The 60,948-nt window shown below is 39.7% G+C and overlaps 3 protein-coding genes and 2 long non-coding RNA genes across 5 annotated transcripts in view; 4 read left to right on the top strand and 1 right to left on the bottom strand.

The window, feature by feature from the left end:
- The first annotated feature begins 1,766 nt into the window (after positions 1-1,766).
- On the top strand, positions 1,767-3,416 carry LOC118557747 (gastrula zinc finger protein XlCGF7.1-like). The gene is made up of 2 exons (XM_036128029.1): positions 1,767-2,535; positions 2,863-3,416. Exons 1-2 carry the CDS (start codon positions 1,905-1,907, stop codon positions 2,874-2,876), a joined length of 645 nt encoding a protein of 214 aa, XP_035983922.1. The 5' UTR covers positions 1,767-1,904; the 3' UTR covers positions 2,877-3,416.
- Positions 3,417-12,482: 9,066 nt separating this feature from the next.
- Positions 12,483-25,034, top strand: LOC118557967 (gastrula zinc finger protein XlCGF57.1-like; the record flags this gene model as incomplete). Its single annotated transcript, XM_036128504.1, has 2 exons — positions 12,483-12,533; positions 23,410-25,034. Coding segments are annotated over exons 1-2 (1,671 nt in total), but the record flags the coding sequence as incomplete, so codon positions are not given.
- A 9,183-nt stretch (positions 25,035-34,217) lies between these two features.
- Positions 34,218-37,797, top strand: LOC118557756. Its single transcript, XR_004927980.1, has 3 exons — positions 34,218-35,743; positions 36,393-37,028; positions 37,133-37,797. It is a non-coding gene; the product is annotated as an uncharacterized LOC118557756 (long non-coding RNA).
- A 7,134-nt stretch (positions 37,798-44,931) lies between these two features.
- On the bottom strand, positions 44,932-45,135 carry LOC118557754. Its single transcript, XR_004927978.1, has 2 exons — positions 45,051-45,135; positions 44,932-44,996 (listed from the first exon to the last, which is right to left on the bottom strand). It is a non-coding gene; the product is annotated as an uncharacterized LOC118557754 (long non-coding RNA).
- Positions 45,136-59,168: 14,033 nt separating this feature from the next.
- Positions 59,169-60,948, top strand: part of LOC118557737 (zinc finger protein 862-like) — a 2,336-nt gene continuing 556 nt past the window's right edge. The window contains exons 1-3 of the mRNA XM_036128017.1: positions 59,169-59,350; positions 59,543-60,239; positions 60,365-60,594. Coding sequence (XP_035983910.1) covers positions 59,190-59,350; positions 59,543-60,239; positions 60,365-60,594 — 1,088 coding nt within the window. The 5' untranslated portion in view covers positions 59,169-59,189. The remainder of the gene's footprint in view (positions 59,351-59,542; positions 60,240-60,364; positions 60,595-60,948) is intronic.

The raw sequence follows: 60,948 nt of genomic DNA, 5'->3' as shown, positions 1-60,948 counted from the left end.
TCCAATGTGGTCCTTGCTAATCATTATACCTAAATATTTTACCTAATGTTTATCAATTAAAGTGGGTTGGTTATTTTGAATTGCTAAGATTTCACATTTTCTATGTTCATCTTTAAGCCTGAAGCTTTTGAGAAAAAAGAAACCTCTAAATTAACTAAATAAAATCCATTAGTTACAAATGCAGACTGCGGGCTCAATGTAGTTTGAGTGGCGTTGCCATAAGGTGACGTCATTGGAAGGTGCAGGGACCATGGAGAATTTCTTCGTAAAATTGTCCGTTTACAAACCGCAATCCCACTCTCAAATAAAACCTATACCCCGCTATAATTACTTTAGTAAGTTGTCCAGACCAATCGCAATGTTTTTTGCGCAATTGTGCAAACGTTAAACCAATCAGGCATAGTGAAGTCATCAGAAGGCGCAGGCCCCCGAGTCAATCTGGTACCTACACCGTCAAATTGAAATACACGTTAGCAAAGAGATGATCATGTTTTTGAACAAAAAAAGTGCAGCCAACTAAAGCCCCCCCCCTTATTGCTTGCTGACATGAGTCCGGAAATGCAAAGCTCTCGTTTTTTTGACCGCTGTCACCCAGATTTCTGCTCAGCGGGAACAAGTTTTCCCATCAAACTGTTTAATATGTCCCAATCTACTGAGCTGCTCCAAGCAGTCAAGGACATACAATCCCTTCTCTGCCCTTCAGTGGGTGTCTGCTGGAGAAGAAACGGCTCTCAGTGCAACTAGCTTAACAAACATGCTACTATCCCCTCTCCTCGTGCCACTGGCAGAATGTGTGTGCAGCCGATTGGTACGCTTGACGATGGATAAAACCTTCACCGACAGTCCACGTGGCTCATGGGCTGTGCTGGGCTGCAGGAAAAAACTAAGGGGGGGCTTTCTATTTTTTTTTTTTTTATAGGGTGCAGACTTATTGAGCAAACATTTTATTTGCTTCTGGCTGAACAGTGGCTCTGTGACCACTCCTACAGTGCTGCAAAAATAATCTCAATAAAATTCAAAATAAAAAGTTTCCCATCTGGCTTATTTTGAATGCATTAGGCTGGAAAAATAGCTTTGGGTGGGTTAACATTTTCACATCGTCTGGTGAGTTTTTAGAAGGAATTGATCAGAAAATTATTTCAAAATACCGTCGTTTTCATGTTGTGGCAGAATACTCAAAACTTCTACATTTTAAATAAAATGACATCTCCTTGCTCTCGTTTTAGTACCGTATGGTGCATCTTATAATCCGGTGTGCTGTATATTTGGACATAGACACATTAAGCACATTGGACAAAGCCTAACATTTAGTTTTTAAAGCATGGCTGAAAAGCTCAATATTGTGTCATCAGCACTTTAATGTAAAAAAGGTAGCTCAACAAAGAACTGAGTTTTTGCAGCGGTTTTAACAGTCATAAAATTTTGTTATGTGTTTTTACTGTTCTGCATGTACTGTCAAAGAATTTAATATAACAAAATTCCCTAAATATATCTTAATCAAAGTGTGCCTCAGTTCTGGCTAAGATCAAAATGTTTTCTAATGTGCAAAATATGTTTACATGTTTCCTGCAGATGTTAAGGAGAAGCTGATTGTTAAAGAAGAAGCTTCTTTAGACCACAAACCTCGTGCCGACCTGCATGACCCAGACCAAATTAAAGGCAGAGAGCTTCCAGAAGAGTATGATGGAAGAGAATCCATCAAGATACAAGATCATGGAGATGCTTCCATTTCTTCAGAGGCTGAAGACACTGAGAATGAGGAAGACAGTGATGTAGAGCACCCTCTCTCTGAGCTGAAACACTTGTCAGACTCTGGATATAAGAAATGTTCTACAGAGAAGAATAAATGTAGGAAAGGCAACACAGGAGTTAAGCTCAGCTGCAAAGACTGTGGCAAAACATTGATGGGAAAATCAGCTTTAAACAGACACATGAGAATCCACACAGGAGAGAAGCCTTTCTGTTGTGATCTATGTGGACAAAGCTTTAGTCTCAAATCTAGTTTAAACACACACATGAGAATCCATACAGGAGAGAAGCCTTTCTGTTGTGATCTATGTGGACAAAGCTTTAGTGTCAAATCTAGTTTAAACGCACACATGAGAATCCATACAGGAGAGAAGCCTTTCTGCTGTGATCAATGTGGACAAAGCTTTAATCGAAAAGGAAGTTTAAACACACACATGAGAATCCATACAGGACAGAAGCCTTTCTGTTGTGATCTATGTGGACAAAGCTTTAGTCGAAAATCACATTTAAACACACACATGACAATCCATACAGGAGAGAAGCATTTCTGTTGTGATCTATGTGAAAAAAGATTTAGAGACAAATCTAGTTTAAACACACACATGAGAATCCATACAGGACAGAAGCCTTTCTGCTGTGATCTATGTGGACAAAGCTTTAGTCAAAAATCACATTTAAACAAACACACGAGAATCCACACAGGACAGAAGCCTTTCTGTTGTGATCTATGTAAACAAAACTTTAGTCGAAAAGACACTTTAAATGACCACATGAGAATCCATACAGGACAGAAGCCTTTCTGTTGTGATGTATGTGGACAAAGATTTAGCCGAAAAGGAAATTTAAACATACACATGAGAATCCATACAAGTTAGAGGTCTTTGTTGTAATCTATGTGGGCAAAGATTCAGCAAAAAAGCAACTTTTAACACACACCAGAATTTATACCTATAGGTTGGGTTGGAAATTGATAAGATTTTCACGATTTCGATTCCCTTTTCGATTCTGTGAAACGATTCGATTCCTTATCGATTCTCATCAATTCTAATTTGGGGAATTTTTTTTCACCACTTAAATAAAAATCGACATGGTTTTAAGCATTTAAATTTAAAGTAATACTAATTTAACCTTTTTGAGACATAAAAAGACAACAAATAAACATTTAAGTACGGTTTATAGGTGGGTTCTGCATTGTTATAAGATGAGTATAAAACTCATCTTTAGAACCAATCTCTGCTCAAAATGGTGATCAGCCAAAATCTACTTTCATCAGTTATCAGTTATTGGAACCGTAAATTGCAGAAAATACAGGCAGAGCGGTTCCTTCTGAGTTTACTCTCTGCTCCTTTCAGAATGAGCTGCAGTGCGTTATAAGGCGGAGGGATGTTTCAGCGTCAATTAATTTAGAGCCCAAACAAGCGACTTCACTTTCAGAAACAAGCCCAGAAAACTGCAACCCACAACTCATGAAATTTACAAGCGACTTAAAAAAATTAGATCAAAGTTGCATAAAATAAGTGGGCTTCGCAACAGTGAGCAATGTTTATAAGGTTGTCATATCACTCTGCCCCTCTGATCGGTGAACAAATGTTCCGGCAAATTCTACATTATAAAAAAGAAAAACCTACCGAAAAGTCTCGCTCTCATGTCATGTTGAAGACATTCTTCTTCGAAATGTTGGCTACGGACGACGTGTTTTCTCTCTGGCCAGAAGTTCGGTGGCAAGTTGGCAATCCAACAAAAGAGCCCGTGGTGGATCATGAATCGGAAAGGTGAAAAAACTGTTGTTGTTTTTCACTTTTACCAGATGTATTGGAACATCCAACGGCCATGCACGTGGGCATTGTTGCGTCAACAATAGCTCTCGTGAATTTCAATGGTGAAGTCCTCTTGAAATCAGAAACAAATGTTATTCTGGAGCGCAGTGCCTTACCGCGACATTACGTCACAGGATGTGACGTCAGGCAATAATGGCCGTCCCTATACACAGTGATCAAGACAACAATTTGTGCTTTTATTTTCTTATTAATTAATGCTAAATTTATTAAATAACCACAAACGTATTAGTTTTAGGTATAGCTATTGATCCACTGATTTTTTTTTTTTTTCCTTGTTGACCGGACTTTTGATCGCTTTCCCCGATGGGGCGCCATTTTTTTTGTTTTGCTTTTTTGCGTAAAAAACGTGACGTAAATCGTGCTGCCTGGCTCTGATGCTCCCTGGAATTGATAAGTGAATTGTTAAGCGAGCTGCCAAACGGTGCCATGGAATTGGAACACACGGAACCGGTTCTGAACAGGAATCGGTTTTCGGTTCCCATCCCTATCTACAGGACAGAAATCTTTCTATTGAGATCAATGTGGACAAAGATTTAGGCAAAAACCACATTTGAACAGACGTGAGATTCTATTCAGGAGGGAAAATGCCTCTGCTATGAATACTAATTCAAACTGCATAGCTGTATTTTGCTGTGAGATGTTTGTCATTAAAGGCGACAGTCTTTACTTGCTGGTTTCAGCCTTTCTCTAGTAGCCCATTTTTAGGTTGGTCTTAAAACATAAAAATGTTTTCACTGTATTTCAATAGTTCAAATGATCTGTATAACAGATGTTCTCAGTTTACGAGCTCAGTTTTTTTATTGTAATTGCTTTTAGTTGTCCTATGAGTCCTCTGAGCTCAAGGATGACTTCTTCCATGAACACGACTGTGATGTGTTGAGAATTCTTCATATTCATGGATTTTTTTTTCTTCTATTCAGTTCTTTCTGACTCAGCGTAACATTTGTGACAATGAGGGTAGGGTTAGAGCTGTGGTAGAAGCTTACTTGTATGATTTAGCTTTAGTGAAATAATTCAATGTCTATGTTCAAGAAGTGTTGCAAAGGTTGGTAGGAAAGTACATATTGAAATTACAGTGACTTAATACCATGGAATACTATTGACTGGGCAGATAATGTGTGCCAAAGTAATATTTAAACTTCTGTCATTTGATCTGAGGGTTTAGTACACATTGGTCTAGCTTGTATCTCCTACACGAGTATCAAGTCTAAAAATGCACCCAGGTTTATAATTGTATTTTTAATATTGTGTTAAATATATTGACTTCATGCTGGAGATAGGCACCAGCAACCCCCGCGACCCCATGAGGGATAAAGCGGTTCGGAAAATGGATGGATGGATGGATATTGACTTCATTTATAAATGTAAAAGTGATTTCAAAAAAAGTGTTATGGGCAAAAGCCATAATCGGCTGATTTAGAGTGTAACTAACTGTTTACTGCAACTAAATGTAATAAAAACATGAAAATAAAATGTACTACAAATTTACAAATACAAGATTATCTCTATTCCTGCATCCACCGATAATGATTTTAGTTTTTAGGGTTGAATTCAATGTATGAAAACCGTAAAGATAAAACTGACTAAAAAGTTTGAAGTGTTTACGGGCTGAAAAATTGGCATTTAAGATACGTCTTCTAAGAAAACTCATGCTTCATGATGATGTGCTGGTTTGTGTGAGTCTGTCACATAAAATCCCAATACAACAGTTTGTGGTTTCAACATGATTCAGTGACAAAAAGCTCAATGGTAATACTTGTGCTAGGGCCTGTATCAGAAATAAGTTTCCACACATGCCTCAATTAAACACACCACCGTTCTTATGAGTGTTTGAACAAAAACCTGCAACAAAATATGAAGGCATGGCCGTAACTTCTGATAAAACTCTGTAAACTTAAGCTACTGTCTGCTATAAAGCTGTTGTTCTTGGTGCTAACACTTCTGGATGCCATTATCACACTTGCACAACTTCCTTCTTCTGGCTACGCGGTGCTAAAACCTCTCATATTTGCACTTATGGCCGTGTTATTTGATTAAAACAATGTTATGCAGGTGTGCTTGTTAGTATTAAATAGATCATTGAGGATAATCTTTTGGCTTAAAAAACATGGCAGTAAAAGTCAATATCGTGTCATCAACACTTTAAATTGTAAGAGTTGTACTATTACACACCGTTTAAAGTTATTCAATGGTTAATAAATAACTCTGTCTTTTAGTTGTTGTCCATTGAATATCAGCCCAACAGCTGATATTTGGACAATAGTTGAAAGGAATGATTTAAGCACTGACGATCTTTTAACAGCAAACTTTGCACACACATAGAATAAATGAGAGACAACTTCTTCTCTTCAAGTTAAAAAATGTATTAAGAGAAATAAAATGAACATCCAGAGAACATCACTATAGAATGTTGTTTATCTGAATTAAGACTGTTTCAATCAACAAATCCTCTCTACTAGGCTAGTGAAACTTAACTAAACTACTACGCAAGTATTGAGGGGTTGCAATAAACCCCACCCCTCAATCGAAGACAAACAAAAAATACAAATTCTCCAACCTAACCTGGATGAAATCTATATTCAAAGGGCCAAATGGGCCTTCATTAGATCAAGAGCAAAATGGATGGAAGAAGGAGAAAACACACGGACTACTTCTGTAATCTAGAAAATAGAAGACAACAGAATTCTATGCAAACCTTAATAATACACAATGCTGAAACCAACAATGAAAAATTAATATCAACCAAGATCTTTAAATTTTATAGCAATTTATATACCTCCAAATTCTCAGAATCCAAATTCCACACCTTTCTTAATCAAACTGAAACATTTATCCCTAAAATAGATGATAAATACAAAAAAACCTGCGACAACAATATTACAATAGAAGAACTTGATAAGGCTGTTAATCGCTTACCATTAAACAAAGCACCGGGTGCTCCCCAGTCTGGACTGACTGGGAAGTGGGAACTTTTATAAACACTTTTGGGAAGACATCAAAATATTACTGAATCAAGTTTTTATTGATATTTTTAAAAGTCATCCCATACCTACCACAATGAAACAAGGAGTTATTATATTTATCCCCAAAGAAAACAAGGACCCTAGATTTATTGAGAATAGACGACCCATTACACTCAAAAATTCAGATTATAAATTACAAACATACATATTTACCATGCGTCTACAATCCGAAATCTCAAACACTATTGCAGAATCTCAATCTGGCTTCCTAAAAGGTCAATTCACAACAATATTAGACTGGTAAAAGACCTAATTGAATATAGCGACATGATCCAAGTAACTGGCTTTATTCTTTCCCTTGACTTTTTTAAGGGTTTTGACTCTGTGGAACACCATTTCTTAATCTCAATTCTTCAACATTTAGGTTTTGGACCAAACTTTAACTTAATCAGAGGTCTATATCAAGGCATTAATAGTTGAGTGATACTTCCTAAAGCCACCACAGCCAGATTTAACATTCATGTAGGAATTCCTCAAGGGTGTCCCATTTCACCATATCTGTTTAACTTAGAACGGTGGAGCTAGGCACCAGCAACCCCCGCGACCCCATGAGAGATTAAGCGGGTCAGAATATGAATGGATGGATGGATGTTTAATTTAGTTGCAGAAATGTTAGCAATCCATTTTAAAAACTGTGCAGACATTGAGAAATCGGATGTTTTCGGCACAGAATTAATCATTAGCCAGTTAGCAGACGACACCACCATGTTCTTAAAAAAAATCACAATCAAGTTCCAATGGTAATTGATAAAAAAAAAAAAATTTCAGAAGCTTCAGGACTAACTTTAAATATTATAAAAATGTGAACTCATAGCTATTCATGACACCCCTCTAAAAGAAATATCCAGCATTCCAATGGAATCTAAAATTAAATTCTTGGAAACTAGTGTCACCAAAAATCAAAACTCAACCTTAACAATTGAAAACAAAATTAAAGAAGGTAATTCCAAACTTAACTCATAGCTACAACGAGACCTCTCTATTTTAGGACAAATTTACTTATCCAAAATGAAATGTTTGTCAAGTTTAATTTATTCGACTTATAGCTCTGCTATCCCAAACAGCATAACTAAAACTATTAACCAAATTAACATGAACTTTATTTGGAGAAACAGGCCACACTACTTACGAAAAAGTCATATGGTCAAAGAAATTAAAGATGGCGGTCTAAAAGTAATTGACTTTGAATATCTTAACAGAACCCTTAAGATTTATTGGTTGAAATCCTCCATTAGAATTTCTAAATTATTCTTGTATTGTGTTCCTAACTATATATCTAACAAAATAGGTTGTCTAAAACTTGTACTTCTAGCTGATTTTAATATACATAAATTGCCCATTAAACTATCAGAGTTCCATCAACAAGTGTTACTGTACTGGAAAATGATATATGCTCAAGACTACTTGCTACATTCCTCTATCATATGAAATAATAGATTTATTCTACATCGCAATAAATAATTATTTTACAAAGATTGGATGGAGAAGAATATTTGGTCTATTTTACACTTAATGGATACTAATGGTTGTTTGTTAAATTACGAACAATTTTGTGCAAAATATCAGTTCTTCCCTCCAAAAGCTGAATTTACCAGATTATTTAACGCCTTACTGTCATGGTTGAGTTTTGGTTTGGCTTTGTTTTTCTGTTATTTTCATTTTGTCATCTCTTTTGGGTTAGGTTTGACTTTATTTATTGTTAGTTTTTCATTGTCATCAGTTGTTCTCTGTCATCTTCACTTCACCTCCTCAGCAGTCAGTCACACCTGTTAACATTTACTAGTTAATTAGCCAGACTCTTGTTCCACCTGTTAAGTGCTCTATTTAAACCTCCCTCTGCCTTCAGTTCAGCACTGGGCCGTCTTCTGCTATTCACCACTCCATGCCAGTCCCTCTGTAAGTATTTTTTTATTCTGCTGTTCGTTCCCGGAGAAGCTCTGCTCTTTGTCCAAGTGTCTTCAGTGAAATTGCTAACCTGTCAAGCTGCTCTGGTCAAGCTCTGCTCTGTGTCCTGGTGTCTCCTGATAACTGCTAGCCGCCCTGAGTCCTGGTGTTGCTATGAGGCCTGCTAGCTGAGCAGCACCTAGTGATTGTGGACTCTCTCTCTCCGGGCCGTCAGCTCCTGCCATCACCTACACCCCTGACCTTCTGCAGCCCCGAACCTCCGGTCTTCATCATCCGCCGTCCAGCACACCTACTTTAAATAAAAACTCTTAAACTTTAGTCCTGTGTGCGCTTCCTGAGTTCTTCGGTAAACAAATCATGACACTTGCCAAAACAATTTATTAATCATATTAAAAATATAACATATCACCCAATAACCCCACAACTACCCAACTTATCTATCAATGGAACATCAATCACTGACCTAAAATTCAACAACCACACAATTAGAAACTGTCTAAACATTATACTTTATTCCCTGGGAAAATAAATAAAAATAACATTCTTTGCAAATTTGAACAAAAATCTATTTAAATAGTGATAACTCTTTATTTAAAACTTCCCATACAACCAAAAAGAAACTCACTTTAAAATTTTAAATGCAATTTACCCCTTAAAAGAACTACTAAGAATTTTATTTAATATTGATGACAATAAATGCTCATTGTGTGAAAGTGATATAGAAACGATAGACCATGTCTTCTAGGAACACGATCAAACTAAAACATTTTGGAATTGCTTAGAAAGATGGATCAAATCTAAAATTGCACTCCCTAACTCTATCTCTAGATTATATGGTTGTTTTTGGAATACTATTAAAAGACAAAACAATAGAGCTCTGTTGTAACCTAATTTTATGTTTAGCCAAATTCTTTATTCCTAAACAGAGAGTGTTGAGATCATCCCCAATTTTTTTTCTGAATTCAAGTTATATTTGACATCTCTTAAATGTATCAAATCATACAAACACCTGACTGAAATACTAATGGAATTGCCCACCGATGTACAACTATCCTAACGTATGAATACCCTTGTTGCTGTGTTAATTATTGTTTTATTATCATTCACTTATTCTTTTTTTCCTCATTAATTTTACTTTGTATTTCCATTTTAAAATCTGCCTCTACTATGCCTTCTAGAGAATTGCACTGTTGATATTGCCTTGTTTGTATTTACTTTGTTTAAATAAACTTCATTTAAAAAAAAAAGAAAAAAGATCTGTGACTTGTGGGTAGTACCCTTGATCGGACAGCAGGGAGCGCTGCCTGCTCAGCCAGTCTGTACCAACCGGAAATACATATAAGGCCTACTGCCATGTTGCCTTCCAAGGACCCAGGCCGTTTCTCAATATGCGTTCTTGAGCGTTCTCGTGTGCTCGTGACACGTCATCAGCCTCAGCCCGAGCACTGTTCCAATCATAGACATAATATAAGTCTTTATATATGTCTATGGTTCCAATGCTGAGAACGCCAAATCGAGAACGCGCCGAATTCCCCGGATGTTGTTCTCGCCCGCCCTCTTTATCGAGCATGCATCAGAGCAGACTTGTGCGTTCTTCAGACTGACCGCTTGCCCAGAATGCACCGCGGCCGCAGCTTGATTCGAGACAGCGCAAACAGACCTCACAGCGGTAAGTTAAAAAATTCCCTTTTCTGCTGCTGTTGTTGTTCAAAAGTACGTTTTAAGATCGTTTGAGGCGAGAATATTATACTTTAAGCTTCCCTGTGTGGCCTGTTTACAGAGTTAGTGCGTAATTAAAAAAAAGTAGTGTGCATAATACCGCTGGTTATGATTTATTTGTTTTGTGTTTATCTGACTGACGTGTGTTGCTTTATTAACTCAATACTTGCTGGAATAAATTGTAAATGTCTCCCTAGGACGGCAGCAGCATATAAAATAAATAAATAAATACATTCTATAAATGTTTTTCCTATCTAAGTGAGTTTCTTCTGAGTCAGGACACGAATAATTGAGAGGAGAAAGAGGGAAAGAAAATAATAGTAATAATAGTATATGAAAAACCAGACATTTATTTTATACAAATGTTTAATCTTTGGAAAAGAATGAAGGTGTAATATATTCAACAAATTATTAACAGTTATTAACATGGTTTAAAACAAAGAAATTACTCCTATTAAGATCTCTTACAAATAGACAATGCCTATAAACTTACAATTAAAAATAGTTGGAATAGAAATTAATTTACGCATTATTTTATGTATTTTTCCAGGTGGTGAAAAAAAAAGAAATGAAGCAGCATGTGAACATGACTTCAACTGATCTACATTAGGTCAGGTGTAGTCATGTTCACTTAAACATGCAGCCAGCTGGAGCAGCATCCTGTCTTCAGCCGCCGGATGGTCGTCCTCCTCTGGGTCAACCTCCTCATCCTCCACGTCTAGCTGGTCCCCTGCCTCTATACTAATATTGTGAAGGATGCAGCAGGCAGCGATTACTTTTGGGGCAAACGTTGGCCAGCCAGTAGAGGGTCACCAGCACCTCTATCTCCTGTGGCCATCCATGGACCTTCTGGATGGGCAGCAGCTGAAGGAGGAGGACGATGGTGGCCCTGTTTAGCCTGAAGGCTGGTTTCAGGTCCCCTTCATTAAAAAATATTTGGAGGATTGGCACAGAGGTGTTTATCCTCACATATTTTGTTTCTGTTTCTTCCTGTAAATAAAAAATGCCAAATGTTACCATAATTGTTTTTTGTCACCTTTTCTATGCATAAAACTATACCTGTTTAACATGCAGATTATTATAGTTCTCAAGAAAGAAAAGATAAAATGTATAGTGTTGTAAAACTAGTCAAGTATAGTAAATGTAACAAATGGCTTCCCTTCTCTGGTATTTTTACCATTTCACTGAAAAAATGGGCTGAACTAACTGCACATAATTTATAGATTAATCACAGTAAAGGTGGACAGACATAAAAATGTTTTTTTTCCCCTTTCTTAATGATCAATGCTGTGAAGGTCAGGAGGTGCAATAAAGTAGCTTAACCCTACTGTTATTAATGTTAAAACTGGGTCTTCATTTTTATTAATATAGGAAAAATAGTCACAATTTCAACCTGATCACGTTTTTAATACCATCCTCAATGTTTTTTTTAAAGATAAAAGTAGGAAATAGGCTGTCAATCTTAAAATGCCTACCACTTGGCAATAGATGGGTGAGCAAAGCCTGCCTTCTGAGCCTCCTCTGCTGCATCAATCTTCTCCTTGCTCGGATTTGCCTCCTCAACTGCATCACCTCCTCTTCAGCCTGCTGGTAAAGCTGACCAACGACCAGAGCAACAGCAATATTGCTCGTATTGCTCATTTTGCTTCTACAAAGTGCTGATTTTTTTTTTAAAGAAGATTCAATCGCTTCTGCAACTACAACAATTACAACTCCCCACAAAGAAATTCACGCTATTGCTGGTTTTATACCCAGAGTTCTGTAATTATTTTAGATATTTTTTATACTTTTTAGAAATTAATTTAAATAAAAAACGTTTTCAACAAGATATGATGGTGTAGTGTATAAATAGTTTTGAACGTTAAAGGAATGCTCAAGAGCTGCGGGTGTGATGACGTCACGAGTACGCTTCTGTTCCAATGCACAATACGTGCTGCGTGCTCGCGTTCTCGTCAAGTCCGATCTTCCTGTGTTCTTACCGAGAACAGACTTGACGAGAACGCGAGTACGGACTCGCGTTCTCGTGAATTGAGAAACGGCCTTTCCCTCTTCCCAGCAGCACAGCCACGTTGAGCTTTCCTGGTTCTTTGTCCTTGTTTTCCTCTGAGCCAGAAGCGGTGTGAATCTGAAAGAGAGCTGCTGCTGCTGCAGGTGATGAAGTCTGGAAAGAAGTCCAGCAGCTGGAGGCACAGCGGAGAAACTGGAGGGAAGCAGGAGCTCAAAGAGCGGCAGGACGCAGCAGAGGAGACACCAATGATGGGGGATGTTTTCCAGCCCAGAGTTCTGCTGCACCGATTAGGTTTGGAGATTTCCTTCTTCATGCTAACTGTGTGGATGGAGCTAAAGTTTAGGAGCCGTTTCCAGCAGCTGATGGATTCCTCCTCTTCATCAGAACTCGTTGCAGGGTTTCCCCCAGAAAACTGTCTAGGCCTGCAGCATATGATCAGCTAGCTAGCTTAGCATGTGGCACATGGGATGCTAATGCTAGGGTAGCATGTAGCATGTAGCATAGTAGCTACTAATGCTAGCTTAGCGTGCATAGCAACATTCAGTATCAAATTCTACTTGTCTGTCTGTCTGGGAAAGTTCCTCCAAATAACTTTTTGGTTTATCTTGTCTAGAAAGGTGGTTGCATGTTTTCTTCTGGCTGTTGGCTGTAGAGGACCAATCCTGCCTTTTAATTTAGACTATATACAGAAATTAATAAGAATAGGTATTCTTTTATTGGCTTGAAATGGAGGCTTCCACTTAGCTGTCCATTTGAATCACATAATACAGCTTTATATGAGTAACCATCTTCTGTCTCTCTTAACTCTCTTATTTATCCATCTTTCTGTCTTTGTCATGTATCTTTATACATGGTTGTATTCTGAAGGCTACCTGCCATCCTTATTCCCTACTTGATTAAATGATTGAATAAAAGTTTAGATCTACCAGAGTTTATAATATTTTTCAGCGTAACTTTATTAAGTTTTAATTTTATGGGGTCTGTCTAGCAACAGAAATGTGTTTTCCAAGTATAACGCAGCTAAATGTTTTGAGGGATGGACTCAGGAAGGTAGATTTTTGTTTCCATCATAGACTTTACCACATGAAATAAACAAATGCGTCCCTTTTACAATAGAAAAATGAACATTTTATGAGTAAATACGCTCTCACCTGGTGGGAATGTAAGTTTACCTGCGTGTGAACCCAGGTGACTCTGAGCTGAAAGTAAAGGAGCGACAGCTGCACACTTGGTTGTACTGCGCACCGCGCAGACTCTCCACAGACATCTTAAACTTCATGGTTGAGCGCACTTATTGGCTACATTTCTTGTGACAAATTCCTATAATTCCCACAGCAGGCGCCCATCGTACACCAGAGAGGCTGCTTAAGAGTCACAGCTGCCTTGGAGACTTCTGGCCGCTGAGCAGAGTGTGACGTCACGTCCGCGCCTAGAGACAGAAATAGCTGAGGGTGCGATCTGTCGCTATTTGGAAAGGCTAATTTTAATCAATTTAACCATGAACACACACAGACGTATAATAATTTACTTGGGGCTGGGCAACGATTAAAATATTTAATCGCGATTAATCGCCCTGATTAATCGCCCTGATTAATCGCGATTAATCGCATTGTATTTACAAACTCCAAGTATGAATTCAAAAGTAGTGTAAAGAGCACTTTTATTTTAATGTTCTGCTGCCATATGAACAAAAGTGTTGTAACATTTGTAGCACTTATCAGTAACACATATTTAGTGTAAAGCTCAACTTAAACATGTAAAACAAAAAAATAGCAATAATAATAAATTAAAGCTTATTGCCACTGACAGGGAATTCTCTTTATGAGGAAAAATCTACCAAAAACAGGCAATTTCTGAGGTAACAGCAGGGAGCAGCATTACCATTTTATGTTCAATACCAAAGTTTAACTTGGCAGTGGTTACAACTAACTTGTTTCTGTCATATTCCATGCTGGAAGAACTTTAAACTGAAATGCTTGCTAACTCGATATGCTTGCGTTGCTTGCGTTTATTTGACGTTGACATGCGTTTTTTTGTTGTTGCTTTCTCGCGTGCATATAGTGAATGGCAGGGAAAAACAGGCAAAAACACATGGATACTTTGAAACGCGAAGCGACTTCACCGACGGCGTCTAAGCAGACCCCCCCCCTCCGCTCCGCACAAAACTTGTTCCGTTCGCCAACTCACCGCCTCGCCTAAGCAAATAGCGTACCGCGAGCGAGCTATTTTTAGAAACGTAACGTCAAGATGACGTCACATCACGTGGTACACAGTAGGGCAAGCTTGCATAGTCCGTCGCTGTTTCGCTGTAAAAGAGACGTGCGTTACCCTTGGTTTTACTCGGTAAACGACTGCTTTTTCCAAATCTAAGACCATGGTTTTTAAACATTGTTGCTATGGAACGGGCAACAGCGACTCGAGGTACGCTGATCGGCCGCATATGAAGGATGTTTTCTTCAAGACTGCCAAGGAGAAATGTGTGCGCTGGGTACCATGATAGCATTTAGGCTGTCATGGTAGCAGGCCATGGCACCAACTCGATATCCTGCTACCAGGATAGCTTACTCAAAAACATTTCAAATAAGACAAACATTAAACATATACCGATCCCTGGACGGACCCCATGATCGCCGCGCAGGAAAAAAAAAACAAAGCTTACCGTTCGATCAACTCGGCCAGTTTTCCAGTCTTTTTAAGCCCTCGACACTCAAGCCATCGTTTGAGCTGAAGGTTGGTGTGTTCTTCGACAGTGCGGCCAGTAATCCGTGCGCCTGGGACATCGTCTTGGGAAAGTTTAACGGCTATAAAGTTGGTCATATCACTGTTTCTGTTGCGCGTGTAATAGCTGGTTGCTATGGGTGTTCTCTACCTGTATGTCCTACCTAAGCGGCAAAAGGGGCGTTGCTCTTGAGACGGTGACGTCACGTGCGCGGTACGCTATTCCTGCGCCTTCCGCATGTCGGCTTTGTTTTTTTCCGGCCAGCACCTTTCTTACTCTGAATCCGAGGCTTGGCTGACAACGAGGTTATTGGCGCATTATCGCCACCTACTGTTCTGATTCAAACCCCTACACCGCAGCAACAGACCTTCACAAAATAAAAGCATGTGAGCAACATGCGTTAACGCGCGTTAAAGAAAATATCGCCGTTAATAGTCTAATGAGTTAACGCGAAATTAACGCGTTAACTTGCCCAGCCCTAAATTTACTACATGCCACAACTTCCTTAATGTCATGGTTGAGTTTTGGTTTGGCTTTGTTTTTCTGTTACTTTCATTTTTTTCATCTCTTTTGGGTTAGGTTTGACTTTATTTATTGTTAGTTTTCAGTCATCAGTTATTTTCTGTCAATTTTCACTTCACCTCCTCAGCAGTCAGTCACACCTGATAATCATTTACCAGCCAATTAGCCAGACCCTTGTTCCACCTGTGAAGTGCTCTATTTAAACCTCCCTCTGCCTTCAGTTCAGCACTGGGCCGTCATCATTCCACACCTCTCCATGCCAGTCCCCGTTTTGCCTTGGAAGCTTTGTTTTGCTCCTGTTGTTAAGGTTAGTCCTGTCAGTCACTCTAAAGACTGTTTGTTCACTGTTTGTTCCTGGAGAGGTTCTGCTCTGTGTCCTGGTGTCTCCAGAGAACTGCTAACTGGACTAGCCATCCTGGAAAGGCTCTGCTCTGTGCCCTGGTGTCTCTCAAGTTCTGCTAACCTGACTAGCCGCACTGGAGAAGCTCAGCTCTGTGCCTTGGTGTCTCCAATGAACTGCTAACCTGAGTGCTATGAGGCCTGCTAGCCGAGCAGCACCTTGCAAGTGTGGACTCTTTGTCTCCGGGCCGTCAGCTCCTGCCATCATCTACATCCCTGACCTTCTGCAGTCCTGAACCTCCGGTCTTCATCATTCACCACCCAGCATACTTCCTTCAATAAAGACTCAAACTTTTAGTCCCGTGTGTGCGTCCTGAGTTCATCAGTAAACAAAACCTTGACAGTACGGCCCAGTCAAAGGGTGAACTCAGGCGCCATGCGGGGCTTACCTGCAGGAGTTGACGACCCGGACATCCTCGCATATCTGGAGATGTGCGAACGCCAGATGAGGGAGAGGTATGCCAAGATGGCTTCTGCCCGGGACCCTGCGCCACCGATCCGGGTCGACTCCACTTCCCCCGTGGTTCACGTGGGCGTTGTTACAGCTACCCCGGAGCCCAGTGAGAGAAGCCGCTCAGCCTCTCGTCGTCTCGGTCATCACCTCCATGACTCGCAGCTGGCCCCTCGAGTGAGGCTCATCATTCCACCTAGCAGAGCCCCACGCATCAAGGAGAGCCAGCTGTGGGAGTTCTACTACGGTGACCGAGACGACCTTCTGCCCTGCTGGCCAGCTGCCACCCCCGAGATTGCCCCAGATTCCTCATCTGTCCCCTCCCGGCGAAGACAGCAGAACCACCGGCGCGGAGGGTCCGTCAAGGCTAAAGAGGAGGATCCGCCTCCAACCTCGGCGTCCACTGAAGCCTGTAGCCCGGCGCCGCTCTCTGAAGCCTGTAGCCCGGCGCCGCTCTCTGAAGCCTGTAGCCCGGCGCCGCTCTCTGAAGCCTGTAGCCCGGCGCCGCTTTCTGAAGCCTGTTGCCCGTCACTGCCTGAAGTAGCCGAGGAGAGGGTTCCGCCTCCACCAGTAAGCTCCGCTCTGCCGGCCGCCGAAGGATCTGCTCTGCCGACCACTGAAGGCTCCGCTCTGCCGGCCGCCAAGAAAATAGATCCACCGGCCGACGAGGATGAGCCTGAGGTCTCCGAGGGAGCCGCTTTGCCTCAGCCCGAGGCCTCCGAGGGAGCCGCTTTGCCTCAGCCCGAGGCCTCCGAGGGAGCCGCTTTGCCTCAGCCCGAGGCCTCCGAGGGAGCCGCTTTGCCTCAGCCCGAGGCCTCCGAGGGAGCCGCTTTGCCTCAGCCCGAGGCCTCCGAGGGAGCCGCTTTGCCTCAGCCCGAGGCCTCCGAGGGAGCCGCTTTGCCTCAGCCCGAGGCCTCCGAGGGAGCCGCTTTGCCTCAGCCCGAGGCCTCCGAGGGAGCCGTTTTGCCTCTGTCCAAGCCTCGTGGGGAGGTCCAGGAGGACCTGCCTCCGCCCAAGCCTCGTGAGGAGGTCCAGGAGGACCTGCCTCCGCCCAAGCCTCGTGAGGAGGTCCAGGAGGACCTGCCTCCGCCCAAGCCTCGTGGGGAGGTCCAGGAGGACCTGCCTCCGCCCAAGCCTCGTGAGGAGGTCCAGGAGGACCTGCCTCCGCCCAAGCCTCGTGAGGAGGTCCAGGAGGACCTGCCTCCGCCCACGGTTTCCACCGAGACCGGTAGCTTGGCCCCGCCTCTGACTTCTCTGTTTGGCCGGAGCCACCGACCGCGGTCTCCGGGCCGCTTGACTTTGCCTCGTCGGGGCCGCCCTCCTCGAGGGTTTAGTCGGGCGATGCTGCTCCGCCGCCTGCCTCGTCCAGGACGACCTCCAAGAAGACTTTTCTTTTTTGCTTAGCAGCCGTTTTTGCCTGAGCCCTTAAGGCCAGTGCCTTGTTGTTTTTTGGGCTCGATTTCAGTTTTGATTTACTTAGGATTTTTGAGGTTTTAGAGTTATTTAGGGGGTTCTTTGTTTTTCTTAGAGTACTTGAGTTTCTATTTTCTTTTGTTTTTCCACCTCTGTTCTGGTGTTCCAGGTTTGCCTTTAGTCTTCCGGTTTTTGCTTTGGTTATTTGTTTGCTTTAGATCCTAGTTTTTTGCCTTGTTCTCTCAGTTTTTGTTTTTGTTCTAGCTTTAGTTGTCTAGTGTTACATTAGTTTACCCGTTCCTGTCCTAGTTTCTTTGTTTTGGTTTTTGCATTAGTTTTATAGTTTTTTTTTTTTTTTCTCTTGTACGTCTTGCTCTTTTTCATAGTTTTTTTTTAGTTTTATTTTGATTTTCTAGTTTTTTGCTTCGGTTTTTCTTTTATCCCTACCCTAGTTCTTCTGGTTTTGTTCTATAGGTTAGTTCATGCCTGGTTTTCTAGTTTTTGGTTTAGATATTTAGTTTCCCAGCGCTCTTTAGGTCCCAGCGCTTCTTAGTTTTGTTCTGGCCCCCTAGCTCTTAGTCCCCTGGCGTGTTTGACGCCCTCCGTTCTGCAGAATTTAGACGCCCTTAGTTCCTGGTATTTTTGTTTCCTGGCGTGTTAGGACGCCCTCTGACCCCTGTAGATTTCGTGTTTTTCCGGCGTGTTAGAACGCCCTTTGTCTCCTGGCGTTTTAGGACGCCCTCCGCTCTTGTTTCCTGGCGTATTAGGATGCCCTTTGTTCCTGTTTCCCTGGTGTTTAGATTCCTGGCGTTTAGATTTAGTGTTCCCGGCGTGTTTAGACGCGCTCTGTTCTCGGTTCCCCGGCGTATTAGGACGCCCTTTGTTCTCGGTTCCCCGGCGTGTTAGGACGCCCTTTGTTCTCAGTTCCCGGCGTGTTAGGACGCCCTTTGTTCTCGGTTCCCCGGCGTGTAAGTACGCCCTCCGTTCTTGTTCCTAGGCGTTTAGATGTTCCTGCTTTCCTCACATCCCGACGTTCTCTTCCCCAAGCCCCGGCGCTTCCCTCACGCCCCGGCAGGTTTCCCTTTGGCGCTGTGGTGCGCACGTTCCTTCCCTTTGGCGCTGTGGTGCGCCCGTTCCTTCCCTTTGGCGCTGTGGTGCGCCCGTTCCTTCCCTTTGGCGCTGTGGTGCGCCCGTTCCTTCCCTTTGGCGCTAAGTACGCCTGTTCTTCCCTCTGGCGCTAAGTACGCCTGTTCTTCCCTCTGGCGTTAAGTACGCCTGTTCTTCCCTCTGGCGTTAAGTACGCCTGTTCTTCCCTCTGGCGTTAAGTACGCCTGTTCTTCCCTCTGGCGTTGTCGGACGCCTGTTCTTCCCTCTGGCGTTGTCGGACGCCTGTTCTTCCCTCTGGCGTTGTCGGACGCCTGTTCTTCCCTCTGGCGTTGTCGGACGCCTGTTCTTCCCTCTGGCGTTGTCGGACGCCTGTTCTTCCCTCTGGCGTTGTCGGACGCCTCTTCTTCCCTCTGGCGTTGTCGGACGCCTCTTCTTCCCTCTGGCGTTGTCGGACGCCTCTTCTTCCCTCTGGCGTTGATGTTCGCCTGTCATGCCCGTTTTTGCCTGGTGGCGATGTTCGCCTGTCAACGTCGGTTAGACGCCTTTTGTTTTGCCTACCAGCATCTGTTAGACATCCTTTTTAGTTCGCCCTAGTGGGTAGTTTTGGTTTGATTTTAGCCCTCCATCCTACCTTCCCTCCACCCACCCTGGTTCGGTCACTTTGTAGTTTGTTTTGTTTGATTTTAGGCCGTCCAGAGTCCGGCCTTGAGGGGGGGGTAATGTCATGGTTGAGTTTTGGTTTGGCTTTGTTTTTCTGTTACTTTCATTTTTTTCATCTCTTTTGGGTTAGGTTTGACTTTATTTATTGTTAGTTTTCAGTCATCAGTTATTTTCTGTCAATTTTCACTTCACCTCCTCAGCAGTCAGTCACACCTGATAATCATTTACCAGCCAATTAGCCAGACCCTTGTTCCACCTGTGAAGTGCTCTATTTAAACCTCCCTCTGCCTTCAGTTCAGCACAGGGCACCTCCCTTGTTGAATGGTAGGGGAAACACTGCGATGAATATTTATTGTAATGCAGCTTCATCCTAGCTAAGGCATGTGCAACTAACCTTAGCATTTGGGAACAGTGTAAACAGTTAATGGTTGAATCAGAACCTGTGCAACAATTAGCATGAGTTATCTTCACATCTGGGAACAGTGAAAACAATAACGCTTGGATCATTACCTGTGAAACTATTTGTATGATGTAAACAGATATTATGTCTGTTGGGAGCAGCTAAGATTATAAAGTCTGACTGCAGCTGGGAGGAACGATCTGCAGAAACGCTCCTTAGAGCATCTGGGATGCAGCAGCACACCACAGAGTTAAACGTCTGCAGTGTAGATGGTGAACAAAAACGGTGCGAGCACAGTTCCCTGAGAAACCAAAGAACATGATCCTCACTGTGTTTCCAGGATTCTCCAGATGGTCCAGAAGGTCTTCATCAGGTGTGATGTTAGTGCTACCAGCCTGTAGCTGCTCAGGCCATTGGGGTGTGCAGTCTCTGGTACCGGCATCACACAGCAGGTTTTCCACAGCCGTGGTACTTTGCTCTATTTGATCCAAGTCCTCCCCATGAGGATCACACAGTTCATCCCACATAGTGGAGCTGAAGCAGTCTCTGAGGGCTTCTTCTGCCTCCTCTGACCATCTCCTCACTCTGTGTGTTACCTCTGACTCCCTGATCACCAGTGGCTTGTAAACAGGCTGGAGATGCATTAGATTGTGATCAGAAGAACCCAGGGGAGGGAGGTGAGGAGCTGTATGCCTCTTTGCAGTTAGCATACAATTAGCTTATGCTTCGTCTGCATTCCACTCACTGACCAACAGCTCTCAGCTCAGTGTCCTTTGTGCAAAGTCTCTCTTTAACGTGTTCAGAACTACACCAGCGGTTATTAATAAACACAGCCACCCCCTCCTCGTACCACTGTCTCTGGTCCTGTTGGCTCTGATTATGTTGAAGACATCGATGTTTACATCAGAGCAGGGGCGTAGCTATGGGTGGTCCTGAGTGGTCCTGGGCCCTCCTACTTTGTATCAGGGCCAAACCAATGGAGGGGCTTTCCTTTTGAACATTTTCTTTCACTTAACGTCATCATAGAAATCGTCATAAAATAAAATGAAGCAGAATAAAGTTGAATTTGTTCTTTCATGTTCTGGTTCTCAGTAAAATGGCAGCACAGAGAAAGTCGTTCGCCTAAGAGCTGCGGGACTGTAATAAGCCAGATGCCAGGAGATGCTGGAAACATCACATTCATTTATAGACTTTTAGCATTTGAAGGTGGATATTGTCTTGATGTGAGCTAGACGGAACATTACTCTTAGGGGACACAGAGAAACAGAAGAGCACCGGATTCTCTTTTGTGGTAGGCGCTCTGTGTCGTTTGCTGAAAAAACTGAAGCTGTGTGCTAACTCTTGGTGGCTCTTCCATTGGTCCAGACATTTTTTTACTTCCTTTTTGTTTTTATTTAATTGAAGAAAGTTTTGGCACATTATTGCATTGATTTACACACACCTCACCTTGTCACCTGGTGACCAGGTGATGAGGAGTTGCATGTCATCTGCTTAGTTATTGTAATTGATGTTTTTTTATGATCTGAGCTAAAGGGAGACTGTAGATATTGAATAGAGCGGGACCCAGGATGAACCCCACAAGCTATAGTTTGTAATCCTGTTCAGAAACACTTTTTGTTATACTGGGTGAAATGGTCCTTCCATCTTTACAATAGTAAATGTATTCTGCATTCAGAAAAAACAGGTTAAAAATTTGATCTCTGTGAGAGCTGCAGGACTGTAAAGACTCTGACCAGTCCACTGAATGGTTAGTTCTGGTCGTGCTCACACACCCTTGTTTCCGTCAAGCTCCAAGGGTGTCACCTTATCTATTGTGCCTCATGCCAATCATTCTGACGTGCTCATGTAACGCCAGTGTGTTCCCTTGTTAGCTTCCGTAATAAACCCTGAGATACTCCTAATATCTAATAATTATAAACCAGAGTTTTTCATTCATAGATTTACTGCAGCGGACCAGCATAATAAATGGAGACCTGCCCAGGAAGATCCCCCCCCCCCCAAAAAAAACGTGTTGCCTTCGTAAACATTGCACGTCTGCGGTGTGCATCACTTACACAGCGACCAGCATCAGCATCCTACTTCATGCAGCTACAACTCAATAAAGCTGGTGTTTCAGAGCTAAATACATTTTCTCACATATTGTAGGACTATGTAATCTATAAGATATCGATAAAGTAGCCTGTTGCTGGGGCCCGTAATTTCCATGATGCTAAAACATGGACAGAATCGTATGATTTACAGTAAAACGTTAAACCACAAATCTACCAAATGAACAGAACACTGTAGGGGGCTCAACGCACACATGCCGTCAAATTGAAATACACGTTAGCAAAGAGATGGTCATGTTTTTCAACAAAAAAAGTGCAGCCAACTAAAGCCCCCCCCCCCTCCCTTATTGCTTGCTGACATGAGTCCAGGAGCGCAAAGCTCTCGTTTGTTTGACCGCTGTCACTCAGATTTCTGCTCAGCGGGATCAAGTCTTCCCATCAAACTGTTTGATATGTCCCAATCCACTGAGCTGCTCCAAGCAGTCAAGGACATACGATCCCTTCAGTGGGTGCCTGCTGGAGAAGAAACGGCTCTCAGTGTGCCGAGCTTAACAAACATGGTACTATCCCCCCTCCTCGTGCCACTGTCAGAATGTGTGAGAAATGGAGGAATTTGTCACAAAAAAATGCAGGCGATTGGTATGCTTGACAATGGATAAAACTTTCACAGACAGTCCCCGTGGCTCATGGACTGTGCTCGGCTGCAGGAAAAAACTAAAGGGGGGCTTTCTTTTTTTTTTTTTTATAGGGTGCAAACTTATTGAGCAAACATTTTATTTGCTTCAGGCTGAAAAGTGGCTCTGTGACCACTCCTACAGTGCTGCAAAAAAAATCTCAATAAAATCCCAAAATAAAGTGTTTCCCATCTGGCTTATTTTTAATGCATTAGGCTGGAAAAATAGCTTTGGGTGGGTTAACATTTTCACATCGTCTGGTGAGTTTTTAGAAGGAATAAATCAGAAAATTATATCAAAATACTGTAGTTGTCATGTTCTGGCAGAATACTCAAAACTTCTACATTTTAATAAAATGACATCTCCTTGCTCTTATTTTATTACCGTATTTTTCTAACTATAAAGGACACTTAAAGTCCTTACATTTTCTCAAAAATTGATGGTGCACCTTATAATCCGGTGTGCTGTATATTTGGACATAGACACATTAAGCACATTGGACAAAGCCCAACATTTTGTTTTAAAAGCATGGCTGAAAAGTTCAATATCGAGTCATCAGCACTTTAAGGTAAAACGGTAGCTCAACAAAGAACTGAGTTTTTCAGGGGTTATATCAGTCATGTCATTTTAATGTGTTTTACTGTTCTGTATGTTCTGTCAAAGAATTTAATCTAACAAAATTCCCTAAATATATCTTAATTAAAGCGTGCCTCAGTTCTGGCTAAGATCAAAATGTTTTCTAATGTGCAAAATATGTTTACATGTTTCCTGCAGATGTTAAGGAGAAGCTGATTGTTAAAGAAGAAGCTTCTTTAGACCACAAACCTCGTGCCCACCTGCATGACCCAGACCAAATTAAAGGCAGAGAGCTTCCAGAAGAGAATGATGGAAGAGAATCCATCAAGCCACAAGATCATGGAGATGCTTCCATTTCTTCAGAGGCTGAAGACACTGAGGAGGATGAAGAAGACAGTGATGTAGAGAAACCTCTCTCTGAGCTGAAACACTTGTCAGACTCTGGATATAAAAAATGTTTTACAAAGAAGAATAAATGTAGGAAAGGCCACACAGGAGTTAAGCTTAGCTGCAAAGACTGTGGCAAAACATTTATGGGAAAATCAGCTTTAAACACACACTTGAGAATCCACACAGGAGAGAAGCCTTTCTGTTGTGATGTATGTGGACAAAGCTTTAGTCAAAAACCCCATTTAAAATCACACATTAGAATCCATACAGGACAGAAGCCTTTCTGTTGTGATCTATGTGGACAAAGCTTTAGTCACAAAGGAAATTTAAACTCACACATGAAAATCCATACAGGACAGAAGCCTTTCTGTTGCGATCTATGTGGACAAAGCTTTAGTCAAAAATCAATTTTAAACACACACATGAGAATCCATACCGGACAGAAGCCTTTCTGTTGTGATCTATGTGGAAAGAGCTTTAGACACAAATCTAGTTTAAACATACACATGAAAATCCATACAGGACAGAAGCCTTTCTGTTGTGATGTATGTGGACAAAGCTTTAGTCTAAAAGGAAATTTAAACACACACATGATAATCCATACAGGACAGAAGCCTTTCTGCTGTGATCAATGTGGACAAAGATTTAGCCACAAATTAAGTTTAAACAGACACATGAGAATCCATACAGGACAAAAGCCTTTCTGCTGTGATCTGTGTGGACAAAGCTTTAGTCAAAAACCACATTTAAACATACACATGAGAATCCATACAGGACAGAAGCCTTTCTGCTGTGATCTATGTGGACAAAGCTTTAGTCGAAAAGGAAGTTTAAACACACACATGATAATCCATACAGGACAGAAGCCTTTCTGCTGTGATCAATGTGGACAAAGCTTTAGTCTCAAACATAGTTTAAACACACACATGAGAATCCATACAGGACAGAAGCCTTTCTCTTGTGATCTATGTGGACAAAGATTTAGCCAAAAATCAAGTTTAAAAACACACATGAGAATCCACACAGGAGAGAAGCCTTTCTGTTGTGATCTATGTGGACAAAGATTTAGTCTCAAACATAGTTTAAAAACACACATGATAATCCATACAGGACAGAAGCCTTTATGTTGTGATGTATGTGGACAAAGCTTTAGTCTAAAAGGAAATTTAAACACACACATGATAATCCATACAGGACAGAAGCCTTTCTGTTGTGATCTATGTGGACAAAGCTTTAGTCAAAAAGTAAATTTAAACACACACATGAAAATCCATACAGGACAGAAGCCTTTTTGTTGTGGTCTATGTGGACAAACATTTAGCCACAAATCAAGTTTAAAAACACACATGAGAATCCACACAGGAGAGAAGCCTTTCTGTTGTGATCTATGTGGACAAAGATTTAGCATCAAATCTAATTTAGTCAGACACATGAAAAACCATACAATGCAAGACAAGGCAAGTTTTTTTGTATAGCACATTTCAGTACATGGACAATGCAAAGGGCTTTACATGATTAAATGTAGGAAAATAAAAGCAGAAACGAATTGGACTACAAAGAACACTCGCTCTCTGAGCTGAAACGCTTGTCAGACTCTGGATATAAGAAATGTTCTACAAAGAAGAAAAATGTGGAGTCATGTAAGAAAGGCCACGCAGACCACAAGCCTTTCTGTTGTGATCTATGTGGAAAAAGAGTTAGCAAGAAGTCTGTCTTAGTACAAGAACAACGCAAGTGAAACTAAGAGCAAATATTAATGATTTTATAAACAATTGGACTACAAATTTAAACTAAAAGCAGTGATGACCGGCTGAAAGAGTGGAGTTGAAGCATGGATATAATTCATCAATACATGCGTTTTAGCTACCCACTGTGTCCTGCATCAGCAGGCACTAGCTTCCAAAGACATGGACCCAGATTTTCTGTTCTGAACACAGCTATCACTGCAGTTAGCTTTATAACTCTGTGAAATCCAGAGCTTTGCGATCACGGCTGTTTGGTCAACTTTTCCCCAAATCTGGATGCTGAACATGACACACTGCTTTATCACCTGGAGGTGTGATGGTTGTCTCGTGGGAAAGTATTGCAGAGTCTTTGAGCTCGTTTACAAGTGGAAGATGATCTTAGAGTTTGTCATCCATGCCTCCAAGAATAAACTGTGTGGAGAGAGACAGGCTCATTCTTCTCACTAATTGTCCAGAGGTTATTGATGTTTTCGATGAATGGCTTGACTGTGTGTAACAAAGCCTGAAGCAGATATTCATAAGAATGTTTCTTGGTTTTCTGCCAACAGTTTGAATAAGATGTTTGTTGTGCTAAAGCTGAACCAATTAAGAGTGTTTAATTTGATAAATGGACCAAATAGGGTACACTGGAATTTCTTTCAGTCTTCTCAAAACTTGTTTTCTTGGAAGCTTGAATTTGTTATATTTGAAGAAAACATCCTGTGAAAGTATACCTTGAATAAATGTCTTCTGTATTTCAAGTGTTAAAATCTTTATTTTTATTCCTTTAGCATATTACTTAGTAATAATAATATCATCTTTATTGTCATTGAAACATACATTACAATGAAATTTGTTCTCTGCTTTTAACGCATCCCCTACCAATATAAAAATACTACCAGCATGAGGAATCTAAATGGGTCCTTGGAAAAATGTTCCCACTCCTAAGGGGTCCCTGTCCATGAAAAGTTTGAGAACCCCTGCATTAGTTCACCCAGATTTTGGGCCTGATCTGTGGTTACTAGCTGAAGCAGCCTGAAGCTGTGTGCAATAAGTTTTACTTCCGTTTTGTTTTTATTCAATTGAAGAAAATTAAAAAGTCACCATGTGTCCAGATACTCGGCCACAATCATTTATTTTCCCCCACAATATTGATGACAAACGCTAAAGCCTTTTTCATATGTTTGTAGGTTGACACATGTCCTCTAGAAATATGGCTACCAATGAAATACCTAAGAACTTGTACTTTAGTCACTGTTAAGAGTGAGTCTTTACGGGGGCTAAACATTAAATCACCAACATATTGCTATCAAAATATCACACTCTCTCCAGAGTCCTTTGTGTCCAATATTCACTTCACAAAAAGATGGTTTGGAGGGAGTGTATTTCTATTTCACCAATTGATGTGACTGCAGTAAAGTCTACAGGGGCTCCCTCAGTTTTAGTCATGTGGTTTAGATCTTGTTTTTGCTGTTATTGAACAAATTTTGTTTCATTTATGTGTTATTAATGTGGAACAAAAACACTAAGCATTCCATTATTGTAAAATGTAAGAGCTACCATGTGAAATCATTTGGCTTCTCGATAAAAATATTTGAAGAACGAATTTAGGTAAAAAACAAAGTGAGAAAGGATTATAAAGAGTATGGAGAGGGTTTATAAAGCTTTAAAAAATATAAAAATAAACATCGATCTATCTATCTGCCTGCTAGCCATCCAACAGGATCATGACCCAAAACAGCTAGAAGCAGCTAAGAGTGAAATATTGGACTATTGTGAAGTGGCCTTCTATGAGCCCTGATCTAAATCCTATTGAACATGGATGGAAGAAGCTGAGACGGGCCGTCTGGAGAAGGCACCCTGAGACAACTGGAGCAGTTTGCTCACGAGGAGAATAATTATTATTAGTTTCAAGTTATATCTGTCAGGATTTGTTCTGATGAACCCAAACACCCCCACACACACAGCTACATTTAAGGAGCTTTATTGAAGGCTTTGAGTAGTGGAGATGGAGACCAGAGACTGTACCAGACAGGAGCTGACGAGTGATGGAGGAGATGGCTGAGGGTAGAGACACGGTGAAGCTGGAGCAGGCAGTTGGCTGAGCAAGGCGTCAGAGGTAGGGCTAGAAGGTGTGAGACTCAGGCAGGCAACGAGGAGTGAATGCAGATGACCCAGCGACGAGGAGCAGACTGAATAGGGCTTATATAGGAGAGCTGGCAGGTGTATTGAGTCCGGACTTGATTATTGCAGCAGGTGAAACTGATCCAGCATGGAGTGAAGCAGGGCAGAGTGGATGGTGGAAGGATCTGGAACTGTCCATGGTGCAGAAGGGAGACCTGCACCCTGACAATATCAGTACCTATTGTTACTATTGTCTTTCTTTCATTAACAGAGGGGTACCAACATCTTTGTCCACCTGTGTTCAACACTACAATGGAGGCTTCCTGAAACTGCAGTTGATTGATTTTACATTATTAATAAAGAAGGACATGGGCAGATCTTTTATGTTGAATGCATAAGCAGTGCAGGAATATATAATACAGTATTATCAGTATATATATATATATACACAGATGCTTCAGAAAATGTAGTTAATCAGGCTGAGATGGAGTTCATCGTCCTAATATTTTTCATCAAAGTAGGGAAAAGGGTTCAGGATGGAGTTTCAGTTTCTATAGGAGAAATGCTGTTAATACTGTTAGCTGCTCAGTGGTTGAAGAGGTGAGACCATTAAGATCACTCATTTACTCTGACTCTAATTCATCATTTGGCCAGTTTACAGCACAGCCAGTCAGATAGTAGAGCAGACATATTAATTTAGAGACAACAAACACTTTATAGAATCAACATGAAGGGGCTCACTGTTAACTTTATGGGTACCAGCCCACTGTGGGGTTAAGGGGAATGAAATGGCTGATATGATTGCAAAGGAAAGCCCATAAATGTTAAATTTTGATACTGATTTTATGTTTAGGAGAATAGAAATAAAGTACAAGATAAGAAACTAAATGAAAGAGACGTGACAAAAAATAATGGGAGAAAGAAATAAAAGAATGATGGATTTAAAATACCCAAAGGAAAATAAGAGAGACGAGAAGAACAGGAAGAAGCAGAAGAGAGGAGGTAAAAAAAATTTGGGGGAAGATTAGACAATAGAACTTTTTCTTTTTTTTTTTTTTTTTGCATTTCAGAATTATCAGGGAAATCAACTAACCGAAAATCTGAATAATCTGAAAATCAAACAAAATTTTATTGACTTATTTCAGAAACACTGAGCCCCTAAAGGGACACTGAAGAGAAAATAAAAAAGATACTTTCCCGTGCGCACCATATATATATATATATATATATATATATATATATATATATATATATATATATATATATATATATATATATATATACAAAGACATTGCTGCATTCCTTATATATATATATATATATAAGGAATGCAGCAATGTCTTTGTATGGTAGCCTAAACTAAAAATACAGCCTAATTAGTTACTCTGCATCCATTTTAATGAACACGGTTGTCTGAAATACTCATCTGATCATGCGAGAAAGTATCTGGTGCACACAAGAAATTAACTAGTGCCCACGAGAAAGTGTATATATTTTTTTATTTCTCTTCATTGTCTCTTTAGTGGTTCAGTACAGAAAGACTCAAAAGTAAAGAAATAAAAGCTACCAGGCCACTTAAACAGCGTATTTCATAAATTTAACTTTAACAGACAGACATATGGCATATTAATGTATAAATATGTGATTCCATACTGAAATACTGTGTTTTAAGCTATTTAACAAAGACAGACACGTGTTATGGCATATTTTTAAATATGTAAATAAATGTGCCATGCTGAAAAAAACTCTTCTGTGCTCCTAAACAACGAGATGTCTAGTATTATTGATAAATGTATAAATTATCATTGTACATTTTAATAAAGAAACAAGTTGGATTGTTCATTTACAGTTGTTTCACTCTCTCATGTACAATCCGAAGCCTTCTCTACACACCAACAATATTTTATTCATGTTTTTTGTGTGTACTGTGCATGCACACATGCATACAGTTTTTTGAAGGCCCAGAAAAATGATCTTTAAAATGTCCAAGGTTCTCAAAAAAGAACTTTTTTGCACAGCTTCTTGGATGTGTTTGTACTCTGTAACTCCATGGTACTTAAGTTGGCATCATGATTCAGCCTTATTTTGTGAAATACAGCGATAACAAATTAATAAACATAATATTATGGCCTATCCATTGGGTTTCTGCAATGTTCTCACCATGTAAAAACATCTTCAGAACCAATCTCAGGCCAAAATGGTGATCTGTATTGTGTGATCTACTTTCAATAGTTGTCCCCGATTACTGTGACCGTAAACTGCAGAAAAATCCGATCAAAGTTGCTCCCTCTGCGTTTACTCCCATCGGCTCCTGTGCCAGCCTAGAGTAGGAGAGACCTATCCAATATGGCGGCGACGCAGAATGCGCTCCAGCCCGTAATGAGACGTCTATGTAAAAAAATGTCTATTCTCTTTCCCCTCTCTTCCCAAATGGGGGTGGATGCCTCCTGGTTCTTTGTTGTTTTGTTGGTGAAGCTGAAAGAGAGCAGCAGCTGCTGCAGGTGAAGTCCAGCAGCTGGAGGCACAATGAGAAATGTAGAGTCCTGAAATCATAGGAGGAAAGTGGATATTTGGGAAAGCAAATTGGGAAAAGTTTAATAACTTATGTGAAGGTAAAATTTTAAATGTTCAGAATGATTTGAGTATTGAAAGTATGAATCAAGAGATTAGTCAGTGTATTTTAGCAGCTGCTGAGGAGTCTATTCCAAAAACATCAGGGAAAAATAGGAGAAAGTTAGTTCCATAGTGTAATGATGAGTGTAAAAAAGTAATCAGAGAAAGAAATAGAGCATTTAAATTGGTTAAAAGGTCCCATCATTTTCAACATTTAATTGAATATTTAAAAAAAATCACAGGCAAAGGTAAGAAGAACAATAAGAACAGCAAAAGGGATATGGGAGAGATTTCTGTGACAAAATTGTTAGCAGTACAAAGATAGGGGAAGTTTGGGGAATGAATAAAAAAATGTGTGTGTGTGTGGGGGGGGGGGGGGGGATAGAAGAGAATGGAGTTATCCAATACTTAATAAAAACAATATTGTAGCAGTAACTGACAGGGAGAAGGCTGATATTTTAGTTTAGTTTAGTTTTACGTTTGTTGAGATTCATAGTGGGAAAAATCAGTTCATGAAATACAGGGAAGAGAGAAAACTAAAAGGGGAACTGCTCTATTGGAGAACTGAACAGAGCTTTGTGTAAAACTAGGAATAGAGCTCCAGGTAAAGATGAAGTGTGTTATATTATGCTAAGACATGTGAGTGATGACGTTTTAAATAGATTATTAATTTTGTATAATAAGATTTGGAAAGAGGGGAGATCGCCGTGTAAATGGAAAGAAGCCGTAAATGTAATATTATTTTGGACTCCTGCCCATGTAGGTATTTTGGGAAATGAAAGAGCGTATAGGTTGGCTAAGGAGGCTATTAAAAAAGAAGATATTGATATACCAGTAAAGTTATCCAAGTCTGAAGGCAAAAGTATAGCTTGGAGAGAAAGCAAGAAGTTGTGGAAAATTAGGTGGAATAATAAAATAAATGGAAGGCATTTGTATATGATACAAAATACAGCTGATGTAACAAGGATTAGAGGAATAAACAGTAGGGAAGAGATAATGATAAATAGAATAAGAACCTGTCACTGTTTTTTAAATGGAACTCTTTTTAGGATGGGGAAACATCTTATTGGTTTTTGTAGTTGGTGTGATCATTTAGAAACAATGGAACACGTCTTTATTAGCTGTAGAAAATATGTAAATCAAAGAACAGAATTAGGTGTTAATGGGGAATTGAAATTTGAAAATGTGGTTGAAAAGTTAAATAGCATTGAGGGGAAGAAGAAGATATTTCGTTTTTAAAAAAATACTGGGATCATGATGAGGATTTGAAGGAGATATATTAGGATCCAATAGATGGCAGTAATGCAACAACAATAGATGCAAGCTGCCGTTAAAAACTAAAGAAGAAGAAGAACAACAACGGAGAAACTGGAGGGAAACAGGAGCTCAAAGAGCGGCAGGACGCAGCAGAGGAGACACCAATGATGGGGGATGTTTTCCAGCCCAGAGTTCTGCTGCACCCATCAGGTTTGGAGATGTCCTTCTTCATGCTAACTGTGTGGATGGAGCTAAAGTTTAGGAGCCGTTTTCAGCAGCTGATGGATTCCTCCTCTTCATCAGAACTCGTTGCAGGGTTTCCCCCAGAAAACTGGCTAAGCTTGCAGCACATGATAAGCTAGCATGTAGCATAGAGGATGCTAATGTTAGCTTAGCATGTAGCACTATTCAGCATAAAGTTCCTCTAAACAACAATTTTTTGTGTTGTCTATTGTAGGAAGAGGGTCGCATGTTTTACTCCGGCTGTTGGATGGAGGGTAAATCGTGCCATAATTAAGAAAACGCAGAATAAATAAATGACTCAATTAAATAAATACTGGGCCAAAAAGTAGCTAAAAATAGAATCTTTACACTGAATGCAAGCTAGGAAGGACTCGCATGAATAATTGATCAGTTAATCAACTAATATTCTATTTCAATATTAACTGCCATATTTTCTCTCTTTGCTTTAATGCATGTTTTTAATTTAAACCACTGTTTTCAATCATCTGCTTTTCTTGAACTCTTGTTTTTTTTTTTTTTCCCCTCCACTCTTTTAATTCCAGCTCTTCGCTGTGGAGGACCTATCCTGCCATAATTTAGAATATATACAGAATAAATAAATTGGTAGATCAAATAAATACTGGGCCAAAAAGTACCTAAAATATTTGTGTGCCATTAAATGCAACAACATAATAAAAACACATTCATTCAATAATTGACCATCTAAACGGTGATAAATAATACATTTGTATTTCAATATTGAGCTGTCGTATTTTATCTCTTTGCTTTTATGCATATTTTTATTTAAAATGCTCATTTTCAATCATCCGTTCTTCTTGAACTCTTTATCTCATGTATTTATTACAAGTGATTTTTCATTTGTTAAATGGTAAATAGCTTGTACTTGTTTAGCACTTTAACTATTCTGATGACCCCAAAGCGCTTTACACTACAATCAGTCATTCACCATTTCACGCACACATTTACACCCTAACGGTTTGATTTGTAAGTGATTTGTTTTTCTTTTGCTCTATATTTTTATATCCAAACATATGGAAACATGTATTTCCTTCAAAATATTTTACATTCTTTTATCGTCCTTTTAATTCTTAAACACCAATATATTTCCACCCCTCTTGTCTGAATTTCATAAAAAAATATGGCTGCTCGTATTCTTAATTGCTTGTATCTGGCCACTGTTGCCACAGCTACAATAATCTGGCTTTGGAGTGATCAGGGTGATGAACTGTGATGGTGTAGTGCCAAACATGAAGCTTTTGGCAGTTTGATCAGTTTTAGTCTCATATGTTGACATTTTGGAGGAATCTCCTACATGGTTGTAACAAACTACAACAGGATTTCTTCTTGTTTTCTTCTCACCACTTTCCTATAAAATTCCCAGTTTTGGAGACGCACCAGAAAACCTGTCCTTTTCTGTGATTGATCCACCCGAGCTGCTGATCTCTGCATTTCCTCCAGAGTTGCCATTGTCACCTTGAGTGCTTTTCTCATTAAAGCTCTCCTTATCCAACCCGTTCTGGCAGGGCTCTGCAATAGGGCCGCAACGATTAGTCGTCATTATCGACAATTCGACACTGTCAACGCAAAAAGTCCTGCGTTGACACGTTGTGGACAATTAGTCACAAGCAATTCACTAGGACTGCTGCGGAGGGCAGCATGGCGTCAGTTCCTTGTGACCAAAGAGCATCTAGAGGAACCTACTAATGTTTTAAAAATATAGATACAATAACAGAATTTAGGAGTTATTAAAAGTTTTTAACAGAATCAGTGCATTGAATTTCCACAACAGAATGACACTAAAGACACCAGTGATTGTTTTAAGGTTGAAACCATCAGTTCCTGAGGTTCAGTTTTCTCTACACTGCTGATCAAATCTTTCTCTCTAAATTGAATCTTAACTATCGTTGTAACATTGTCAAGATCTAGTTGTTCATAATGCATGTAATGTGTTTCAGTGTTGGCTGCAGATGTTAAAGAAGAGGCTCCTGAAGAACAGAGTCCTGAGGAGGAGCAGCAGGAGTCAGAGCTCCTCCACATAAAGGAGGAACAGGAGGAACCCGGGGTCCATCAGGAAGGAGAGCAGCTCCTTGTGAAGGAGGAGACTGATAGCAGGTTTCCATTAACTGCCGCTCCTATCAACAGTAAGGATTTGTTTAGTTTGTTTTTGTGTTGCAGCTAAAGGCCAAAACTCACTGGAGTCATTAGCTTCTGATCAGACAAAATGTTGGTTCCATCTGACTCTTCACGCTCCTATTTCTTCTAAACCAGGGGTCGGCAACCTTTACCACTGAAAGAGCCATTTGGACCCATTTCAGACAGTAAAGAAAACACTGGGAGCCACAAAATCCTTTAGAAATTTTAAATGAAATAACGCTGCACATAAGGGCTTTTTTGCAACAGAATGGACCCGCACCAGAACCAATACACCTCTGCGCTTGTACTTCTACTGTTGTTTTATGGAAATCATCAACTCTGCTAATGTCAGAGTTTTTATTTTGAATAAAGCTTGGTGCGAGCAAACGCACATCATGGTCGGATTATTTGATTTTCGGCCCATATAAATGGTTCATCCGGAATACTGTCTTTCCTTTTAATCCGAACACATTTTAATCACATCTGCGAAAGTGAACGAGCTCCTGTCATTAACCAGCTAACAGCTGCTTTAGACGAGCTATCAGACGTTCAGGCGGCACTTGAGACTCGACTTCAGCCGCGCAGGACTCCGCTCAGCCTCGAGCCAAGTGCTGTTCGTTTCCTCACTTTGAAAATGAACAAATGTCAGAGATAGTAACGACTCTTACCCTGCTGTTTAGCTCTCTTCACCCTCATCAATGACTCCATGTTATTTTAGGTCACCGTGTTTGTCATTTGAAGAATTTACTAAAAAAAAAAAAAGCAGCATTTAAAAATGCCGCCTCAACTCCGCCTCGCTGTGTTTATGTCTCTGCAGCCAGTGAACTACCAGTTCTTCTTCTTCTTCTTGAGTTTGAGGGTGAGCAAGATCTTTTCAGTGTGGATTACCACCACCAACTGGTGAGGAGGAGTGTTGGTCAGCCAGCATTGACGACTGCCTGTGGCTTCGCGACATAATTATTTTCAACACCTGAGCCGCATCAGAGCGATCAAAGAGCCGCAGGTTGCCGACCCCTGTTCTAAACGGCTCCGTTTCGACTAGAGCGTCCATCAACTGATCTCCTGATCCACTATGTCAAGTGTTCATGTTGGCGTCCATTGTTTACCATAGGTTCAGAATTTACTTGTTTTGGTGGACATCACTCAGGCACTTTGTGATTTAGAGACTGGCACCATGCTTTGCCATACAGTACAGTTGTCCTCATACTGGAAATCTCACATATTAGGTGATAATTGTTTACGCTGAATAATGTGTAATCACAATTTTACCCTGGTCTGGTCTGCAAGCCTTTACTTAGGCTTTGTTTTTTTTTGTTTTTTTTATCTCAAATTGGCCAACTTTCTATTATTCCTATCTAATTTGTCAATCATACACTTCAGTAAAACGAACAAGAAAAGCAAATGCTCACCAATTACTGAGAGTTAGGGGCAGGTGGGTCGCTACATTTGTAGCCTACTTGGCGACGATTGTGGTCAGTGTTGCTAGTGTGGTATGGAAATTCAGACTTATTTCCAAATACAGGAAGTGACAACAGAGCAGTGTTAATTTCACTGGCAAATTATTTTCGTTATTTCGTTAATATACCTTTATTTCATAACAAAACCAACACGATAATGAAATAAAAATGAGATAAAAATGTTGACAGAGACGACATTCAATCCGAACTGATTTTGTTTGGTGGAGATAGGGAGAAGGTCCAATCATAGAAGCTTTGGCTCACAGAGAAAGGCGGGACAGCTGGGTTAGGGTTAGGGCCGTTCAATCAGTTTTAAGCTCTTCATAATGCACCTGGTATGGTGGGCAGACATTTGAGCCCAACCTGGGGAGAGGAGACAAACCCAGCAGTCAGTTGAGTATTTTTCTCACTTAAATGGATTGGAAACTTTGACAATGTTGAGAAGAACGAGAAGAGCAGATGTATGGACACATTTTGCATCGTTAAAAAGAAGACGATGTTCACGCCATGCAGGGCGATGACCTTGCGGAAAAAAATAGGACAAAACTCTAAAAACATCTGCAGACAAGTCACCCAGATCTCCTCACTAAGGTAAGCATTTTAATTCAGGCTGTTTTCCCTTAATTAATATTGTGCTTTTATTGTGCTGTGTTACTATGGTAAAACAATCTAACTTTACTTGTAGAGCACAACAGAGGATCAAACCGCTGTACAGAGTTGAAATGAAACACAGACCAGACATGGCTAAAATACTATTTAAAAAAAAAAAAAAAAAAAAAAATACGAGAACGAGAGAGATAGAGAGTAGAGAGAGAGATAGAGAGAGAGAGAGATAGATAGAGAGTAGATGAGAGAGAGAGAGATAGAGAGATATAGATAGATAGAGATAGAGTAGAGAGAGAGAGAGAGATAGAGGTATATAGAGAGAGAGAGAGATAGGAGATAGAGATGAGAGAGAGGGAGAGATTATTAGAGATATATAGAGTGTATAGAAATATATATATAGATCGAATAAGAAAATGAGATTAGAGAGATTCTATATATATTATTATCTAATGTAGATATAGATATATATATTAGATATACTATATCTGGATGATATATATATTATATAGAGATATATATATATATATGTATATATATATATATATATATATATATATATATATATATATATATATATATATATATATAGTGTTTGTTTTTTTTTTTTAAATTTAGTCTTCTGTTCACTTTGCAGCTGCAGAAGACTTCACATGACAAAAGTGGGCCACATAATACCAAGAAAGTGACTTCCCAGCTAAATATATTAGCTGATCTTCTCAGTACTGTAAAGTACAAAAGTGACAGAAAAGACCAACGGATGAAAGAGAAGGCTATCGGCAAATGGACTGGGTGTAAAGGATTACCAGTGACTACCGTAGAAGATGAGGACTTCATTCCTTTGACGGAAACACTTGATGGGCAGCTGACGGTTCCAAAAAATAAAAAATAAATAAGCAACCTAATGGACAAGTATTATTAAGGTGGAGTACAAAATAAAGAAAAAAGATTGTCTGCTGCCTGGTGAGTCTCTGTTGGCATTGAACTGTGGACAAAATAAAAGGGCTGATGCATCATTTCTGGCTATAAGTACATATATTGAACAAATAGCCCACCCACACACTGCCCAGTCAATCAAGATATGTGTGGATAAACATATGAAAGAATGGGGAATACCAAACGAGAGGATCCTCACAGTGATGACAGACAATGAAAGTAACATGGTGGCAGCATTTAAACACACCACACCTGAGGGAGAGGAAACCACCTCTGATAATTCAGAAGATGCTCCATTGGTGGAAAGTGACTCTGACCCTGAAACTGATAACTTATGGTGAGCAATTTCCTTTTAAAACATCCACATGTAAAAAAAAAAAAAAAAAAAAAAACAGCTATATTTTGTATACTTATGCTGATTCATCTGCATTTGTTTGTTAGATACCATCATGCTGACATGGATATAGTGAAACGGACCATGTGTTGTGCACACATTACAGCTTGCCATCCTCATGATACAGAAGGAACCAGGTGTCAACAGACTCCTTGATAAAGCAAAGTCAGTAAAGCTGTTCCACAAGTTCTCCGTTGCAACACAAAGGCTATTGGATGAATGTAGCTGCATTGTTGTAAATGTCTGCCCTACATGAAGGTCAAGCACATTCAACATGATATCACGACAAGTGTTGTATAAAGTACCGAAATCTCAGAGTCACGTAAAAGTATAGGTACTACTCCAAGGACGAGATAAAACCCTGACGGACTAACACTACAAGGTTTAGGCATAGTTACCCCACTACTATACTCGGAATAAACCCCAGTTGTTGCCTCAAAATAAGGATTAATGTTCAACCTGAAATTATCAGGATAATGGGGTTAACTCCTTGTTCTACCTGATGTTGACTACTAGTAAGGGTTAATGCTTCTTGTAGTAATCTATCAAAACCTCCATGGCGAACCGGAATAGCCTCATTCCCTGTGTGCCATCTCATATAAACCCAGTAGTGACACCCAGTGTTGTATAAAGTACTAAAAACTCGGAGCCAAGTAAAAGTATAAGTAACTCTAACAAAATATGACTTCGGTAAAAGTCCAAGTCACTGACTGAAATGTTACTTGAGTAAAAAAATATCTGAAATGTCTTGTACTTAAGTATGAAAATTACTGTAAAAATAGATGTACTCAAGTAATGTAATGAAAAGTATAAGTAAAAAGTAAAACAAAGCAAATGCAGTTTGAATGACATTTTTTTTAGATTTTGGTAAACTTTGAAAGTCAAATTCACTTAAAATAATATAAACAACCAAGTGCAAGAGAAATTTAGGCCAAGTTTAGACAGAAAATGCATAATTTTGTAAGCTTTCAGTTTTCCTTCTTTAAGTAAGGTCAATGTTATACACTTTAAAATTGTACTCAACCAAGTGCAGCCAAAATTTAGACCAGAGAGTGTATACCAAGAACATGGTTAAGTGATAAACCAGGCTTAGTTAAACTACAGGAAGTGGTAAACCTGCTAATACACCTGCAGGTATAATTTAGTTAAGAAAATTAGGACTCCTGGCTCTGCTATTAGACGCTTTACCTATATTACAAGGTTAACTTAACCTGCTTTACTACTGAACCAGCTTCCTATACTGTTGGTGATGATACACAAACCCAGGCAAGTCCTGACTTTGTTGCAGTCAGTGGGTGGGGTCAAAACTCTCTCTCTTGCTCTTGCTCGCTTGTTTTTTGTTTTTTTTTATATAACAAGTAACTAAACGAGTAACTAAACCAAAGATTGAAAATGTATCAGGGTGAAAGTATGCATTTAAGTTCGAAAATATAATAAAGTAAAAGTAAAATTTACCAAAAATTTTTATACTCGAAAGTATAAAGTACTCCAAAATATATTTAAGTACAGTAGTGAAGTATTTTTACTTAGTTACTATACAACACTGATCGTGACTCCTGGAAGTGCAAGACTTGCTCCCAATTGAGTGGCAAAAGTTAAAGCCATTGCATGAGCTACTGCTGCCTTTTGCAGCACATGCTAAAACCCTTCAGAGTGACGCCAAGTCCCTGTCACTGGTAGTCCCTGCACTCTTTGACCTGCCCAGCCCCCTTTCTGACTTTGCAGAGAACACTAGCCGTTGAGACCTCGTCACTCTTGCAATAAAAAATGAAGGCAAATATGATCCACTGTATTTAGCCGGATTTTGGAAGTTCTTACCACTTGTAGCAGCCATCTGCTTATTCAATCCTACTGTTTATGAAACCCTGTCAATGTGGCTGATGAAAATGTACAACTACTGAAAAAGCTGAGGATGACTTCACAATTGACACTGTGGACTCTTTTCGCTTCCTGGGAACTATCATCTCCTAGGAACTAAAGTGAGAGCTGAACATCAACTTCCTCACCAAGAAAGCCCAGCAGAGGATGTACTTCCTGTGGCAGCTAAAGAAATTCAACCTGCCAAGGACAATGATGGTGCAGTTCTACTACTCTATGATTGAGTCCATCTTTACCTCCTCCATCACCATCTGGTACGCTGGTGCCACCGCTAATGACGAGGGCAGACTGCAGCGTGTCATCTGGTCTGCAGAGAAGGTGATTGGCTGCAATCTTCCGTCTCTCCAGGACCTGTACGCTTCCAGGACTCTGAGGCGTGCAGGGAAGATTGTGGCTGGTCCCTTCACCCCAGTCACAGACTATTTCAGACACTTCCCTCTGGCAGGAGGCTGCGGTCCATCAGGACCAAAACCTCACACAACAAGAACATTTTCTACTACCAGCCTTATCAACAAGGCCAACAGCAGCCCGTGGCACTTGACACTGCCTCTCTTCCTCCCCTGTTCAGGACCTACAAGCTACTCTAACGTAGCATTTCCAGACCTTCTGCAGTACATTAATGCACACGTGTGTGTGTGTATATATATATATGTATGCATGTGTGTGTGTGTGTGTATATATATATGTATGTATGCATGTGTGTGTGTATATATGTGTGTGTATATATGTGTATATATGTGTGTGTGTGTGTGTATATGTATATATATATATATATATATATATATATATATATATATATATATATATATATATATATATATATATATATATATATATATATATATCTCTACCTACCTACCTACCGGGAAGAGACGCCCGGTAGGTTAAAAAAAAATGTTCACTACGGATTATTTTGGTGTTTTTGTCTTCTTAAAATGGGTGGGGGTGTCGGCGACATTGCAGCGTAAACACAGAAGTACTAGCGCCCGTGAACGGGGGCGTAATAGAGCGGCTGCTGCTGCTCCAGACAGCCGCTTCTGCTGCTGCTGAAGCGGCTTCTCCGGCCCGTGTAGTAATCGCCACCTCCCCTCCGCCGCTATTTAAGTAAAACAATGACTAGAGCAGAATTAAGTTGTATTTACCGGATATGAAGTGTAGACTGCAATTTCTGTCGTAGTATGATGGCTCCCCCAGTCCATTGGGAGTGTCTGCCTGCGCTCTTTTCATTGAAAATATCCATTTCTTTCTTCGGTAAACAACAGAAACGTACATCCAACGATTTGGAATGCCTCTCTGTGCAACCGGGAGCACAACAAGTCGTAGGCATTGTTTAGATTCCAAAAATAAACAAACTAAAAGTACGCTCTAAATCACCCGTTTTGTCATGTAGTAGATGAGAGCAGCTATGCTTTTTGCCTACCCGCGGACCCGGATGTAGCGCTGACGTCACGCGTGAACTGGTCTATTTGACAAAAATGGGGACAGGCCACAAAAAGAGCAACATTTTCTTGCGGAACTAATTGCTCTTCCCATTTTTATTATAATATAATTAATGTGGTGAAACCAAGACAGAGAACAGTCTACTATCACATCCAGGAGTTTGGCTCTTTCAACTTGTTGAACTGTCAAGTCACAAAAATTTAACCTTCCTCTGGTGTTAGCTTTCTGTTGCCATCTGTAGTGTTAGCGGGTCATTTTGGACCCGTGTATTAAATCAGCCATAAAATACCCTAAAAACAATCTTTTATCATCCAATGTTTTCTTAACTCTTGTTTAGCTGGTTGGGCTCCCTTATCCATGAAAAGATTGGTATTAATATTTTTTTGTGGCCCCCTGGGCCTTTGTTTTAACAGCATATCTTCTCCTCATTGTTGCATCCTGTGAATTGGAGATGTGTACTCTGCAAGTCACCACCTCTACACTCAAATGGCTTGACAAGCCTGGACAGGTCTCCCTTTGTTTGTTCTTGCAAAAAGGCAAAGAGAAAAGCCCCTAAATGAAGCTCAAGTGGTTGGAGGAAGAGGCTGTTGGTTGACTGTGTGTTCATGATTTAATTTTGGGCATTTTTTATTGTTTTATAATACAAAATTTTAACCGGGTCACAAATGACCCGAACACCACAAAAGTCATTTTTTTTCACCAGAGCACTTTATAATTTAGTAAAAAAAAAAAAAAAAAAAAAAGATTTTACTTTGTTTAAATGGAAGTCCCTGACAAAGTCAAAAAGTTTCAACTCAAAAAACAAATGTATGAAGTGCTTTTATGCATGTTAAAACTCAAAACGGGTTCGTCGGGACCCTAACACCATAGGAAGGTTAAGTCAGGCTTTGGGCTTGTGGATAGCTTGTGCCTTGAACCAACCACCATGCACTTAGTCTTAGAGATATTAAGGGCCAGTTTGTTACTCACCACCCAATCATAAACAGCATTCAGTTCTCTGCTCAAAGCCTGATTTAATTCACTGCATGAAGGTGCAGCATAATACAAAGTGGTATCACCTGCGTACATAACAGTTCTGGCACTTTTTGTAGCCCAAGCTAGACCATTAGTAAAGATTGAGAAAAGTAAAGGACCTAAGCCACTCTAGCTATAAGCTTTGTCAAAAAGGAAAGTTTTAAGATTAGTCTTAAAAGTAGACAGGGTGTCTGCCTCACAGACCAAAACTTGGAGTTGATTCCACAGGAGAGGAGCCTGATAGCTAAAGGATCTGCCTCCCATTCTACTTTTAGAGACTCTACGAACCACCAGCAGCTTTATATGTTAGAAAAATAATTTTAAATTCTATTTTTGATTTAACAGGAAGCCAATGAAGGGAAGCTAATTTTGGAGGAATATGGTCCCTCTTGTTGATTTTAATCAGAACTCTTGCTGCAGCATTTTGGATCAGCTGAAGACTTTAAACTGCATTTTGTGGACTTCCTGATAGTAAAGAATTACAATAGTCCAGCCTTGAAGTAACAAATGCACGGACTAGTTTTCAGCATCACCCCTGGACAGAATGTTTCTAATTTTGGCAATATTCCTGAGGTGATAAAAGGAAACTCTGGAAACCTGTTTAATATGGGATTTAAATGACATGTCTTGGTCGAAAATAACACCAAGATTTTTTTACCTTATTACCAGAGGCCAAGTTAATGCCATTCAGATTAAGTGATTGATTAGAAAGTTTATTATTCCACTTTGTTTGTGAGGCAATAGAACATGAAAATTGTTAAAGGGGGTGAAATCATTTCTAAAGAACTGTAAACAAGCAAATCATACGAAACAACAATGCAAAATAATAGGAAAAGTAGTAGTTAAACCATATCATTAATTCTAACTAATTTACACAAGTATAATTTGATTCAAATTTTCAGGTTGAGCTCAAATCACTTTCTAATATCCATAATGTGTTTCACTGTTTCCTGCAGATGTTAAGAAGAAGCTGACTGTTAAAGGAGAAGCTTCTTTAGACCACAGACCTGTGGAGGACCTGCATGACCCAAAGATCCCCCCCATAAAGAAGGAACTGAATGGAGTCTACATCGGTCTGCGAGGAGAGCAGCTCAAAAAGAAGGGGATTAATACCATCAGGTTTCCAGTCGCTGATCCTTCCATAAAAATTCTGGATGATGAACAGTCTCTGCTGCTCTCACAGCTTTTTCCAGACCAAATTAAAGGCAGAGAGCCAGATGAAAATGATGGAGAAGAATCCAACAGGATACAAGATAAAGAGGGCAGTAATGTAGAAAAACCTCACTCTGGACTGAAACACTTGCCAGACACTGGATATAAGAAATGCTCTACAAAAAACTCACGAAAGAAAATCCAGACAGGAGTGAAGTTTAGCTGTGAACAGTGTGGCAAAACATTTATTGCAAAATACTCTTTTAACAGACACATGAGAAGCCACACAGGAGAGAAACCTTTCTGTTGTGATCTATGTGAACAAAGGTTTAGTGAAAAAGGATCTTTAAAGAGGCACATGACAATTCATACAGGTCAGAAGCCTTTTTGTTGTGATCTATGTGAACGAAGGTTTAGCCGAAAATCTCATTTAAACTCACACTGGAGAATCCATACAGGACAGAAGCCTTTCTGTTGTGATCTATGTGGACACAAATTTAACCTCAAATCAAATTTAAACAAACACATGAGAATTCATACAAGGCAGAAGCCTTTCTGTTGTGATCTATGTGGACACAAATTTAGCCTCAAATCACATTTAAACACACACATGAGAATCCATACAGGAGAGAAACCTTTCTGTTGTGATCTATGTGGACAAAGATTTAGAGACAAATCTAATTTAAACACACACATGAGAATCCATACAGGGCAGAAGCCTTTCTGTTGTGATATATGTGAACAAAGATTTAGCGATAGAGGAACTTTAAACAGACACACGATAATCCATACAGGACAGAAGCCTTTCTTTTGTGTTCTATGTGGACAGAGATTTGGCCACAAACAGCATTTAAACGCACACATGAGAATTCATACAGGGCAGAAGCCTTTCTGTTGTAATATATGTGGACACAGATTTAACGAAAGAGGAAACTTAAACAAACACATGAGAATCCACACAGGACAGAAGCCTTTCTGTTGTGATCTATGTAGACAAAACTTTAGTCGAAAAGACACTTTAAATGACCACATGAGAATTCATACAGGGCAGAAGCCTTTCTGTTGTGATGTATGTGGACAAAGATTTACCCAAAGAGGAAATTTAAACAAACACATGAGAATCCATACAAGTTAGAGGTCTTTGTTGTAATCTATGTGGACAAAGATTCAGCCAAAAAGCAACTTTCAACACACACACCAGAATTTATACCTATAGGTTGGGTTGGAAATTGATAAGATTTTCACGATTCCGATTCCCTTTTCGAAAAGTGAAACGATTCGATTCCTTATCGATTCTCATCAATTCTAATTCGGGGATATTTTTTTAACCACTTAAATAAAAATAGACATGGTTTTAAGCATTTAAATTTAAAGTAATACTAATTTAACATTTTAGAGACATAAAAAGACAACAAATAAACATTAAAGTATGGTTTATAGGTGGGTTCTGCATTGTTATAAGATGAGTATAAAACTCATCTTTAGAACCAATCTCTGCACAAAATGGTGATCTGCCAAAATCTACTTTCATCAGTTATCAGTTATTGTAACCGTAAATTGCAGAAAATACAGGCAGAGCGGTTCCTTCTGAGTTTACTCTGCTCCTGTCAGAATGAGCTGTAGTAGGTATAAGGCGGAGGGATGTTTCAGCGTCAATTAGTTTAGAGTTCAAACAAGCGACTTCACTTTCAGAAACAAGCCCAGAAAACTGCAACCCACAACTCATGAAATTTACAAGCAACTTAAAAAAAATTAGATCAAAGTTGCATAAAATAAGTGGGCTTTGCAACAGTGAGCAATATTTCTAAGTGTGTCATATCACTCCGCCCCTCTGATCGGTGAACAAATGTTCCGGCAGATTCTACATTATAAAAAAGAAAAACCTACCGAAAAGTCTCGCTCTCATGTCATGTTGAAGACATTCTTCTTCGAAATGTTGGCTACGGACGACGTGTTTTCTCTCTGGCCAGAAGTTCGGTGGCAAGTTGGCAATCCAACAAAAGAGCCCATGGTGGATCATGAATCGGAAAGGTGAAAAAACTGTTGTTGTTTTTCACTTTTACCAGATGTATTGGAACATCCAACGGCCATGCACGTGGGCATTGTTGCGTCAACAATAGCTCTCGTGAATTTCAATGGTGAAGTCCTCTCGAAATCAGAAACAAATGTTATTCTGGAGCGCAGTGCCTTACCGCGACATTACGTCACAGGATGTGACGTCAGGCAATAATGGCCGTCCCTATACACAGTGATCAAGACAACAATTTGTGCTTTTATTTTCTTATTAATTAATGCTAAATTTATTAAATAACCACAAACGTATTAGTTTTAGGTATAGCTATTGATCCACTGATTTTTTTTTTTCCTTGTTGACCGGACTTTTGATCGCTTTCCCCGATGGGGCGCCATTTTTTTTGTTTTGCTTTTCTAGACTTACGCCTGGTCACGTCGTATTTGCTTGCTGAATGCCGTGTGCGTAACTTGCGTAAAAAACGTGACGTAAATCGTGCTGCCTGGCTCTGATGCTCCCTGGAATTGATAAGTGAATTGTTAAGCGAGCTGCCAAACGGTGCCATGGAATTAGAACACACGGAACCGGTTCTGAACAGGAATCGGTTTTCGGTTCCCATCCCTATCTACAGGACAGAAATCTTTCTATTGAGATCAATGTGGACAAAGATTTAGGCAAAAACCACATTTGAACAGACGTGAGATTCTATTCAGGAGGGAAAATGCCTCTGCTATGAATACTAATTCAAACTGCATAGCTGTATTTTGCTGTGAGATGTTTGTCATTAAAGGCGACAGTCTTTACTTGCTGGTTTCAGCCTTTCTCTAGTAGCCCATTTTTAGGTTGGTCTTAAAACATAAAAATGTTTTCACTGTATTTCAATAGTTCAAATGATCTGTATAACAGATGTTCTCAGTTTACGAGCTCGTTTTTTTTTATTGTAATTGCTTTTAGTTGTCCTATGAGCCCTCTGAGCTCAAGGATGACTTCTTCCATGAACACGACTGTGATGTGTTGAGAATTCTTCATATTCATGGATTTTTTTTCTTCTATTCAGTTCTTTCTGACTCAGCGTAACATTTGTGACAATGAGGGTAGGGTTAGAGCTGTGGTAGAAGCTTACTTGTATGATTTAGCTTTAGTGAAATAATTCAATGTCTATGTTCAAGAAGTGTTGGAAAGGTTGGTAGGAAAGTACATATTGAAATTACAGTGACTTAATACCATGGAATACTATTGACTGGGCGGATAATGTGTGCCAAAGTAATATTTAAACTTCTGTCATTTGATCTGAGGGTTTAGTACACATAGGTCTAGCTTGTATCTCCTACACGAGTATCAAGTCTAAAAATGTACCCAGGTTTATAATTGTATTTTTAATATTGTGTTAAGAAATATATTGACTTGATTTATAAATGTAAAAGTGATTTCAAAAAAAGTGTTTTGGGCAAAAGCCATAATCGGCTGATTTAGAGTGTAACTAACTGTTTACTGCAATTAAATGTAATAAAAACATGAAAATAAAATGTACTACAAATTTACAAATACAAGATTATCTCTATTCCTGCATCCACCGATAATGATTTTAGTTTTTAGGGTTGAATTCAATGTATGAAAACCGTAAAGATAAAACTGACTAAACAGTTTGAAGTGTGTTTACGGGCTGAAAAATTGGCATTTAAGATACGTCTTCTAAGAAAACTCATGCTTCATGATGATGTGCTGGTTTGTGTGAGTCTGTCACATAAAATCCCAATACAACATTTTGTGGTTTCAACATGATTCAGTGACAAAAAGCTCAATGGTAATACTTGTGCTAGGGCCTGTATCAGAAATAAGTTTCCACACATGCCTCAATTAAACACACCACCGTTCTTATGAGTGTTTGAACAAAAACCTGCAACAAAATATGAAGGCATGGCCGTAACTTCTGACAAAACTCTGTAAACTTAAGCTACTGTCTGCTATAAAGCTGTTGTTCTTGGTGCTAACACTTCTGGATGCCATTATCACACTTGCACAACTTCCTTCTTCTGGCTACGTGGTGCTAAAACCTCTCATATTTGGACTTATGGCCGTGTTATTTGATTAAAACAATGTTATGCAGGTGTGCTTGTTAGTATTAAATAGATCATTGAGGATAATCTTTTGTCTTAAAAAACATGGCAGTAAAAGTCAATATCGTGTCATCAACACTTTAAATTGTAAGAGTTGTTGTACTATTACACACCGTTTAAAGTTATTCAATGGTTAATAAATAACTCTGTCTTTTAGTTGTTGTCCATTAAATATCAGCCCAACAGCTGATATTTGGAAAATAGTTGAAAGGAATGATTTAAGCACTGACGATCTTTTAACAGCAAATTTTGCACACACATAGAATAAATGAGAGACAACTTCTTCTCTTCAAGTTAAAAAATTTATTAAGAGAAATAAAATGAACATCCAGAGAACATCACTATAGAATGTTGTTTATCTGAATTAAGACTGTTTCAATCAACAAATCCTCTCTACTAGGCTAGTGAAACTTAACTAAACCACTAAGCAAGTATTGAGGGGTTGCAATAAACCCCACCCCTCAATCGAAGACAAAAAAAAAATACAAATTCTCCAACCTAACCTGGATGAAATCTATATTCAAAGGGCCAAAGGGGCCTTCATTAGATCAAGAGCAAAATGGATGGAAGAAGGAGAAAACACACGGACTACTTCTGTAATCTAGAAAATAGAAGACAACAGAATTCTATGCAAGCCTTAATAATACACAATGCTGAAACCAACAATGAAAAATTAATATCAACAAAGATCTTTAAATTTTATAGCAATTTATATACCTCCAAATTCTCAGAATCCAAATCCCACACCTTTCTTAATCAAACTGAAACATTTATCCCTAAAATAGATGATAAATACAAAAAAACCTGCGACAACAATATTACAATAGAAGAACTTGATAAGGCTGTTAATCGCTTACCATTAAACAAAGCACCGGGTCCGGGTGGACTGACTGGGAAGTGGGAACTTTTATAAACACTTTTGGGAAGACATCAAAATATTACTGCATCAAGTTTTTATGGATATTTTTAAAAGTCATCCCATACCTACCACAATGAAACAAGGAATTATTATATGTATCCCCAAACCAAACAAGGACCCTAGATTTATTGAGAATAGACGACCCATTACACTCAGAAATTCAGATTATAAATTACTAACATACATATTTACCATGCGTCTGCAATCCGGAATCTCAAACATTATTGCAGAATCTCAATCTGGCTTCCTAAAAGGTCAATTCACAACAATATTAGACTGGTAAAAGACCTAATTGAATATAGCAACATGATCCAAGTAATTGGCTTTATTCTTTCCCTTGACTTTTTTAAGGCTTTTGACTCTGTGGAACACCATTTCTTATTCTCAGTTCTTGAACATTTAGGTTTTGGAGCAAACTTTGTTAACTTAATCAGAGGTCTATATCAAGGCATTAATAGTTGTGTAATACTTCCTAAAGCCACCACAGCTAGATTTAACATTAATGTAGGAATTCCTCAAGGGTGTCCCATTTCACCATATCTGTTTAACTTAGAACGGTGGAGCTAGGCACCAGCAACCCCCGCGACCCCATGAGAGATTTAGCGGGTCAGAATATGAATGGATGGATGGATGTTTAATTTAGTTGCAGAAATGTTAGCAATCCATTTTAAAAACTGTGCAGACATTGAGAAATCGGATGTTTTCGGTACAGAATTAATCATTAGCCAGTTAGCAGACGACACCACCGTTTTCTTAAAAAAAATCACAAGCAAGTTCCAATGGTAATTGATAAAATTAAACTTTTTTCAGAAGCTTCAGGAGGACTAACGTTAAATATTATAAAAATGTGAACTCATAGCTATTCAAGACACCCCTCTAAAAGAAATATCCAGCATTCCAATGGAATCTGAAATTAAAAACTTGGGAACTATTGTAACCAAAAATCAAAACTTAACCTTAACAATTGAAAACAAAATTAAAGAAGGTAATTCCAAACTTAACTCATGGCTCCAACGAGACATCTCTATTTTAGGACAAATTTACTTATCCAAAATTAAATGTTTGTCAAGGTTGATTTATTCGACTTATAGCTCTGGTATTCCAAATAGGATAAGTAAAACTATTAACCAAATGAACATGAACTTTATTTGCAGAAACAGGCCACACTACTTACGAAAAAGTCATATGGTTATGACTTAATAGAAAGTCATAACCATATGACTTTGGTTATGGTATGGTAATTAAAGATGTCGGTCTAAAAGTAATTGACTTTGAATGTCTTAACAGAACCCTTAAGATTAATTGGTTTAAATCTTGGATTAATAATTCTCAAATATTCTTGTATTGTGTTCCTAACTATATATCTAACAAAACAGGTGGTCTAAAACTTGTACTTCTAGCTGATTTCAATATACACAAATTGCCCATTAAACTATCAGAGTTCAATCAACAAGTGTTACTATACTGGAAAATGATATATGCTCAAAACTACTTGCTACATTCCTCTAACATATGGAATAATAGATTTATTCTACATCGCAATAAATAATTTTTACAAAGATTGGATGGAGAAGAATATTTGATCTATTATACACTTAATGGATACTAATGGTTGTTTGTTAAATTATGAACAATTTTGTGCAAAATGTCAGTTCTTCCCTCCAAAAGCTGAATTTACCAGATTATTTAACGCTTTACCAAAACAATTTATTAATCATATTAAAAATATAAAAACATATTACCCGATAACCCCACAACTATCCAACTTGTCTATCAATGGAACATCAATCACTGACCAAAAATTCAACAACCACACAATTAGAAACTGTCTAAACGAAACTTTATTCCCTGGGAAAATAAATAAAAATAAGATTCTTTGCAAATTTGAATAAAAATCAATTGAAATACTGAGAACTCTTTATTTAAAACTTCCCATACAACCAAAAGCTAAAGAAACTCACTTTAAAATTTTAAATGCAATTTACCCCTTAAAGGCATACTATGCAACATTTTTCAGTTAATTAATGTGTTCCATACCGTTTTGGATGATTAAATGAGTCATTTCAGGTCGAACAAAGGTTTTCTCAAGAGCAACGCCCCTTGCCGCTTTGGTAGGGCAAACAGGTAGAGAGCGCCCGTAGCCACCAGCCCATTACACGCGCAACAGAAACAGCGATATGACCGACTTTACGCACGGTTTACTGGTCGAACTATCGAAGAACACACCAACCTTCAGCTCAAACAATGGATTGAGTGTCGAGGGCTTAAAAAGACCGGAAAACGGGCCGAGTTGATCGAACGGTAAGTCGTTGTTTTTTTCCCCTGCTCAGCGTTCATGGCGTCGTCGGTCGTTTTTTTTCTGTTTGTAATCACCGTCCAGGAATCGGTATATGTTGCCAATAAGTAGCTACAAAACAACTGTTTACATCTCAGCTGCCATGATAGCCTATATGCTATCATGGTAGCAGGCGCTTCATTCGATTGCTCGGTTGACAAAGGTAAATGGTATTCAAAAAACTCTTACCTGTTCACTACTTGATGTCGCTGGAATTGGGTCAGGATGTTCTTCGGTTTGGCCCTTTCCTCCAACAACATGCTTGCTACATATGTACGTGAATTTGGTAACTTTTTCCGGGTTGAACTGTTGTGTAGGCCGACCGCACCAGTGTACCCAGCGCACACATTTCTCCTTGGCAGTCTTGAAGAAAACATCCTTCGTATGCGGCCGATCAGCGTACCTCGAGTCGCTGTTGCACGTTCCATAGCAACAATGTTTAAAAACCATGGTCTTAGACTTGGAAAAAGCAGTCGTTTTACGAGTAAAACCAAGGGTAACGCACAGTCTTTTACAGCGAAACAGCGGAGGACACGTGATATGACGTCTCGTGACATCACGTTCTAAAAATAGCTCGCTCGCGGTACGCCATTGCAGGAGCCCTTGGCCCGCACCCACAGGCTCGGACGTCTCGTGCATCGCGAGAGTCAGTCTTGCTTTACGGTGAGAACTGCTACACGCCCCCAGTAAAAGGCATGCTCGTTGCTAGCGCAGTGGCGATATTTGTGCAGTTATCATGGCGGAACCAGCAAGAAAACAGCAAAATCCCATGTCGGAGCAGGCAAGAAAGAGGAAAAGGGCTCTGGACAGAGAGAGGAGTCGTACACGGGTGAACATCGGGCAAGCTTTTTCCGAATGGCGAGAGCTAAAAGAAAAAGAAGGCTGCAAGGCTGACGCAGACCTTGCGTTTCTGCTGATGCGATTGTAAGTAACATTGGAATGGTTTCTCTCTCTCTGTGTGCATGTTCATACTTTCACTGTGTTAGTCATTGTTTGTACTGCCGTTTTTTCGACTTTTCGTTGCGTTCGCCTGTCTGCTAAACTCAAAACAACCGCGCCTGGCTTGACAGAGAAACCAGGAGAACAGCTGAGCATCTTTATGACAGTGCACTTTTACTTTCGCCCTCTGGGGGGAGCCTCGCTGGAAAATCAACCCTGTTTGCATAGTATACCTTTAAAAGAACTACTAAGAATTTGTTTTAATATTGATGACAGTAAATGCTCATTCTGTGAAAGTGATGTAGAAACGATAGACCATGTCTTCTATGAATATAATCAAACTAAAACATTTTGGAATTGCTTAGAAGGATGGATAAAATCTAAAATTGCACTCCCTAACCTTATGTCTAGAGATATGGTCTTTTTTGGAATACTATTGAAAGACAAAACAATAGAACACTGTTGTAACCTAATTTTATGTTTAGCCAAATTCTTTATGCCTAAACAGTGTTGAGATCATCCCCAATTTGTTTTTTCCTGGTCCCAACAAACCAAAATGTTGCCTTGCAGTCTGGACTGAAGCCCTTTGATGTTGTCAGCAGCCATGTCTCCATTCAATTGTCACGTGAATTTTAAGCAAACTTGTCACAAATAAGAAGAAAAAAAGCCAATTAGCCGTGTTTCCATCTGCTGCTTTGAAGAGATTCATCAGTACTGACTGAAAGATAGATGCCAATGACTTTTATTGATTTCTCTTTTTTAAATCACAGTATGCGTTACTTTTTAAGATCTTTTAACCTCTTTGTGGTCAGAGAGGTTTGGCTTAAGTAACTTGTTGGTTCTGCAGGTCTTGAATTAATCAGACCTGGAATGTAGAAATGAAGCAATTAATGTGATTATTCACAGTTAATTCGAGATTAGGTAGTTATATATTCACAAAAACCCAGGTTTGTCTCTTTATAAATAAAATCATCATGTAGAAAAAGCTTTTATTGTGGCAGTTTTTGAGTTAATGGCCAAGACGACCTTTCCTTTGAAGCTTCCTGTACCAGCTAGCTGTACTGCAATTCTAACCCTATGTTATAAACAGGAACAAGAAATTTAGGTTTGATTTGCTGTGCTTTGCATGATGCTGAGCTTTATTAAAATCAACAACAATAATAAATAATTACCAACTAATCTACCCAGGAAATTTTGAGATTTACCAAAAGAAGTTAAAAATAATGAGGTGTACTTTACAAAAAACACAATGTCAGAAAACATGAGTAAGGTAAACTTAAAATCCCAGAAATAGAAAAATTAAAATGGTTAAACAGATTTATTAGCTTTATATTTTACACATAATCCTTTATATTTGAAGTTTTTAAGCTTTTTTTATACATATTTTATTTATTTCAGTCTAAATATGGCCTTCAATATTCTCTTTTTATAAACTGTACATATGTGGATACAAATCTGCTTTATTTCCCTTGTACATTTATTTTTTTTATACACTGTACAAATGTGGACACAATGTATATACTGTATACCTTATGCACCTTTCCTCCTTTTGGCACCTTCTTTTTGTTTATTAAGCTGATGTGTGAGATCAATAAAGCCCTATCTTATCTTAAGTTTTTGTCTTGTTGTCAGGATGCAGCTTGTAGGCTGCATGCTGAGCCTCCCTTTCTCTCTCTCTTCCCTGCGCTGCCTGATTGGTTCCACCTGTCAGGCTGCAATTATCACTGATTTGTTTCCACCTGTTGTCACCTCTATATAAACCCACCTCAGTCTGTTCTTGTTGCCGGTCCGTAGTGTTCAACTCCTGCTTAGTCTCAGCCAGAAATCCTGAGTCAGCTCTGTTTTTATTTAGTCAGCAAGAAGACTTTTCTTTAGCTTTATTTTGTTCAGTCACTGCCAGAGACTCTGCTTCAGCTCTGTTACAGCTCACCCTTGGCCAGAGACTCCGTTCCAGCCCAGCTTCAGCCTTAGACTCTGTTCCAGCGAAGTCACAGCCAGAGACTCGGTTCCAGCCCAGCCTCAGCCAGAAACACTGTTCCAGCTAAGTCACAGCCAGAGACTCCGTTCCAACTCAGCTCGCAGTCTTGGGTTCGCCGGTTCCGGTGTCCCGCTGTGGTCTCTGTCTTCGGCTCCTGTGCTCCGTCCTGGCTTCAAGTTCTTGGCTGCTGGGTTCCGTCCTGGTTTCAAGTTCTCGGCTGCTGGGTTCCGTCCTGGTCTCAAGTTCTCGGCTGCTGGGTTCCGTCCTGTTTTCAAGTTATCGACTCCTGGGTTCCGTCCTGGTCTCAAGTTCTCGGCTCTGGTGTTCCGTCCTGGTTTCAAGTTCTCGGCTGCTGGGTTCCGTCCTGGTTTTAAGTTCTCGGCTCCTGGTGAGCCGTCCTGGTCTCAAGTTCTCGGCTCATGGTGAGCCGGCCTGGTCTCAAGTTCTTGACTCCTGGGTTCCGTCCTGGTCTCAAGTTCTCGGCTCTGGTGTTTCGTCCTTGTCTCAAGTGTTCCGTATATTTTTGTGTTAGTAAAGAAGGGAGCGTTCCCCACTGAGCGTACTTAGCGACCCAAAAGTCAAGCTCTGAGTCCAGTCTCAGTTTGGGTTTCTGCCATGCTGAAGATTCCAGACCAGCAACAATAAACATAGTAATTTAATTCAAAATTAAAGTTATTTTTGGCCTTATGATAGAAACAGTTAGAAACGTGGTCGAAAAAGTCTATAGATTCTAAAGTTTCTATTAAGTCAAACTTTCAACAGAATAGATCATTTTACTTATGTAACTTTATTGGTCTTGAAAAAGAACCGGTTCTGTGACCTGACAGCAGTCCTGATTTCCAAGCCAGTGAAATCTATCAATGGGCTCGGCCCCTGTACAATGGCTTTCTATAGGTGCCTTTTTTCTGCTCTAGTTTAAAAATTAGAACTATATCATGCTGCACTTGTTGCACACAGAGTAACTAATTTAAAGAAATCTTGAAATTATTGGGGATTAACCCTCTGCCGTTTCCCCCTCTCTACAAAGGTAACTGGAACCCTCCACGGTGAGGGATAGAACCCTTCACCCTCCATACAAATCGTAATTTCTATTTATTGAAGCTGTGTATTATTTTGAATTAACCAAGCCTGCCCCTGTTCTGAAGTTGAATAAAATATACTATGACAATCTTTGCATGTTCTTAATGTCTAATACACACACACATACACTTTTATTCTTGAACGTCAATATTCTAGCTACTTGTTTACAACTTATGTTCTTTCCTTATATCATAACTAAGTTACCTTTGACTTTAATGCAAGTAACTCTAGTTACTTTAAGTGACTAACTCAAGTGACTTTGGCTTCTTAAACATACTTGTTTTACAACTTTAATGTTGTTTCAAGTAATGAAACAACATTACAACAGCTGTCTTAATTAAGTTATGCAAGTACCTAGTGAAAGTATTGTTTTGAAGTAAAATTTTTAACTAGTCTTTGTTAATGTCTACCGACCCTTCTGGCGGTGAAAAGCCCTGAGTGGACCCAGCTCTTTTTACCCAGTCAGGCGACCCCCACTTAAATATTACCTTGAATGTAGGATGCATGAAACCGACAAATATGCTTTTAGTTAAATTTTATCTACCTAAGACAGAGAAAGAGTTACATTCACATCAGCGCTGATGGGCTCTTGATCGGCAAGAAGCCCCCATTGCTCATCACACATACATTATATAGGGATCTAGGTACACACCCATGCAAGGGCTGTACACATCCAAACTGTGACATCAGTAGAGAAACTGTCACCTCCGGGGTGGTATCTGATAAATATGTGCCAATCTTTTGGGTCAGTGCTATCTAAGTGTGGCATGCAGTTTTGGGATAAACAGCTCGTTCCACTTGACCTCGTTGATATCCTAACATCTTCATTTCCTGTTGCATAACACCTTCCATTTACTTCTCTGGAGGCCGGGGAGGGGACACGGTCCCCTCCCTTACCCACCGCAGTGGGAGATATGATCCAGGCTCAGGCGGGATTCGAACCAGACACGAGTCCACTGGCGCATGACGATCGCGAACGTACCCCACTACCCGCCATAGGGCGCAGGTTCGCACGTTAATGTCACCGCCATATTGTATGTGGCAGAAAAAAGTTGAGTTCTGTTATTGTGAACGTGAATCAGAGAAGATGCCTCATTCCTGTGCTGCATGGAAATGTATTCTGGCTGATTTCACTACTTGTATATGCCTTATATAAACTTAAGGCTGCACCATGTCGCAAAACTGGACACACTAAAGCTGCAGAGTGGCAACAAAGGCTTTTATATATATATATATATATATATATATATTTGTGTGTGTGTATGTGTTATGAATATAAGGATCAATTTGTTAAATCTAAACATTTTGGTCTTCATTATTTCATAAAATCGTGTTACATGTGAACCTTTAGGAACAGACTTTTTGGGGGAGTATTAAAGAGGTAAAATTAATAATATGAGAAAAAAAAGTCCTAGGTCAATAAAGTAAAAAAAACAAACAAACACAAAAGTGATAATGTTATGAGAAAAACGTCATATTATGAGAATTAAGGGGGAACCATCCATGTGTTTTTGCCTGTTTTTCCCCTGCCATTCACTATATGCACGCGAGAAAGCAACAACAAAAAAACGCGTGTTAACGTCAAATAAACGCAAGCAACGCTATGGGGTAAGATAGCTTTCTAAATAGATTTGTACATAAAAGGATAGTTGTGTCCATATCAGTCAGAAGTTGTGCATAACAAACATTTGTAAACTCATAATAATTTAAATCACAGTCAAAAGATACAACATACGGTTTAAATAGTTACAATAACTAATAAATACAAATTTCAAGTTTAAATTTGTGCTTTACTCTTTATGAACACAAACAGCAGCGGCTGCTTGAGAATACGGATTTTTTCTTTGAGAATACGAATTCACAACAGTGGTCTGACGTCACGGTTTCCAAGGCTGGTTAATGGAGCACAGAGTGCGAAGATAGGAGCCGCGCATGCGTTCTTCAGACTGACCGTCTCAGAATGCACCGCGGCTGCAGCTTCATTCCAGACAGCGCAGAGCTCACAGTGGTAAGTTAAACACTCCCTTTTCTGCTGCTGCTGTTCTTCAAAAGTACGTTTTCAGGTAGTTTGAAGCGAGAACATTATACTTTTAAGCTTCCCTATGTGGCCTGTTTACAGAGTTAGTGTGTAATTTTAATAAAAAGTCCGACGTTGAGCGTCTGTGCCAACTGGTAGGTTTTTTATGATTGACAGCCTATTTCCTACTTTTATCTTTAAAAAAACAACATTGAGGATGGTATTAAACATGTGATCACGTTGAAATTGTGACTATTTATCTGTAAATAATTAAAATGAAAACATAATTTTTATATATTAGTAACAGTAAAGGGAGTAGAGTTAAGCTACTTTGTCTAACCTTCACAGCATTGTTCATTAAGGAAAAGTTATTTCTGTATGTCCACCTTTACAGCGATTAATCTATAAATTATGTGCAGTTAGTTCAGTTAATTCTTTCAGTCAAATGGTAGAAATACCAGAGAAGGGAAGCCATTTGTTACATTTACTACTATACATTTGACCCTTTCTTTCTTGAGAACTATAATAATCTGCATGTTAACCACATATAGTTTTATGGTGTGAAAAGGTGAGAATTGAAAAAAAACAATTATGGTAACATTTGGCATTTCTTATTTACAGGAAGAAACAGAAACAAAATATGTGAGGATAAACACTTCTGTGCCAATCCTCCAAATATTTTTTAATGAAGGGGACCTGAAACCAGCCTTCAGGCTAAGAAGGGCCACCATCGTCCTCCTCCTTCAGCTGCTGTCCATCCATCCAGGTCCATGGATGGCCACAGGAGATAGAGGTGACCCTCTGCTGGCTGGCCTGCTGTGCATCCTATAGGGAAACAGCTTGCCAGTAAGATCTCTTACCTTCTTGTCCTTAAATAGAGCCAGCAATGACACACAATTGATACATAGATTATATTAATTGGATAGAAGATTAAGACATATCAGCATATTACCTAAATTACAAGTTAATTTTTTATTTGGTACAGGTCAAGTGGAGGCACGCTACAACAGACACCACGCCAAGGCTGATAAACATCGTTGAGCGCGCCTTTGGTGGTCTGAAGACACGGTGGCGTTTCATCTTCTTAAGGGTGCTGGAGTTCCGCCCGACGTTTGCCCAAAAAGTAATCGGCGCCTGCTGCATCCTCCACAATATTTGTATAGAGGCAGGTAACCAGCTACATGAGGAGGTTGACCCAGAGGAGGACGACCATCCGGCGGCTAAAGACAGGGAGCTGCTCCAGCTGGCTGCATGTTTAAGTGAACATGACTACACCTGACCTAATGTAGATCGGTTCTAGTCATGTCCACATGCTGCTTCATTTCATTTTTTTCACCACCTGTAACAATACATAAAATAATCAGTGAATTAATTTCCATTCCAACTATTTTTAATTGTATGTTTGTAGGTGTTGTCTATTTGTACAAGATGTTAATAGAAGTTATTTGTTTTAAACCACGTTAGTAACTGTTAATTTGTTGAATATGTTACACCTTCATTCTGTTCCAAAGTTAAAACATTTGTATAAAATAAATATCTGTTTTTTTTTCATATATTGTTACTATTGTTTTCTTTCCCACTTTCTCTTCTCAATTTTTCGTGTCCTCACTCAGAGGAAACTCACTTAGGAAAAACATTTAAAGAATTTATTTATGTATAGATTTTATATTAGGGCTGGACAATATAGAAAAAAGCATATTGATAAAAAATGCATATTGATGGATAGATAATTATCAAAAAGATTTAAAACCTGGCTCTTATAATATTGCTAAATGACTTAATTTTAATATATCACACACAAACACTCAATCCCAAATAAATTCTTATTTACCCAACATTTTTAACCATAACTGATTTTTTAAAAAGAAAAATAACTCAACTTAAGAGACCTGGATGATGTTATTAAATACTGACAAAGAATAAACTAAAGTGACCAGCGCTGTTAGAGAAAAACTTGCGTACCAGAACTTTATATCGCGGATCAAGAGTGGCGAGTTTGAAGCCAGGTTTTTCATGTCCATCACTATGAAGCATGTTACTGCATGCGTGATGTCCTTATGCCGCCAGGACGCTTTGTCATTTTATCACAAAGAAGGAAGCCCAGTTTAGTTGCTGTACCTGCTTTGTTTTGGAAGAACTTCCAGAAGATTCCTAAGAAGATGACGCGGAGCCGCGCGGGGGTAAAACGGCTCGCGCTGCTGCGGGTGTGAGCGACTGAGTGGCTTACGTGATGAAACAAGTTGGTTGCGTTACCAGACTTTGTTTTTACCGGTTCCTTGCAAGTTTTACAAATCACTGGTTTATTTCTTTCAGACTGGCGAACTAGTAAAACCCCGTTTTGGGACCGTTTCCCCCGCTGCTCCTTGCTGCGACATATTCCCGTGCTCTGTGTTGTGGTTTGAGAGGGCGGCGCTTTGTGACGGCGTGCCTGGGTCCGCGATTACGATTGGTTGAGAGGAAGCAGTGACTGTAGCATCAACTAGGTTAAAAGGAAGAAAGGAAAACTGTCTGTATAACCAACTTTTATCGATCCTTTTTTCCTTATTGTGCCACACGTCTTTCGACTGATATATATTGTTATTAAATTATCGCCCAGCCCTATTTTATATGATGCTGTCATCCTTGGGAGCAGGGTCCGAAATTAACACTCGCCAGTCGCCAAATGCGAGTAGATTTTCCGTTTGGCGAGTGCATTTCAGAGGTTTACCTGCCACATGGCGAGTAAATATTTGTTCCACATAAGTAATGTTTTTCAGTCATCATTTTGGAAGATGCTTCTTCATGATCCGCTGCTGTCAGCTCGTATGACACCGCGCCGCGGCCGCGCACGTACACACTCACGCATGTGATTCGAGAACGCAACTACGTCATATCCGTTTGACAACAACTAGCTTTTAGCTGAGTCAGTTACGTAGCGGCATTATGTGGCGGTATTTTAAAGGAGTGAATCAGCCTTCCAAAAGAAAACACTGCGATCTGGAGGATAAAGAAGCCGGAACTACACCCCCAACCAGAAAGTTTAGTGAAAAGTGGCGGTTTGGAGATGGCGGCGTTGTGAGAAACTGGCTGCACTATGACTACGAGGCTATGCTAATGAGTTGTTCATTGTGTCGCCAGTATGCCAAAGATAAGAACAGAAACAACTCGTTTGTGTTGGGCAATAAAACAATGAAGCTGGAGACCATCCGTGAACACGAAGTAAATGTCACACGGTCTGTGTGTCAATGTGCCGTGCTCAATCTGAGCCTCTGCTCGAGACCCCCTCAGTGACTGCGCTACTCGCCATGTCGGAGCAAACAAGCACCAAAATGAAAATATTGTTTCGCACCGTACATGCCATTGGCAAGAAAGCGAGGCCATTTTCTGACTTCGAGTGGATGTGTGAGTAAGTAAAACTTTGTTCTGTTTTATAAAAAGCATTGTGAAAAGCGAGCTAAATACTCATCTTATTCAAGTTTATACAGTTACTACACTATACAAAGTATAATTTCCAATAAAAATGCCAAGTTACTTGTTGAATTAGAAAACATGATTGTATATTTATTTTTTAATTAATTAGACCTTTTGTTCTTTTCAGTTTGGATGAACAAAAAGGAATTGCTGTGGGATCAACATACCGAAATGAAAAGCAGGCCAAAGTGTTTATGAACTATATAGCAGAAGTGGAGAGAGAAAAAATCAAAGAGAATGTTAAAACCACAAAGTTTCTCTCCATTACCACTGATGGCTCCACCGACAGTTCTGTGAAGGAGGAGGAGTTAGTTTATGTCAGATTCAGTCATCTGGGCAAAATTGAATCAAAGTTTGTAGGCATCAAGTCAGTAGAGAAGGCAGACGCATCACACATAAGCCAAGCCATCTGTGACATCATGGATCAAGTGAGTGATGACTGGGGGAGCAAGTTGGTCGCTATAGGAACTGATGGAGCTTCAGTGATGACCGGATCCAAAAATGGTGTCGTCAGCAAGCTGAAGGGTGACAAGAGCTACATCATTGGCATCCACTGCATGGCACATCGCCTTGAACTGAGCTTTTCTGATGCCGTGCGGTCAAATTTGATGTTCCAGAAAGTAGAGGACCTGTTTTGTGGGCTCTACACTTTTTATCACACAAGTCCACTCAACAGGGCAAAGTTGATTAACAGCTTCCAGGCTCTTGGGCATACATCATTGGTGCCCACAAGAATTGGTGGGACCCGATGGGTAGGACACCTGTTGCGTGCCCTGGACCACTTATTACAAGGTTACCAGGGACTTGTCCTTCATCTTGAGCAGGTAGTGGTTCTAGATTGCTTTGCTAAGTAGTACTCAGTAATGATTGCTACTTAATGTCCAATAAATATGTTTCAACTTATGACATGTACTATATTTGACAATTGTTTCTTTTTTATGCATTTTAGATTCAATCCCCGGATTCCCAAAATGTCAGAAGTGTCCAGAAAGCCAAAGCCAGGAAATACTACTCTGTTGCTAGGGAAGCTGTTATTGTCCGCTTCTGTGGGTTCCTGCATGACACTCTCACACATCTGAGCAGCCTGTCCACCTGTCTGCAGAGGTCTGCCATCACTATAGCAGAAGCCCACTCTGCTTTGACCTCAACACAGGCTTTACTGGAGAAGTACAAAACCAGGTATGTTTCTGTTAGAGTTTTTTTTTTAAGTTACATCAGCAAGAAAGCAAGAAAATATGTTGCTGTTATTCATCAGACAGGGGCCCATGATGAAAGCCACAAGTGCAGACAGCTATGAGGGAATATCACTTATTAGAGTAGGTGAAAACAAGGCCCTCATTACTGCACAGAAAGAAGTGATTGACAGGCTTGTTGAGAGTATGACTAACAGGTTCCAGGATGCAAGTGTAGGGATTCTGCATGCCACAAAACTTGTCAGCTTCACCAACTGGCCAGAGTCAGGAGATGAGGCAGCAGGTTAGTTTATTAGACCAGTCCAGTCAGGTTATGAATCAAAACCACATACTTAGGTTA

This window comes from Fundulus heteroclitus, chromosome 24 (assembly GCF_011125445.2).
Source record: "Fundulus heteroclitus isolate FHET01 chromosome 24, MU-UCD_Fhet_4.1, whole genome shotgun sequence".
NCBI classification, from domain to species: domain Eukaryota; kingdom Metazoa; phylum Chordata; class Actinopteri; order Cyprinodontiformes; family Fundulidae; genus Fundulus; species Fundulus heteroclitus.
Note: the sequence above shows the minus strand (reverse complement) of the source record. Positions and strands in the feature narration are given on the sequence as shown.

Bases quoted from the DNA above. Each gene is read 5' to 3' on its own strand.
- LOC118557747 (XM_036128029.1), top strand. From the start codon at position 1,905: ATGGGAAAATCAGCTTTAAACAGACACATGAGAATCCACACAGGAGAG.